Source organism: Anthonomus grandis, chromosome 3 (genome assembly GCF_022605725.1).
Source record: "Anthonomus grandis grandis chromosome 3, icAntGran1.3, whole genome shotgun sequence".
In the NCBI taxonomy this organism is placed as follows: domain Eukaryota; kingdom Metazoa; phylum Arthropoda; class Insecta; order Coleoptera; family Curculionidae; genus Anthonomus; species Anthonomus grandis.
Window position 1 is genome coordinate 32,354,092 of NC_065548.1, and position 66,192 is coordinate 32,420,283.

The following is a 66,192-nucleotide window of genomic DNA, read 5'->3' on the forward strand; positions in this document are numbered from 1 at the left end:
CCAAAAGTGTAAGGAATCATTACGCAAAAGTTGTAGGTAACGAAAACCATTTGCCAAGTCAAATTAAAAGTGTGGCAAAAAATTCTATTTTGGTGTCAGCTTATTTTGTTCCTATTTGTATATAGTAAAATCTCAAAAATAAAATTAAAACATTTAAACCAAAATAATAAACATTTATCTAATAAAGTAATCTAGAGCCGGCACTGTACAGCGGAGCTGGCACGCGTCTGTTCGTAGCCGATCGATAGTTCTAGCCTGGACACTTATCCCCGCTTCCATCGATACCTCACAACAGAAGCCGAAATCGTGCGAGACGACTACCGCATCGCGATGGCAAAAATTCCGCGCGTATTTTGCGTTGATTCGAAATCATATTTTACCGCAGTTATTATTGTAGTTTATAGTAAGATTACGCATTTAAAATTTTTAACTACCAAACTATTTTGATACTCGCTTTGAGTTTTAAAAAGAATAAAAATTCGTTATTTAAATTAGGTGGGTAACTTAACAATTTTATTTTTAACTTACATTTTACAATCTTAATTTTATTTAGAATAATGCCTACCTCTTGCTGCATTCCTGTTTAAGCTCAGAAAAAATTAAAATGGATTTTTAATTTTTTCTTTGGTTTTTTTTGATTATCTTTGGAATCATTCAAATTTTCGATTTAATAAGCAACAAAAATTTGGCGTAGGTACCTACCTAATTTTGTTTTCGGCATTAAAATTTTTACGAAAAAGTAATACAGCAATGCAAAAACTTTCCCATAGCAACCAAGATAACCCACAAAAGTGTCAAGAATAAGTTTTTGAAAATTTGTTTTTTTTTTAATAATCTTTAAAACGACATAAAATATAATATATATTTTTTTATATGGCATATTCTTTTACAAGTAAATAATGTGCAACTTTGGGGTAAATTATCCATTTTCGTATTTTGAGGGTAGACGAATTTGAAACACCGTTTATGTATATTTTTCCAATAAAATAAATAATAAAAAATATTTAAAACATTTATCAAAAAATATATTAAAGTAAAGTAAGTAAAATGTAAAATATTAGGTCCCGCGGTATCTCCACTTAGTCGTTCCACTGTACGGCGTGCGCCACCAAATCTCGGCTTCAATTTTGACGCCACGAAACCAGTGTCACGGCTAGAACTCTCGATCGGCTACGGTCTGTTGCCTGTGACAAGTAACCTGTGTTTGCAGGTGTGACCTCTCACATTTCTTGCATTAGTCCGGTGAAATTACGCGTTTAACTGCAGCGCGGGACTCATTAAATTTTTGTTTTATATAATCGTTTTTTCAGATACTTTAGGGTATTAAGACAGTTATTGAGTTTAGTGACAAATATATTGGCATTTAAATACATGAATTAAAAACTGCTCAAATTTCTAAAACGACCGTAATATGGTGGCGCCAGCGGGCGAGATCAATCAGATTCTTAAAGAGATGGTGACTACTATAGTAAAGCCAGCAGTATCAGCGTTATTAAAATTTGTTGGGGAAAACTGATCAAAACAAATTCTATAGTTCTAAGTCTTAATAAAATTTACATTGCCGACTGAAGGAAATTGAAAAAATCTTTTATTAAAGTCGAGTTCATAGATCTATAATAAATGTTTTAAACATATTTTTTTAAATATATACATTTGGTTCGTAAAATTTGACTTCAGACGCCCACGTACTATTTAGTTAGACGTCTGACCTCAGTTCCAGCCACTCAAGCTTGAAAAGTTGCACAGGTCTGGCTTTAAAATTTATTGGTATTTAAAATTTTATTATTCGGGATTTTTGGGTTTAGTTTCATAAAGCTAAAAATTCAGGATAGTTAATAGCAAGATAATATTTAATTTAAAGATAAGATTTAAGTACGTGAAATCAGTTTAACCAAAAATGTTAATTTAATAAGTTTGGTTTTTAGCGCCATTAGTGGGGTGTTTATAATAAGTGATGAGAGAGTAGGTGGTACAAATTACTTAGGCCCATTTATTCTGTGGATTAAGGCATTAAAGGTTTACTTTTTGACACAAAAGGGTAAAATGTTTTGGTTTGTTTTTAAATTTTATATATTTCCTTTTTTTCGGTATTGAGATTTATTTTTATTTGGTGGTTGGCTGCCACATACAATGTCCTTTATTTTTGTTTTTTTTTTAATTTATACATATTATGATATATTATTATAATAACTTACTCATGAAAACCCTATCACTATGTTTAGTAGCAAAACAATTAAGTTTTTGAGAGGTTATGTTTACAAAAATACAAAATCGAAAGTTAAATTTAGTTAAGAATTTAAAAGGGGACGATATCAGCCTCCATCCTAGACTTTAGTTTTAGACTTACTAAACCAGTTTTAAAAATTTCCGAGAGATGGCGTTAATGTTATTTTTAAATCGTTAGTTTCGTAAAAGACCATCACTAGCTATAGCGCCACTAGCCGGCTGCTGGGAGAGGAAAGGCGGCGGCGGGTGACCAGAGGGAAATAAAATTCTGGGAATTATATTTATTTTGCTATTTGCCTTTAGTTTTGGTTTGTAGAGAACCATACTGTTTTGAAGGGTATACATGTCATAGACTATCAGATGTTTGAAAATTAAAATATATTCTATACTGGGTGGTCTTAAAATCAGGCAGATAACGGTTGTTATTCTTGAAAACAGTATTGAATTACGAATGTTTTATAAAAGATGTTGGGATTTTCATAAAATATTTGTGAAGGTTTTTGTATTGTTTAAAATTTGTTAAACGTTTTGGTGTTGTCGAATCACACTTTATTTATTTTTCCTTGATAACTTTTTTAAAGTCTAAAATTTTTTTTTCGTTGGCAAAAATCTGTACAAAAGCAATAACAATTTTATTTAGTAAAATTAATAATAATATACATATTATACATTTTAATTTTTTAAGACAATGGGGTAATTTTTAATATGGAGTTACATAAACTAAATATTTGTACATAGGTATGACGTAAAAATTAGTTTGAATTTTAAGCATTGGGTTATATCTGTGATTTGATGCTAAAATTTCCTCACATTAAGTGTGTATTTTGAACGTATTTTAAAATTCCTAATCCTAGTAATCCCTTACTATAATTTAGATTGGAATTTTCTCAGTGTATTAGTGTGCTCCTTGGCACATTCTGGAAGTAGGGAAGGTCAACTTTCAGTTTTAAAATATTATTTAAATTACATATTTATATTATTATTCCTTTCTATATGATTTGAATTGTACCTTAATTATAGTACAGCTTAATTAAACACATACGTATATATTTATTTGGGAGGTTGAAAAAGTTTGTATTGTTGTGTACTCTTTAGTTATTGACACCAAGGATGTATTTTATGCGTGCTTCCCTGCACGAATTGTCAAGAATGGAGAAGAGGACGTAGCAAAAGACAATTAACACACTGACCTTTTATTATTATTTCTTTAATAATGGTTTAAGTTACAAAATACACAGATTTGGTCACTTCCATGTCTAAGAATTAACTAACTAATTAAAATGAAACGAAAGAACGCATTGAACAAGTGTGGTTCTTTCCCAAACGTTAGGTTTATCCTAAAATAAACACTCATTACTAAATCTTTCGATTCTTGCATGTTTCATATTTAGTTAAAAATGTGTAAGTTAACACCCTTATCAAAGGGACACTTGTGGGACCTGTAAATAAGAAAGTATTAATACAAACATGAGACGTCGAGAGAAAATCTTTTTTAGATCTCTATTAAAAAAAAGGTATTTGATATTTAAAAAAAAAACTTTGTTACTTTGCAGAAATTGGTTTTATAAAACACCTATGTACTCGTATATACAGGGTGTCCAAGATAAGGATCCTAAGCATGGGGATCTCGGTACCTGTTGGAGATACAGCTTCGGTTAAATTAGGAAAAAGTTGTGCACTTTGAAGCGTATTTACATGCCGTTGAGAAACTTCAAAAATTTCCATGGCCTGCTGAGATATTTGGAAAAAACGGAAATTTGCCAATATCGATTTTATTTTTTCCTGGCTTCATTTTAAAAGATATCAAAAAACTATTGACACTTTTGAAGTAGTACGTGATGGCGATTTAAAATTTTATATCCGACGTTTCGTTTCCGAGAAACCATCATCAACTTTATTTTTTTATATGGCGCGGAAAAAAAGTACACCCTGTATCTGATTCCATTTTTTATTACAAATTCAATGATGTATCACATGTCACATTTTTTTTGTTAGTTGAAAGGAAAAATGCAAATTTTCTATTTTTTTAGCAAATTTTTGAAGTTTCTCAACGCCATGTAAATACGCTTCAAAGTGCACAACTTTTTCCTAATTTAACCGATGCTGTATCTCCAACAGGTACCGAGATCCCCATGCTTAGGATCCTTATCTTGGACACCCTGTATACATGGGTTCCAGATATTTTCGATATTATTTTGTTTTAAATTAGGGTTGTTTAATTGTTTTTTATATTGTTTAATTTTAATTGTTTTAAAACTTGTTTATGTTAGTTTCTAAGTGTAAGTCTGTTTATGTATTGTTTATGTGGCAACGTTGAATGAGGCCACACAACTAAAATATTTTGACAAATTTTGGCTTCAACGTAAAATTCTAGGTATATTTTGTGTATAATGTTCTATACCTAAGTGTAACCGTTTTTGACATATTTTTAATTTCATGTGAAAAATTATGTTTATAAGCCCTAAAATAATTACTGATTATTCCCTTTTAGAAGCCTTTATTTATTCGTTAGTTTTCGTTTTATTTTAAAGGAAGAACCACTTTAAATTCTACATCAATAAACTGTAAATAATTACCATCGGTAAGACAGTCAACGACGTGAAAGCCCCCGACCAAGTAATAGCAATAATATCAAATCACAAAATGTAAATTATAACGCATCGTCAAACAAAATAATGGAGCGGAATCAAATAAGAAACTCTTTGACCAATTTTTAACTCATTCTGATGTGAGGTTTTTTTTAATTGATCTTTTCTAAGATGCTAAAAGTGACCAATCACGAGAGCGGATTAGACGTCGGAAAAGCGGCAAATGAGCACAACTACGTCCCCTTAGATAGTTGCGTTAGATCTGTGATTTTTCTTATACTTCTTTGAGAATTTCGTTAAAATTTAAGTAATCCTCTGATATAAAGTTTCAATTAACTTGGGATAGATGCATGAACTTTAAAATATTTGCTTTATTATTCTGATAATCTTGAATCTTGTAAATCTAAACCTAAATTTGAATCTTATAAATCCTAATACCATGAAAATGATGTTGTAAAATGCAAAACAATTTTTGTTTGTATTTACTTAACAAATTCAGTTAAAAATACTTTTATTTTTAGTCATATCGAGTGATCGTGACAAGTGGTGATTTTAGAATCCCAGTGATGGTTTAAAAACAATGTCAATGAAAAAAATTAATTTAGTTCATGAGAGGCCACACGTCAAACGTCAGCATCATCAACTTCATTATTTAATACATTTTTTGTTGGCAACACTAAAAATATTCAGAGTGACAGACATCAAAAGGACACAACCACTTTAAAAATGGCGGCCACCAGGCAGTGGTTATTTTTGTGTATCGTAGCCATTTGCATTACCAGTCCTACTGGGATTCTAAAATTACGATTCGACACGATTACTCAATATGACTGATTCTAAATAAAATTTTCAATCGTTAGTGTCTTGCGGGTTGCCTAGTTTTTAACATTTGTCGATGACACGCTTGGGTATATCGTATGCATCAGACGATATAGCTTCTTCTTTATTTAATACGTGCATAATGTGTCAGCATCCGTTTTTACACGTATTTGTTTCATTGATTATTTATCAATAGTCATACCCAGTTTTCATTTATATATCAAGAAGCTTTCTTAACCACAACAACTAATAGATCTAATTCGACTCTATTTTCCACAACCTTCTGTTAATAATAGAGGCAGAGGAAGTAGAGTTACCATTGAATGAGCAGTTTTAGTATGTCAAGATTTTAGGCCACATATTGTTACCAACAAAGCCGATTTTCAGCGTTGAATTGGTAAGAACCGCGGTTACTCTTTTGGTTGACAACTTTGACAGGTAAGTGTGACGTATTGTTTCCCCATCACTTAAAAATTCTGATTTAAAGAAACAGTTGCTGAAGTGAATTGGTTATTAGGAATCAAAGAATTTATGTTTTTGTTTTTTCTTTTCTGTTTGATTAAAAAATGAAGTCAAATTTTTTGATGTTCCAGAGCCTTAGCCATTCTTTTCTCTCGAATAAACTATTGTGCTTTTATTCGATCTAAAATGAATTATGTATAATGGTCATGTAAATTTGCATGGGTGAAGCCATAAACACCTTATTGCCGGAATTAATTTTAAATGTTCTCTCCGTTAATTTAACTTTTTTTTACTAAGTAGCGTATTAATACTTTACTATGAAATAATTGAAAAGACTATAAAATATGTATGCGTAACAAATATAACATAATATAAAATTTTTAAAATAGGTTAATAGTACCATCATGCAAATTGCCTGTCGTTTCCAGGCCCTCAACCTTAACTACTACTTGTTCTCCTTGATAATTTAAAACTAATTGATATTTATTTTTCTTAAATTATAAAGGGCGCACACCATATCACCGAATCTTAGCATAGCCTTCTTCTGGACTGTATAACCGAAAGAATAACCAAAGTCCAAAACCGGGTAATAATTGGTAAATACCAAACGTCAAACAGTTGATCCGTGACGTCACGTTTTCCCCTATTTTGGTTAAATCGCAGAAACGCACTGGTAAATAGCAACTAAGAACCGTTCCACGCATTGAACAAGTCTTTAAATTTGGAATTAGCGAAACTACTGCAAGTGATTGGATCCATAAAATTGTTGAAATTATTGACAATCACCTTGCTGACTGATTCATTAATTTTCCAAATATATACAGACAGATAAGAAACAAATTAATAAATTAACATTTATGAAGCGATCCAATTTCCCTGGTGTTATAGGTCCTATTAATTGCACCCATGTTGCCATATTAAAACTAAAAGTGGATGAACACAAGTGCATTTAAAATAAAAATTGTGATTTAAATTTTGTTTATGCCAGGGGTGTATTAAGGTAAACGGGGTTAAAATAATTTTTTTTATTTACGTTGTAAATACGTTATGATATTGAAGACAACGCTGTAAGAAACTACTACAAATATAAGGCGGCACACGGAAGGAAGCTTCTCATCTCCTTTTTCGAAGAATTTTTTGGTTTGTTTATTACAAGTCGCAGGGCCAGACTGAAAAATAGCAGGGATTGATTTGAGACAGGATTGCTTTACGCATGGACAATTCTATGTAGCCTATTCTAGAACAAGTTCACCGAAAAACTTAATAATTCTGGCACAAGAAGGCAAAAAAAATGTTGTTTACGAAGAAGTTCTTCAGTAGAACTTTTCTTTTATTTTCAAATTCCACGCAAGTTACGCCGCGGGCATTTAGCTAGTATTTAAATAAAAAACACGGAGGCGAAAAAAATTAACAAAATAAACAAAAATTCTTAGTGTTTATCAATAGAAAAGGCAATTGACGTTTCCATCTGTCAAATATTAGGGAAAATAACAAATATATACCAAGAAACCTAAATCAAATCGAATTACGAGTTAGTTTTTGAAATTTAGAATCACCTTTCTCGTCACGACTAAAACCGATTCCAAGCGGTCTATCGGTAATTACCGTTCCTAAACGGTATTAACCAAACACGTCCAAGCGGTTATAGTTATAACCGCTTAAGATACGTGACGTCACCAATTAGCCCTTTATACGTCATCAATTTGGAACAGTAATTACCCACGTCCGGAGCTGTTTTCTAAACGTCAAATGTCAAAGATATTGAAATAAGTGCGGGAAAAAATAAAAACAAACAACAAATTATTTCCTTTTTAAAAATGACACAAAATTTATTATAGCTAATAAGTTTTCTTTTTTGATATTTATGTTATTATTATGTATTATTTAAAAACAAATAATATTATGATAATAACAGCTGACAAATTACGAAGTTACTTCAACCAAACACGTCCAAGCGGACACGATTGGTTATATTATCAAGGGACTGTTCAAGGTGAACCAAGGGCTTAACCGCGGTTAAAACCGATAGATCGCTTGGAATCGGTTAAAGTCGCGATTTTAGAATTCCCGCCGTATATTTATTAAGTTCGTGATCAACGTGCTCATCATATACGGGTGCATTTGAGCCATATTTTAGCGAGTAAGCGGCTATAAGGGTCTTAAAACATATCATTCGACCGATAAAGTCATGACGTCATCGTATAAGGCGCTTTAAGCGTTTGTAATAAACTCGATATATCAAAGTCAAAGGGAAGCTATACAAACAATAATAAACAATAAATATTGATATCAATTTTTTGATATTTTTTTAGAGTAGAAGCTTAGATTTCTTAGTATTAGTTTTAAGTTATTTAATATTAATGTATATGACACAGTTAAGACATCCAAACCAAATAAAAATGCACAGAAAATAATAAATTATCAAAAGAGCGAATAGTTTTGCAAAAAATATAGTGAAGAACGTAAAGCTGAGGTTGCACGGATATTTTTTTAAATTGATTTTTGATTAGTTTGTGTTTATTTCTGTGTGAAAAAAAATATGAGTGAGGTTATGTTTACGCCAGTAACTTTTTTGTTTATTGTATTTCCTCGTGGGCAAATGTCTGCCCTTTTTAAACGTTTTCAGGGCGAAATTAATTTGTATGTTGTTACAATCTAGATCTGATCCTTAAAATGTATGAGATCGGATTTAGACTCAAAACGTGTTGAAAACTTGGACAAATGGGTGTTTTCATGGTTCAGGTCAGTCTCCAAAACGAATGCAATACCGATGAAAGCCTGAAAGGTATAGCTAATATTTAGAGTCTGACAGCGGTTAGACATGACGTCATTCGAGCACAACCATATGATGACGGAACGCTTAAGACATTGTAAGGCAACCAAGTAAGACGCTTACTCGCTAAATTATGGCTTTGATTTGAGACCCTTTAGCTACCACCAACTCATCATATTCATTATTTTACTCTTGCAGAAATACTTAAAATTATTTTTCAACAAATCTCGTTGCACGCAGACTCGGCTGCCGGTTTAGGCTTAGATGGGAGGTTAAGACCAATAAGCATTTTACCAGTTATATCAAAAATATTAGAACGTCACATTTATAATGAACTCTCTAAATATTTATATAACTTTAAAATAATTCCTGATTGTCAGTCGGGATTTCGAAAATCATTTAGTACTACAACAAGTCTCATAAGCCTTATTAATGATATTAGAATTAAAGAAGACAAAAAACAGATAACTTGCTTAACCCTACTTGATTTTAGTAAAGCATTCGACACCATTGATCATAAATTACTATTAGCTAAATTACACTATTTTGGGTTGTCTACAAATGCCATTATATTTTTCCAATCTTATCTTGAGGGTCGGTCTCACTGCGTTCGGGTAATCAAAAAGTCAAATTATGAGTTCTCCAACTTCTTGCCTCTTACCATGGGTGTTCCACAAGGATCCATATTAGGACCGTTGCTGTTTTCTCTCTATGGGGCTGATATGGAAAAGTGTCTTCAAAATTCAAAACTCCAACAGTATGCTGACGATTCCCAGGTATATATTGCTTTTGATACTCCAGGTCTGCATGAGGCGCAAAATAAAATAAATACTGATCTACAGAGCTTGGCCGTGTTTACTGAGAATCATAACTTAAAACTTAACGCATCAAAATCGTGTGTAATGTTTGTAACACATAACAAGAGTCAGCTGCAAGAGGTTTTAAACAGATTTAAAGTAGTTGTTAAAGGCGAGTCTGTTCCAGTTGTAACTGAAAAACGTAATTTAGGTGTAGTTATTGATTCAAATCTTAACTTTACTTCCCATATTAAAGTCAAACTTCAAGCCGCCTATACATCAGATTAAAGGGCCTTTATCAGTATAAGAAAATGTTGCCTTCAAAAATAAAATATTGGCTGTGTGATACACTAGTTCTTTCATTACTTGACTATGGGGATATTGTATACGGCGATTCTTTAACTAAATACTTATCGAACAAAATATAAAAACTTCAGAATAGTTGCATGAGATATTCATTTAATATTGCCTCTAGAAACCGCATAACTCCATATTTAAATTCTAATTTAATTCTGAATATGAGCAATAGAAGGAAAGTCCATATGTTTAATTTAATTTATAAAATAATGAAAACCGGACAGCCTGCAAATTTAAGAAATTTATTTTTTAATCAAGATATTCCTTATAATACAAGAAATCCCCTTCCCCAATCCCCAATTCCCCAAGAAATTTGTATAAGGAATTCCCCAAGAAATTTGCTTAGAATTCCTTTACATAGAACAGCAACCTTTAAAAAATCTTTTTTATATATGGGCATTCAGATGTGGAATGAACTACCTATTTATATAAAGAAATGTTCGCCTAAAAAATTTATTATAAACTTAAAAAAATATCTCTTAAACACGCAAATTATGGTAACCTAATGTGACCGTATTTTACAAAATGGTATTTTTGTTTTAATTAATATTCTGCACACCTGATCTTGCTAATTGCAAATATTTACATTAAAATTGAATTCTCACTTGCCTGTTATCTACCCTCCGTGCTCGCCCCTATACCGTTCTCGCTCGTCTTTGGATTCTTTTGTTTTTTTTTGTTTTTCTTTTTGCCCAGCTTCATAGCCACTCGCTAGTTCATTGTAAAATGCACATATTGTCCCTTTTGATTTTGGTATGGACCTCATTGTAAATACATAATATTACGTTTTTTAGAAAATAGTTTATTTAGGAACACGGGTTGTACAGCACATATACAAGTAATCTATGTACTTGCATGTGTATCGGTTTTTTTTATAAAAATCGGGTTGCACTCCGATTACCAAACAAATTGTTGTAATTTTGAATTATTTGTATATTCATGGAATTTTGTTTTGTATATTCTGTAATAATGTTTAATAATTTTGAATGGTAATAAAAGTATTTTTTTTTTTTTTTTTTTTAATCATGTAGGTTACGAGGCGAGCTTATTAGAGTTAACCTTTTTATTTTTAGTAAATCTAATATTTTTTTTTGTTAAAAAAATACAGGGATTCGTGCTCCTGAGCTAGAGAGCTGCTGCTAGAGAGCAGCAGCTGCCAGGCGGAAGGTAGTAAAAGTGTAATGGTTTAAATGTTTATAACTTTTAAAACACTTATCCGATTATGTTCAATTTAGGCTTGTTTAAAAGTAAAATGTGGGTATTTTTAAATACTGTATACAGTAATACGCGAAACCTTTTAGTAAATTTGATAGGAGGCGTCATTTGAATTAAAGGCTTTAGCTTTGATTTTTTCAGAAAATCATTTGCACAGTATAGTTTTCCTAGCAGACTCGAAAGGACGTAAATTTAGATAGCCATGGAAATTCATCAGCAGGTTTCCATGAAAATAAACAAATGAAATTGCAAATAACTTGTTTTTGACAGTTGACATTTTTAATTAGATGCGCATTGTTCTAATTCAAGTTCATTATTTTAAATTGCTTTTGTTGTATTTTTTGGGTGTGTTTTTATTGTTAAAATGACTTACACCAGTGCGGAGGCTGCATATGACTTACTCACTGTATATTTTCACTCTTTTGAAAATGCTCCTATTGCAGCATGTGAATATACTAAACGGAGGCATTATAGCAGAAAAGTATTGCGACTTGCAATACATTTAAGGAAAAGAAGAAGTGTACATCCCCTTCATGTTCCAATTAGAAGGCGTTCGGTAGGAAGCCATGAAGATAATGTTGTAAACGTTTTTGCATACGTTGAAGCTATATCGTATTTTCAGCGAGAGGAATCGCTCAGCAAAGATCTAAGAATCATCAAACATCTAAGAATTATTCATCCTTCAGTGTTTCGAATTTTATCCTTACAACAAGCTGTATCAGAAAATGAATTTGACAAACCACTCGACCATGGTTATTGGCTTAGAGAAATGTGCAGCGAAAAACTCCAGTTCCTTTTTCAAATTTGATGGACTGATAAAGCTAGTTTTTCTAGTTGTGGTAATGTTTATTTACATAACATGCATTATTGGTAACGGAAAAACCGTCACTGGATGCGGATAGTAGATCACCAAAACAGGTGAAGTATATATAAATAAATGTCTGGTACAGAGTGTTGGTAAATAGAATTATTGGACTACTTATACTGAACATTTAAATCGTAAGTCATATCTTAACCTTTTACTAAAAACCTGGCCAATGCTGTAAAAAAATATTTTTTGTTTTATTGATTAAAAATTTTTCTGGTGATTAAAAAAATTTCTGTTTTTGTTCGGTGTTTATAGTCGGCCTTTAAACATGGTTTATTTTTTTTTGGATTATGATATTTAAATTAAATCATATTTTTATTATAATAATATCAACATTCTGGTAACATCCGATGCCTAAATACACTGCGAAGGGAGATGCCAAATAAACAACAAAAAAAGTAATTATTAATGCCACGTGATATATCCATATTAAGACATAAAAATTTTCATTTCGATATTAACTCGAAAACTAAGAAAAAAAAAGATAAGCCACTGCGATTGTAAGATACAGTTTTAAGTTAGAAAGGTTTAAAAAAAACCTTATAAAGATAGAAGCTGGTCAGTTGATTAAAACCAGTCCCATAAAAAAAATAAAATGTAAAATTATAATTATAATTCCTTTTCTGTAGTAAAGAGTTAGTAGTTTACTTTCATGAATACTTTCCTATGCAATAATTGAAAAGAATATAAAAGAGAGAATATAAAATATGTATGTATATTAAATATAACATATAAAATTTATAATAAATACTTATTTTTATAACATCAGATAAATGCTGATTTTTAGCGTAAAAAGATTCTTAGTTGGTAGTTAAAACTTGATTTACGAATGCATTTCTGCCATTCTGATTTTAACAAAAGTAGAGGAAAATGCGACGTCATGAATCAGTGGTTTGGCATTTGGAAAAGGCAAGCAATTTGCTTGATGGTACATACCTATGTTAGAGATTTCAGTCGGTTTTCAGCAATTGGAATCAGCAATTCGTGTTGTTAACAGGCATAGAAAAATGTTTAGAAGCCTTAAAAAAGTTTTAAAATTTTGCTGCATTTACTGAGATTTGACTTTGATATATTTTCTTTACACTAGTTCATATACTTCGTTTTATTCGCCTACAGTTCATGCAGCCAATTTCCCATTCATAAAAAAGGTTCATTTTACCCAATTGTTATATAAGTATCTCTTTTAAAGTTTACTTTTCATCGATATTTTATAAATTTATTTATACAGCATTGAAAAACTAATATTACAGATAGGAGATTGTTGCATCAGAAAAGGGAGTACATTTTAATCTATAACATTAGAACATTGAAAGGCTAGAAGTAGCATGCCCAACTATAAGCAGGATTGTTTGCTTGCAACATCTCTGTTGCAATGATGCTAAATGCTTATATAGAAATGGCAAAAATCACTTTATAATATGATAAAAATTTTCAGTTGTTTCCGAAGACACAAAACAATACTACTGCTTCCCCTTAATAAAATATCGAGCATTTTTTTAAATAAAATATGATAAGTTACTCTATATCGAAGTCAATATACAACGTTAAATAAATGTAAATGAAGTATATTAGAGAAAACGGTAATGGCATCGCAACGCCGCTCGATCGCATTGTTGATGCCACCGATACAAGCACTCCCTAAGTCTCTACCAGTGACGTCGTCAACAAATATTTACATGATAAATATTTATTAATTATTATAGAGTTCGAGTATAAGTAATATTACCATTTATGAGCTATTTATGTGTTTTTTTAACATACTTCATTAGAGGAAGGTACCTACAAACTACCTAACAAAAAGCATTTTTATGGAAATTAAATATTTTATTATTATTATATATTTCTTAATAAATCATGTTTTAAGACACAAATTTTTAACATTTTGCAAAATTTTATTGTATTGAACAAAAATCAGTTTTACATCACTTCTTTTATATCACATAATATATATTTCTATGGTGCTGACTTTTTCAACGGGACAGTACTTTTACAAGTCAAATATAATATGTAATCAAACCGATAAATTAGGGATTAAATATTTAAAAAAAAGTTGCTATATAGTTTGTACATGTACATATAAAAAATATAAAATAGAAATATCCAAAGTTTAAAATTGAAATTGGGTATCATTAGAGGTAAAATTCAATTAAAATACACTTTCAAAATACATTAAAATAACTAAGACAAATTAAAATTTGATTGAAAGTACTACCCAAATGAAAATTTTAGGGAAAGGCAAAATTAACTTTATACATAGATATCAATATCTAAATAAATTTCAAAATTCTTTAAAGGCAATAAAAAATTAGTAATTTCATCTATCTACCTAATGTCCATAGTAACCCATTTACGCCTACCGTCCTTTTAAAAGGATTTCAAAAAGAAACCTGTATTTTTCTGATTCAGCTGACGGTTTGAAGATGTCGCCAGTGTCACATTATATTTAGTTAACATCTTAAACAAGGTCAATCGCGATCGTTAGGATTTTGTTAATTTTTGGATCGATAGTGACGAAAAAAACACGCTGTGTTTATAGTTATTTTGCAATGAGTGACTCAAGGTAAGATATGTTAAAACTCGTTTATTTTTTCGTTCTTGTTTTGATTGTTTTTAACAAATAACATAACATACTGATCTTTTTATATATTTGTGGTTATGTTTCACACTTCTTGATCAATCCAGGAGCATTCAATTAAACGAGTCCTTTTAAAAGGACGGTAGGATTATATACTACTATGTGGTTTTTTACAGGTATTGGAAAAAGCCACTAACCATGGCAGAAATCTTAGAGAAATTGGAGAATGTTAATACAGGCATTACAATTTTTCCACCCGAAAATGCCAACGAAAACTGCGATACCGATGAAGAATCTGGGGCTGAAGACGATGTAGTACCAAATAATTTACCCGGAGTGCAACTAAGGGCCCCGGCGGAAATTGAATTTGACGTAGAAGGTGAAGACGACTGGAACAGTGATGACGATCTACCACTGTCCACTTTTGTTGAAAGGCGACCTAAACACATAAAAACGTTTGACTATACTCTCAATAAAGATTTAGAGTCTACGTTTATGCAATGGCAATCAGTTCAAACTGCATAAAGCAATCGTTCCGCTGGATATATTTTCAAGCTGTTCTTTGATGAGAACTTGGTAGGAGAAATTGTCAATTTTACCAATATTTATGCACAGCAAAAAAACCGTCCCGGTAACGTTACTGCAGACGAGATGTACTGCTTCATAGGGGTGTTACTTGTCAGTGGATATACAACTGTTCCAAGGCGACATATGTATTGGCAAAATTGCAACGATACCCAGAATAAACTTATATTAGCCGCTATTTCCAGAGATAGATTTCAATTCATAATGAGTAATCTTCATTGCAGTGATAATACTTCCCTTGATAAAAAAGACACTCTAAACTCTAACGTACTCTAAATTGCGCCCTCTTTTCAAGAGGCTAAATAAATTTTTTTTTGATTATGCCCCAGTTGAAAAGAATCACAGCCTTGATGAGGCCATGATACCGTATTTTGGGAGACATAGCGGTAAGCAATTTATTCGGGGCAAGCCTATAAGGTGGGGGTATAAATTTTGGGTAGGTACCCTACGCCTTGGTTACATTGTTTATTTTGATCCCTACCAAGGTGCGTCGATAACAATACCGCACACATATAAACACCTGGGTTTGGGAGCGTCAGTTGTTCTCCAATATGCAGATGTTTTACAGAAAATGCCTTACCAGCCCTTTCACATATTTTTTGACAATTTTTTCACATCTTTGTCACTTCTAAAGGAGCTAAAAATGAGGAACATTAAAGCAACTGGTACTATACGTGAAAACCGGATCCCACAATCTCCATTTAGCAATGCGGCAGTTCTGAAGAAAAAGACACGAGGTACATTTGAATGGGGTGTTGCCGATAATGAAATCGCACTATGCAAATGGAATGACAATAGTGTTGTTACTTTAGCCACCAATGCATGTTCAGTTTTGCCAGTAAATAAGGTCAAACGATTTTCACAGGCTGAAAAAAAGCATGTTTATATAGATCAGCCTCAATTGATCAAGGCATACAACGAAAATATGGGAGGTGTAAACCGTAGTGACCAAAACATAAGCCAATATAGAGTTTCAGTACGAGGTAAAAAGTGGTATTTTCCCACTGTGTAGACATGGCCTCACAAAACTCGTGGCAACTCCATAGGAATAATGGTGGTACTCTTGACCAACTTCAGTTTAGAAGGGACCTAGGGACATAGCTGCTCGAAACGTACAGGAAAACAACTAAGAGAGGACCTTCGAAATTGCCAAAAACTGCATTCCAATTCTCACGTTACGATAGACTAGATCATTTAGTTACATATCACGAGAGTCAGCGAAAATATGCTGTGTGCCACAAAAAAGCAAATTTTGTCTGCCAAAAATGTGAAGTTGGTCTTCACCCAGAAAACTGTTTTGTGGACTATCAGACAAATTAGTTTTAAGTATTTTGCTAAGCATTTTGTAAGATATATAAACATATTTTTAAGTCTTTACTTATTTTTCTAATAGTAGCCCTTTATCCTACCGTCCTTTTAAAAGGACCGCCGTTTTTTCCAAAACTGGAAATTGAAAAAAAATCATGATTTTTTCTCGACTTATGGGACCTTCTATTGACCGTTCTTAAGAAAAAAATATACAAACTCGGAAAAATATAGTTTCAGGGTCAAATGGATTAAAAAAACATAGCTATATAGGTATTATCCCTTTTTTCTGCCAAAACAACAAAAAAAACATCAAATCCTGTTAATAAAACCATGGACAACACTCTAGTTTTATATTTTTTATAGCCTATTAATGGATGAATATTATCAAAAAAAATTTAGATTTAAAAATATAAAGATTTTTGTATTTCACGCACACTTTCACATTCAAGTTTTTATTGGGTTCATTTCTATAAGATCCCCTATTCTACGCTTATGATGATGGTAGCCCCATAATGTGATGTTATGAAAGCATCAGTACTTACTTGTGAAAAGATCGGCTTGAATCGCCTTTTTTCCATGACGCGGCACAAACGACACAAGTTTTTGCCATCCTAGCAATTTATAAAAACACTAAAATGTGACCTTTTTTCCTTTTTAAACTAAAAATGAAAGAAAATACACAAATCCTGAATATAAACAAAGCCATTTGACAAATGACACTACGCGTATCGGTCAGGCGCTTATGTTCCGGTGTTGTCGCTCCAAATTTTTTAGAAGCAGTTTAAGGAATAAGAATGATAATAATTTAGTTTTTTTTTTGTGTTTAAGGATATTATATTTATTCTTGAAATAGGTTAATTCTATTTATAGTTTTTATTTTAAATTTTCCTGTAAAATACAACGCGAATAAGTTAAATTAACGTTATAATGGTTGTTAATATATAGTTAAAAATTTTCTCCGTTGGAAATTCGTGTAGACTTGACAACAAAGAATCTTTGTCGAACCTTAGTAGTTAAATATAGACTGTTATGTACTTAGTTTTCCAATACATTAATCTCCGATCTGTAATATTAATTTAAATGTACGGTATTTCTAAAAAAAAACATATTTTTTTAAATAAAAGATATTGTATTTTCTTAAGGAAAATTTTTAATTTGGTGTAAATAAAAAAACCATGTAAAATTCATACTTCTAGGTGTTTTAGCTAACATCATGTCTCATATTGTTTTTTAACATTTGTTGTAAATGCTCAATTTTCTCTTCAAGTTTTTTGTAGTCAATACTTTTTCTACTTTTACTGCGAGACTTTCTCGTGGAGACTCTGGAACTGGCTCTTGAACTATTACCTAAAATAAAGTAAAATCTTATTTTTACCATTAAAGCCATCTCTAAATATTTTTTACCTGAACTGTACGCAGACTTATTTTTTAAGAGACTCGGCATCACGCTAGCAGACAAAACTGGCGTTTCTGGTCTACTTGCAACATCCATCTCAGGATCCATATATTTATTCGTGCTGCTGCCTGAACTGCTTCTACTTAAGACTTTGTTTGAACTTTTTGATGCCCTATTAAAAACGATGTTTGCCATTTTATATATATTTTAAAAATAATTAGGTCCCAGTTAAAAATATACCTTAAATATTTTGGCACTAACAATTCTTTCCTCGGCCTTTCTCTCTCAATATTTTCAAGTGAGGATTCATAATTTTTTCTTACAGGGGTTCTTCTACGCCTGAACATTGTTCTTAAACTTTGATTCGACATTGTATGATTCTCTGCAAAGTTTTTGGCATATTCATCAGTATTAAACCTATAAATTAGTAATAGAATTAATCTGGCAAAATTTCCTTCCTTTTTTTAATATGCGTTTTTTGGTGATGGAAAATGTAGGTTCTAGTCGACATTAGATATCTGCGATTTTTAAAATTTTTGAACATTAAATATTAAGTTAATCTTCTTTGGACTATTTTAAGCAAAAAAAAAATTGGAAGATGAATAATATTTTCTTTAATAAAATAAGAGAAAAAAAATCATGACAACGTACACCTATGTACGATATAGACTCGTTTTGGAAAGTTCGCTTCAAGCGCTTTATGGCTTAATGGTAACGATGATTGAATATTTGAGAAGATGCGCAACCTTATGGACGAAAATGTATCCGACATATGATGGCGACACCGTCGCGTCGGGCTAAGTGAACCCGAGAATTTTGCCAAAGGCGTGTGCCAACAGTCACTGTTTGCCTGCTTTGCATCATCGGCCCTGAAAACTCGGGCGCTTTGAGCTGATATCTATTAATGTTTTCGACAGGTCTACTTCGAAAGATTATTTCATTTTTTTGTGGACATTTTGGGTGATAAACATTCATTTATTTTCTTCAATAGTGTAGTTAAAAGCTGCTTCTCTTACATAATATACACACTTATGCTGGCAACAAATCAAAATAAGTATTATTAATTAAGGACAGAATAAAAAGAAACAAAAACAATAATGTAAGTTTCTTTAAATCTTAGTTTAATCAAATATCTTTTGAGTGGATTCAAACCCGTGGAAATATGGATATTGTTTTGATGGGAAGCACATTGCTAAAAAATAATGGCTATGCATGCATATGACTATGCATGCATAAAATATTTTTTTGAAAAATGATATTTAGGTAAGAACATACACAAAATTACTAAGAAGAAATGTTGTAGGCAACTGGAGTATATTAGAAAGGTCAGGGGACGAAGGGATGGACCTTTATACGGGACGCGTCCCGTATAATTTTGTTATTAGAAGGTCATATTTCATATGCTTTTTTTCTTAGGTAAAAAATTAAAATATCTTGTTTTTGATGTTATAAAATTCCATAAATAATTAAATATCAAGGTCAAAATTACTATAAACGTTGTTCCATATTAATATTGAATCAGAAGCATCTATCTTTAATAACAATTAAAAATAAACTAAAGAGTCAAACATACCTAACCCTACTGAAGGTAATTATTGAAAATTCTACAACCCAGCATATATTTTGAAATTGTATCCGCGCTCCCTTTAAGCTTCTGTTATAGTCCCGCAAAATATTGGTCTCAAATTGCAGCTTAATTTGGGACTTGCGCTCCATTTCTTATATTCAAAATATATTATATTCAAAATAAAGTTTATAGTGTTGAAAATCAAGGTAAAAAAGTAATGATCACGTGACCTTTGAGCATTTCTTGACTCCTAGTTATTCTCCTAGCCATTTTCCATAAAAAACGTCTCTACCAATTTTTCGCAAGGCGTAGAATTTTAGGATAAATAAATATAGGCTAGTAGAGCCAGCGACACTAAACTCTACGTCAGCGGGGATGTTGGTAAGAGTTATATCAACCCAGTGAAAGGAACGTAGAATACCCATGTCGAACGTGCATTTCTTCATGATGTCGTTGATAATCAATTAATTATAAAGAAACAATATTTTTAAAGAAAACTGACAGTCCAGAGTGTTTTAACATTGTTATTAATATTTATTTTTCTGACTTAAACAAAATAAACAAATAAAATAATATATACTTAGTATTTATGAAAATCTGAAATAAGACAAGTTGATTTTCAAGGTAAAATCAATGACAGTTTTTAATGCTATTGAGCTGAGTTACCTAACAAAAAGTAGCATTGTCGCTAAAAATAATTTCCGGAAAAATTTTAGGTACGACCATGCAAAAGAGCATTAAAACTGAAATATCAGGGCATCTAGCTATCCACCGCCCTGAATCATTAAAACAGATGTAAATAGCTCCGCACGGAAAAACGAGCTATTTACATCTGTGCCATTAGTTCCAATCCAACGATTCTAAAATGTTTCAAATAAAAATGGCCTTAGCCTTAAAGGATTGTGACCTGACAAACAATGTAAATAGCCAGTGGCAACATAGTTCTGGCGGTTAAAAAATAGATGTATTAAAAAATAACTATACTAAAAAGTTGTAAACCTACGAGATTTATACATATTATATTATTTTGTAGAGTAGTTCTAAAAACTACTACGACGCAAAATCCTTTTTTTTATTTTTTTTTAATAAATTTCACCTCGTGACATAGATATTTCACAAAACAAAAAGTGGTCTCGAAAACGATAGGGAACAGGAGCGTCATGTCCAAATCGTATGTATGGTACGATTTGGTACGTATTTCGTCTAGAAAATGAAAAGTCAAACTTCATTGCTACGTTATTTTAATAGATCTATTTCGGTTCCTAGGAAACAAAAAATACATAATCTTATTTTAAACGTATTCATTAATACTCTTCAACCTTCATCAATTGTAGAAGGCAAGGATTTTAGAGATTTGATTAATGTACTAGAAGCCTACTTTTACAAAATCACTCTTGCATACAGTTAAAGATAGAGGCATGTAGGGTCAGGATATGTGTTATGTTGCTGTGATTGCTAGTTCGAACCAGCTGAAACTTTAAATCACCCAGATTTGCTATTAATTATTAAATATATTATACAGAGGTGGCTAAGTTAAACCCATAATATAGAGTTATGTTCTACATTTTACCTATTCCATTACTATGCTGATCATATTAAAATTTTTCTACAAGTAAATTCTGTTCTGGATTGTGAAACCCCCAAAAAAGCACAAATAACCTTCTTGTTCTTGTTTTCAGTTATTGGCTTCTGCTTCCAATCTGTGAAACTAGCGAGCTCATTCGGGTGATTCGGAAAAAGCCGTCGGGTATGTGTGGTGCTACCTTTATGTAAACTATTTAGTATCAACAAATATAACCCAACGTCAAATCTAGGTCGCAACACTGATGTAGGTTAATAGATCAAGACCAATTAATATTATTGTTAACGAAATGTATATGTATTTTCTATCTGATCAATATAGTCGATTCTAAACCTGAGACGAGTCTACTTTCTTACATGGCGATCCTGCCAGTCCCGTAAAATGAAAAAAAATTTAATTTTTTTTCTTTACCTAAAAGTAACGCGCTATTTCTGTAGAAAAGTGAGAATCCCTATTTTTTAAACTTCGTAAATATGGGAAAATCCGTTTCGAAGGAAAGTGACGTTACAAGTACGGGAGTGGTTAACTCGAACTTTATCGTTGAGGAAGATAAAATGAGCGTCCCTAATGACATCCGCATCGTACTGTACATCATAGCCGTGTGCGTAATAATACTGACTGTCCTCAATGTGCGAAAAATGTACCGAAGGAGTCTGAAACGAGATATAGGCAGAAGTATATATCTGAGGGCACCATAGGGACAAAGGACGTCTACGGAGGACGCCTAAAGCTTACAGCCAGATGTGTAAGAACGAGAATTTAAAAATATATAAGCAGGCGATATCTGGTATGTACCAATATTTGTTTTGTCAACCTTTTGGATCTCGGTTTCTGGGCACAAACTGTTATGGCAGTTTCCACGCAGTTTCCCATTTACTTCCGAGGAATAATAAACGGTAGTATTTTACCAAGTCGCTGACACAAGGACAATTTAATAGTTTCAAAAAAGGTGTAAACGTTAGATTCTATGAGGACATTCACTTAAATGACATTGCAAAGCATTTTAAAGTATACTATTTAGTTTAGCAGAGGTCAGTTTTTTTTTTCTTAGACAGGCACATATAAGATTAGAGTAATATTTCGTTACAGGCGTCAAACGACCATATTTTATATGCATTTTTTTAATTAACATCAAAGAGATAATATACTATTTATTTTATGGGATAGGATCTTATTACTACCGAGTAGTGTTAGTAATATGGTAAATAATAGGTAGCTATTTATTTTCGTATAGAGTAACTAATTAAATTAACATATTTTAGGCTAATGTTAACGAAACAATATAGTTATTTATTTAATTTAAATTAAACATATGGGTTAATTCGAATGAATAAATTTTTAATATAAGACAGAGCAGAATTATTTAAGATTAAATTTTGTCTATGTCAACCGTAAAATTAAGTTTTGAGGACGTTTATGCCAAGCTATCAAACTTGAAAGATGATATTATAAAGGAATCAAAAAGAGTATTAAAGTCACAGGTGCCCAAATCAGAAAGTGTCAGAAACCAGGTCAGGGATAGTTTATTAACATTATATAACGAATTTGTACAAACAGTAGCAGGAATTTATCCAAATTTAAACGAAAATCAATATAACTCTATTAAACCTATTTTTAACACTTCCCGAGATAGAGTTGTTAGATCGTACCAAGTTCTCGCTGTTGATTACAAGGTCCCTATATCGATAGTAAAGGTAATAGACCCCCAAATAAAGGACGAGCTAGTTGAAATAGATCTAACAGACGAAATTACTGACATTAACAATCAACAAACAGATACAGTGACGAACAAGACACAAAATTTGATCACTAAAATACCTAGGAACACGATGGAGTTTTTTAATCTCGCTAGCAAAATCTTGCCTGGCGAATTTGACGGTTCGGGAGATAAGCTAACCTCATTTCTTGATGCGTTAACACTGCTTAAAGCAAATGTTAAAACGCATGAGGTAAATGCTGTGGCTTATGTCAGAACCAAACTGATTGGTAAGGCAAGAGATTTGGTAGGGGACAGCGACACATTGGATCTAATTCATGCGAAAATAAAAAATTCTATAAAACTGGAAAGTTCGCAGTCCGTGTCATCAAAACTTTTAGGGTTAAAGCAACGCCATAACGATGAGAAATACCTCTCTGAAATAGAGGGACTGGCTCAAAAGCTTAAAAGGGCGTATATAGGCGAAGGAGTTCCGGAGCAAGTCGCAGAGACTTATACAACCAATACAACGGTCAAAGCATTAAGCACCAATGCAGCGTCAGAAAATGTAAAAATTATCATGGAAGCCGGAAACTTCCAAACCATGCAAGAAGCTCTGGCGAAATTTGTGAATTGCAGCGCTGATAACCCGGCATCCCCCGGCGCATCAGTATTTTACACAAACAGACAAAACTTTAGGGGTAGATCAAGGAATAATTTTCCTAGAAGAGGCCACTACGATCAAAGACCCCCACACAGGCCGAATACCATGCGAAACGACCCCAATACATACCAACACAGTCAGTATGAGAGACATTACAACCAACGAAGGGGTAATAGCGGCTACAATAGTCGACCCAGCTACTTTAGACGGCCAAATAGGTATATTAGAGCGATGGATACGGGGAGTGACCATCAGGAAAACTCACAGGAACCCCAACAAGGTCCTTTGGGGCACTCCTAAAAATTTATAGTATGGACCTAGCACTATCAAATTTTGTAGCAGTCCAAACAGCAATGACAGGATATCAAACAGTTACCTTGCTGGTTGATACTGGAGCGGACGTTTCTATTTTCAAAAGAACGAAAATAGACCCTGAACAAATCGTTGATAGGTCTAACATTTGCAAAATAAAAGGCGTGACTGAAGGCTACACAAACTCTATTGGAACTACAAAAACAAATATTTTTATACAAGACTGTACTTTTACCAGCATGTTTCATATTGTAAGCCACGATTTTCCAATTCCAGCCGACGGAATTTTAGGGCGAGATTTTATCACAAAATACCAATGTCTACTGGACTATAGTAATTGGACCATGATGGTAAAAAGCAGAAGAGGCGATATTTTCATACCAATTTTAAATAGTCCGGAGGAAGATGTTTTAATAATACCACCTAGGTGCGAAGTGGTAAGAAAACTAAACTCGCTAAAAAATCTTAAAACCGACGCAGTCATTGTAAATAAAGAGATGGCTTCAGGAGTTTTTGTCGCCGGATCTATAGTGTCCAGTCAGAGCCCATTTATAAGGATTTTAAATACAAATTTTGATAGTGAAACCTTAAAAAACCCCAAAATAAGTCATTCAGATTTAACCAACTACAACATTCTTTGTGTTCAAAACAAAAATATTACAACTCAGCAAAACAGAAACGATCTATTATTAAGAGAATTAAATACACAAGGTATAGCGGAATATTTACAAAATGATGTGATTAATTTATGCCAAGAGTACTGTGATATTTTTGCACTAGAATCAGATTTACTGACAACTAATAATTTTTACGAACAAAAACTAAGACTTACTGATGACTCCCCAGTTTACATAAAAAATTACAGGACACCGTACTCACAGACAGACGAAGTTAATGCGCAGGTAAATAAAATGCTTAAAGACAATATTATTGAGCCATCGTATCCTGAATATAATAGCCCAATATTATTGGTTCCTAAAAAATCCAAAGACGGTGAGAAAAAATGGCGTCTGGTAGTCGATTTTCGCCAGATTAACAGAAAACTTTGTGCTGATAAATTTCCGATTAAGTCAATTTCTGAAATTTTAGATCAATTGGGAAGAGCCAAATATTTTTCTACATTAGATCTTAAATCGGGATTTCATCAAATACCCTTGGAAGAAAATTCCAGAGATATAACAACTTTTAGCACAAATCAAGGTTCTTATAGATTTACTAGGCTGCCATTCGGTTTGAAAGTTAGTCCAAATAGTTTTCAGCGAATGATGAGTATCGCTTTTGCGGGAATAACCCCCGAAAAGGCATTTTTATATATGGATGACCTAATTGTTATTGGATGCTCAGTAGGTCACCACCTTGAAAATCTAAAAAGTGTGTTTAGTACCTGTCGTAAATTTAATCTAAAATTAAACCCAAACAAATGTGCATTTTTCCAAAACAATTGTTGTTACGTTGGTCATCAAATACGCGCAATTCGTAAATATCCAATTCCAACAAACGGCGATGACGTTAGGCGGTTTACTAGTTTCTGTAATTATTATAGAAGGTTTATACGAAATTTCGCAGAAATTGCTAAACCACTAACTAAGCTAACAAAAAAAAATGCACCATTTGTATGGACCAAAGAATGCCAAGATTCGTTTAACAGGCTGAAGCATATGCTTATTGATCCGCAAATATTACAACACCCAGATTTTTCAAAGCCTTTTATCTTGACAACCGACGCGTCAAAAGAGGCTTGCGGTGCAGTTCTATCTCAAAAATCAAATGGTCAAGATCTGCCTATAGCATATGCGTCAAGAAGTTTCACAAAAGGAGAAACTAATAAATCTGTCATAGAAAAGGAATTAGCAGCCATACATTGGGGCATTAATCACTTTAGACCTTATTTATATGGCACACATTTTTTAGTTAAATCAGATCATAGACCCCTAGTTTATCTCTTTGCAATGAAAAATCCTTCTTCAAAGCTAATGCGCATGAGATTAGATTTAGAGGAATATGATTTTGAAATCGAATACATAAAAGATAAGGATAACGTCGTAGCTGACGCGTTATCTAGAATTAATATGCAAGATCTTAAGAATATGACGTCAGAGTCTAAGCAAATTTTGGCAATAACTAGGTCTATGTCTAGAAAACAACAGGGAACATTCGTGTCCCAAAATAATTCAAAAACGCGTTCTCTCGAATCAGGTAAAGACTTAAAAATAATACAAACAAATGATAACTACGATTTAATTAAAATTCCTAGTATAAAATTTATTATTAAGCCAGATTATTTACGAATAATTTTGGAAAATCACGGTAAAAATAAAATCAGCGCTGAAAGCAAAATGAATTTCACTAATGGCAATTTTTCTTTAGGGAAAATATTGTCTCAGCTTCGAATAATGGCTAGTGAAAACAATTTGCAAAAATTAAAATTAAGATTAAATGATGAAATATTTAGTACGTGCACGTTTGAAGATTTTAAATTACTAGGACAAGACTATTTACACAATTTAAAAATATTTTTATACCACGACCCAAAACTTATAATAGACAAGGATGAAAAACAAAAACTTATTCAGAAGTATCATGATGACCCAATTTGCGGCGGTCACTGCGGTCAAAAGAGACTTTTGAAAAAACTAAGAACCAAATTTCGTTGGAAAAAGATGTCACGTGATGTTGCAAACTATGTAAAAACTTGTAAAAAATGCCAGGTAAACAAAAGCAAAATTAATCATCAGGAACCCATGCTCATTACGCCAACACCGCAACGAGCTTTCGATATTGTATGCATAGACACTATTGGCCCGTTTACAAAAAGCGATAACAATAATGTTTATGCCGTAACCATGCAATGCGAATTAACGAAATATCTTATCATCGCGCCTATACAAAATAAAGAAGCATTAACAGTAGCCAAGGCAATAGTAGATAACTTTATTTTGGTATATGGACCGATGAAAGAGATTCGTACTGACCTAGGGACTGAATTTAAGAATGAGGTTTTAGAAAAAGTGACCAATCTACTACAAATAAATCACAAATTTTCGACAGCCTACCACCACCAAAGCATCGGAGGTTGTGAGCGAAATCATAGAATTTTAAATGACTATTTAAGGTCGTACATTAATGATTCTTGGACAGATTGGGACAAGTATATTAAATATTTTTCATTTTGCTTTAATACAACCCCAGGAGTTTTGCATGATTATACGCCTTTTGAGCTAGTTTTTGGAAGAAATCCTGAGTTTACTTCTGACTTGACAAACAATATTGACCCAATTTACAATATTAATGCCTTTTATCAAGAAGTTCGTCATAAACTTCAAATTTCTTTACAGCGAGCGAGAGATTTTGTAATCAGAGCGAAAGATAAGCGCAAGTTAGAGTACGATAGAACTTCTCAAAGCCTTAGTCTGCACCCAGGTGACTTTGTAGTCATTAAAAAAGAAAATCGGACGAAGTTTGATCCTTGGTTTAACGGCCCTTTTGTAGTTATAAGTACAAGTGGGGTAAATTGTACAGTGAAAAGTGAAAAAGGGAAAGTAATTACTGTGCATAAAAACAGAGTACACAAATACTGTGCTAGTGAAAATTGACGTATTATGTATGTATATAAATCTAATGTCGCGACAAATGAAACAGAATTAGTATAGTAATATTATATGTTGACATATACTCACACATTGTAAATAACTTATTCGCAAACATTATTTTATAAAAGTATTTATCGTAGTAGTGTGACGTATAAGTATAAGGATAATTATGGTAATAGTGATAATAATTTGTAAATATTTTAAGAGTAAGTCTTTATAGTAAAAAAAAAAAAAAAAAAAAAGGGGTAGGATAGACTAATAATTACGGTATTTCACAAAGCAACACAGCTTTCTCAAAATACGGGCAAATATTTTATTTAAAACGAATGTCTTTTATCTTTGCCCAAAATAAAAGCCATTCTTTTAAAAGGGGAAAGATGTGGTGCTACCTTTATGTAAACTATTTAGTATCAACAAATATAACCCAACGTCAAATCTAGGTCGCAACACTGATGTAGGTTAATAGATCAAGACCAATTAATATTATTGTTAACGAAATGTATATGTATTTTCTATCTGATCAATATAGTCGATTCTAAACCTGAGACGAGTCTACTTTCTTACATATGTACCCTGTTCCCCGAATCGAAGATTTCACAATAATTAATTCAGGCTTTCACAATGGTAAATATATAACTTTTGCACGTTGTCGCCTTATTTTTTATTATGATTTTCAAATTCTTCGACCTAAACTCAATCAATTGGCTATTTTTAATTTTTGTAAAAATAGAGGAAAATAAAAAAATTGAATACATGTAACTGGTGTGAATATTTGGCAAACACGTTGATTCAGTGGCCTAACCAGTCTTATTAAGATCACGCGATATGCCTTTCGTCGACTATCGGGTTTTTAAGCTACAACTTACCACCTGATACAATAATAAGCCAATATTTTTTGTGTAATATCAACCATTCTCGAAACAATGTAAAAATTTCAAATGGTAGGGGAAAATTTTTGGAACTTTTATGCATTATAGCCTGTAATAACTTTGAGTTTGAAGCAATTATTTGTTAAGTTGACTTAAAAATATATAACACTTGTAAAATTTACATTGAAGATACTTAATATCTTTTATCATAGTTCTTATCACCGATTTGAGTTTTGGTCAGTAATATCGATCAAGGATTTAAATTTAAACTATCGAAATAAACGACAACTAAATTTACATTCAGGAGAGCCACAATTATTTTTTAATGAAGCAATATATTTTTTACTGAAAAACTTGAATTAATCATGGATCATTGTCAACAAATAAACAAAAATGTGGTATATCAAAAAGTGCTTCTTGATGTGTAGTACTTTACCATATAAAATTATACCAAAATTTATATTAAAAATAAAGCTTTTGGATAATACGTTCGTATAAAATCTTTAAAAATAAAACCAAAAGTTACACTCAGAGGGATGCTTTACTGCATGATTAAAATGTTACAAATTATATTTACAACGTTTAACAGTACCTATAGGGTTTGTGCAAATTCTAGCTTACAAAAGAAGTTTTTTTAAGTCATTTAGGCCGATCAAAAATGTGTATATCCTCTAATTTTTACCCTAAATAACCTCGATCGCATTTAGTGAGATCCGACTTATCCAGAACATGATTAGGAATAATTATTGAAAACAATTAGTCAAAAAAGGTATTGATATTAAAAGCTTTAGTGTAACGCTCGAGTCTTTTAATTCTTAAAATGATCTACATTTCAAATTTAAATCTTACGTGTATGAATTAATATATTTAAAAAATATTATAAGTAATCACAAGAATCGGTAATAATGGGTAATAAAAATTAAAAATGTTCTAATCTTACCTGCATTGTTGACTCAATGCTCTATTTAACTTAGACTTTAATGATCTCTCGGAGCATTTAACCCTCTCCAATTCTTTTAACAGTTGTAACTTATCTTCCCTTAATTTTTCTACCAGTTCATGATGCGAGTGTCTCTCCAGCACGACACTCTTCTCCAAATTACTTACAGCTCGTTGCAATTGTAATACGTTTTTCGATTTTTTACCTGATACCGGACGACTTAAATGTAAAATTTCTTCTTTTAGTTTCAAGTTTTCGTCAGTTAGTTCATCTACTCTATAATAAGACGAAAGTTTTTTAAAGAAACTATGGAATATATGTTATATTATTATATAGATATACCGGGTGACACAGACAAAAGGGAACACTTAATAACTTTCGGTTTAACAGGAAATGTCACTAACTTTCTTATTTTAAATGAGACACTTGGTATATTTTTACGTATTTCGATAAAAAATAATATTCTAAAAACAATAATACTGTATTTTCCACTTTTTGTTTCATACTCATAGAAAAAATCACTTTTTTAAATTTTAAAATAGGGTACCATTAATGCGTTGAAAGTTTTAATTTTTAATGAAGTAATCACGGAAAAAAATTTTTTTGGTTACATTTTATGACTTAAATTTTTCACACGCCTATTTAAAATGTCTAAACCAATAATTTTGGCATTTACTTAATTTTTTTAAATAGCACATTATTGGGAACAACCACTTTTAAAATGCGGTTTCTTTTTTCCAATAATTTGATATGATCATTTTTTAAATCGTTTGATAAATAAGCCCATAAGAAGAAAAAAACTAAGTCACATAAATAAACGCATTTAATCAATAAAAATAGCATAGAAGGCTTTGATTTCTTGAATTGGCTGCCTTTTGACGCGATCTTCAATTATTTTTCAAATTGACATAATACATGACATCTTGTCAATCGCAATTATTATTGGTTATTTAAATAAATTTGCTAATATTTGAAATGTTTACCAATGAAGAAAAAGTTGATATGCCGCACGCTATATTCCTGCGCATACGTACTTTCACTAGACAAGAAGGTAGGGTTTCGAACATGTTATGTTAAAATAATTTGTAAACATGATATTTTTTCTGTTTGTTTATCGTTTATGTGTACCTATGTTATATTAGGTAAATGTTAAATAAAATATGTCGTAATAACATACTGAAAGAAATATTGCATTGAAAAATTTGTTCTTTTATTCTTAAATAGTAATATGACGTTTGACAAAATGTGATGTATTATGTCAGTTAAAAAAAAATAGGCGGGCGTATCATTACAATGCTTCCTGTTCATTTTTGTAAATTAGTTTTTTCCTTCTTATGGGCTTATTTATCAACCGATTTAAAAATTAATCATATCAAATTATTGGGAAAAAGAAACCGCATTTGAAAAGTGGTTGTTCCCAATAATATGCTATTTAAAAAATGAAGTAAATGCCAAAATTAATGGTTTGGACATTTCAAATAGGCGTGTAAAAGATTCATTCATTAAAAGTCATAAAATTACTTGATTAAAAATTAAAACTTTCAACGCATTCATGGCACCCTATTTTAAAATTTAAAAAAAAAACGATTTTTTCTATGAGTATAAAACAAGGTAGCAAATATAGTACCATTATTTAAAAAATATTGTTTTCTATCCAAATACGTAATAATATACCAAGTGTCCCATTTAAAATAAGAAAGTTAGTATCACTTCCTGTTAAACCGGAAGTGGTGGAAAACAGTCGAATACGTTAAAAGATCCTGTTGTAGCTATTCTATCGATATACCAAATTTCATTAATTTTTCAAAATTATCAATTATTTTTATATTCATTAATAATTCAAAAGGTATATACCTTTTTTGTAAAAAATACATTTTCTTAGCATCGTTGTTGTTATTCTTCGCTGCCAATTCTTCTTTGGTCTTGGCTAACTCCACCTCCAATCTTCTAATTGTGGTCTGTAAAATATGAGGATCTGGTGGACCACAGTATTCTAATGGTAAAGGATACCTTATCCTTAAAATAATAATTACAAAACCAAATCTTTAATTTCGCAAGAAAAATTACATTTTTAAATAAAAATTAAAATATTGGTGTTGATTATTACTAAAATGTCTAAGACGATTATTAAACGCATACTGTAGCATTAAATTTAAATCATACTTATCAAATTCGACAATGTAGGTCAAGATTAGGTAGCGGCGGTTGTTGTTTGCTACCCCGACAGATTTTGTAATTTTTCTAGACCTTAGTAACTCTAAATCTTCAAATGTTAGTAGATCTAAGCTAACACTTTCACTGGTCTAAAACTATATTAATTAGCCTAATATCATTGATTGGTTCTATTATTTTTTACTCGAAGTAACCCAGATTTGATCATAGCAACAAATACATCAAACTGCTTAAAATTTCCCGTTTTCTGGCTCAAATTTTCAATATCTGAAATAAAGGTTTAGTTATGAGGTAGAAGCTTTACTTAAATTACTTACAAGTGGCATCGTATGCACATTGCCATTCTTCTCCTGTGTTTTTATCGGTTATTAAAATTTCTAAGTTGCTATTCAAGACATTCATTTTAAATAAATATTCTTGCCCGTGAAAACTATAGGTGGTTACCAAATTCGGGTCTGCCATTTTTTGGAAAAAAAACTGTTAATTTTTTTCTAATTAATTTTTATTTTGGCAGACTTCAACCTTGCGTCTTTGTGTCAGCTTTAATGACAAAGTATATAAAATGATACAAGGTTTAAATACTAGTGATGCAAGTGACTTCGGAGAAACTAGTTACTTCTTGTCTCTATTTAGTTACAGTGCATATTATCTGTAAAGTGGTTGTGCTTATTTCATCCAAGAGATGCCACCAAAAACTAGCGGGAAAGCTACCAAGAAAGCTAGAAAGGCTTAGAAAAAGATCCTTAATAGTAATAAAAAAACAAAGTGCAGAAAAAAAGGAAAGCTACGTAATCTACATTTACAAAGGGGTTAAGTCAATAACTTTAAGGATCTTCGATTTTGCAATAGGCCTACTTGACAATTTGAGTGCAAATAGTACTTTGAAGAGAAAATATTAAGAAAAAAAAATCGGATTATTCACAGAGGACGCTACAAAATAATATTTACATTTTGTAAAATATGCTTAAATATGCGTCTACCCTACTCTATTTGATAGTCAAAATTCATTGTTATTGATATTGTCAAAAAAACATGACGTTAACACGTAAACTTTTAACATATGGATTTGCAGCCGCCGAATTATGTAAAATAAGAAAGTTAGTATCACTTCCTGTTAAACCGGAAGTGGTGGAAAACAGTCGAATACGTTAAAAATAAAAAAGCTTCGGTTACTGCCGGCGCAGATGTATATAGCTCCGCATTAATCCGCACTAATCACGGAGCTATATCCATCTGTGCTGCCGGTGCAACCCGTATGTGTATCGATTTCTACACGACCAGTAGTATTAATCTATGATCTACATAGTATTATTAATTTTAATTTTGGAACTAGCCAAACTATTGCAAATCATTGGATATAGTAAATTACTGAAATTATTGACAATCACCTTGCCGACCGATTCATTAATTTTCCAAATACAAGAGATGAGAGACAACTTAATAAATTAACATTTATGTATTAGTATTGATTATTATATTATGTATAGATGCTATTGATTCACCCATGTTGCCATATTAAAACCAAAAATGGATGAGCACAAGCTTTTATGATTTTCAATTAATTCAATTATTATTTCGCTATGGGTAGTGGTGGTTTTAAACGACTTTTTTTTAAAGAAATAATATGGGCATATATTTAAAAAAAAAACACAAAGGCGAGAAAATTAACAAAACAAATGCAAATTCATAGAGTGTTTATCAAGAGTATTTGTCTTTTCTATTGTTAAACACTCTAATAATTTTCATTCCTTTTGTTAATTTTGTCGCCTCCGTGTTTTTTTTATTTAAATATATACCCACATTATTTCTTTAAAATAAAAAAATATCCTTTAAAACCACCACTACCCATAGGGAAATAATAATTGAATTCATGGAAAATCACAAAAACTTGTTGTGTTCACACACTTTTGGTTTTATTATGGCAACGTGGGTGCACCATATAAATCACTAGCACCTATATAATACCAGAAAAATTGGATCTCTCCATAAATCTTAATTTATTAAGTTGTCTCTGATCTCTTGTATTTGAAAAATTAATGAATCGGTCAGCAAGGTGATTGTCGATAATTTTAGTAGTTTTATGGATCCAACGACTTGCAGTAGTTTCGTTAATTCCAAAATTAAAATCTTGTGCAATGCTTCTTCGATAACAACCTGTGGCATAGAATCTTAACATACTAGCTGCTAATTCAATGGTAACTTTACGTCTCGTCTATTAGTTTTAGGGTTTAAGAAAGCTTCTTGATAAACAAAATATGAAAACGATAAACAATCGATGAAACAAATATGTTTAAAAAAGGATACTGACACATTATGCACGTGTTAAATAAGGAAATAGATATATCGTCTAATGCATACGATATACCCAAGCGGGTCTTCGACAAATCGTTAAAATTTAAGGATTGTAAGACACTCACGATTTAAAATTTTATTTAGAATCAGTCATATCGAGTAATCGTGTCGAATCGTGATTTTCGAATCCCAGCCCTGGGATTGGCGGATTGCCTAGTTTTTAACGATTTGTCGACAACACGCTTGGGTATATCGTATACACCAGACGATATAGCTTCTTTTCTTCTTCCTTTTTCAATATGTGCGTAATGTGACAGCATCCTTTTTTAGACGTATTTGTTTCATTTATTGTTTACCAATAGTCATACCAGGCCTATATTTGTGTTCTGTGATACCAGGTTTTCATCATAGAAAAACAACCAAGGGGTTTCTGTGATTTTCATTAGTATATCAAGAAGCTTTCTTAAACACAACAACTAATAGATTTAATTCGACCCTATTTTCCACAACCTTCTGTTAATAATAGAGTCAGAGAAACTAGAGTTACCATTGAATGGGCAGTCGATGTTAAGATTTTATGCCATAGATTGTTACCAAAGAAGCATTCGAGAAGATTTTAAATTTGGAATTAGCGAAACTACTACAAGTCGTTGAATCCATAAAATTACTGAAATTATTGACAATCACCTTGTTGACCAATTCATTAATTTTTCAAATATAAGAGATGGGAGACAAATTAATAAATTAACATTTATAGAGAGATCCAATTTCTCTTGTGTTATAGGTCCTATTGGTTGAGTTTGCTATTTGTTTTAAAGATGTTATTTTAAATTCATGATTTTCTTTCTAAAAAGTTCTCTTTCAATATTGGGAGTAATATTTTAATTAATTTGCAGCATGCAATTCTAGGTTTCTGGTAAGAAAATCTGATTTTATTGATTACTATTATGTTGTTGTCAATCTTTAGTCTTTAATAAAATCAAATTCAAATGAATTCAATGAAGAAGTTTCACTTAAATTAAAATTTTCCTGAAAATTTCATTGATGTGAGAGTATGTATATTTCAAAATGTATTTTTTATTTATATCGAAAACCACTATTTAAAAAAAAAAAACGCCGAAATAAGTCAAAAGGTTTGTCAAGGGGGACAACTTTCTAACCTAAAATTACTTCACCTCCTTTCACCCATTGTCCCCCAGGGTCATCCCCTTAAAAATTTTAAATGGCAAGGGGTATCGAATAATAGCTTGTTTAAAAGGTCTTTCGAAGTCTTTTATTTTGATTTTTTTAAATCGGTCGATTCATTTTCGAGAAATTTAGAAAAATCTTTGTTTATCTTAATTTGTTCAGATGTTCAAATTTCTGACGGACATTTTCAAAAATATGTTGTGTATCATGACAGCTGTCGATGATGCGTTGACGAAGTTCCTCCAAACTTTCAGGTTGGGGAGTAAACATAATAGATTTCAAATGACCCCATAGAAAAAAGTCTAACGGCGTTATATCAGGACATCTAGCAGGCCATTCTATAGGCCCCCTTCGCCCTATTCATTTATCTGGAAACTCGTCGTCTAGCCATTGCTGAACGGGAAGAACATAGTGAGGAGGAGCGCCGTCTTGCTGGAAATATATTTCAGCCTCATTAAGTATAGGGTTTCCATCATCATCGATTTGGTTTTCAATGGATTCAGTGATAAGCGGATTGATGGGATTTTCCAACATATCCAAATAAATTTCTCAATTTAAATTTCCGTTAATAAATAATGGCCCAATCACTTTATTTCCTAAAATGCCTGCCCATACATTAATTTTTTGAGGGTACTGGGTATGCCCTTTTACAAATGCATGAGGATTTTCATTGCTCCAATATCTACAGTTATGCCTATTAGCAAATCCATTTAGATAAAATGTGCATTCATCGCTGAAGCAGATATTCTTTACATGAATAGTATTATCATTAATCGCTTCAGTCATTTTTTCACAAAACTCAACTCGCCTATCGAAATCGTCTTCGGTTAACTCTTGCAATATTTTCATTTTGAATGGATAAAATTTATGAAGTTTGATAACTGTGTGAACAGAGCCTAATGAAATACCAGCGGCAGCAACAATTTTGCGTAATGAAGTATTAGGATTTATTCCAAAATGACTCAAAACCTCAACTTGAGCGGCTTCATCCAAAATTCGCCGATGGTCACGTTTTTTATTTGTAACAGATCCAGTTTCAGTAAACTTAGTAACAAGGTCCAAAACATACCTATGCGAAGTTATCTTCTCCGGATGTCTGGCGTTAAGCGTGACGGCAGTTTGCCGAGCACATTGATTTTGGGCACCATAAATTCCATAATAATTTCCACTCTTTCGGGTAATGTGTAAACCATTTTGGAAGTAAAATCTTGAATTCAGCAAATAAGTTTTCACTATTCCAAGACTGTCACAAATGTAACTGACGGCAAAATAAATTATTTATTTTCATGTATAACACCCTGTATGTTTATACTAAAAAGTTGTTTATATTTTCAAAGAGTTATTTTGTTTTGTAGATGGATATATTGTTTCTTTTGACAATACTCTGCTATAGAATTTTTAATTAATTTTTAAAATCTGTTTAATTTTTCTTTAGGAAACAGATACAAGTACGTATTAAATAAGAATAATTCATCCTCTATTGAATTTATCTTTTAATAAAATGAGGATATTATTAACCTAATGGGAATGCCTTTAGATGTATTATGAGAAAATAGCACAAAAATGTTGATGTTTTCTAATCTGTTTAAAATTAGGGTAGTTCAATGCTAACATAATCAATGCTAAAATACTTTTAAACATTTGTAGATTAATTCTAATTTATATAATGTCTGTTATAATAAATTATTGTATATTATGTATATCATTTAAGTAATTTTTTTTCAGGAAAATTAAATAATAATATGTATTAAAGAAAAACAGTTTTATTTTTATTTGTCCAATTGGTGATAAGTCGTACACTATTGTTTATTGATTATTGCAGTAAATTAACTCATTTAGCGATATAAAATAATGCTGAAAATTTGTATTTTTGTTCAGATCTATATCCGATGCTAACACCTAATCAAAAAGGCCCTTTTTTCTACGAGTAACCTTTTTGAGTAGGCGTTTACTTTAGATATTACGATTAAATGATAAGATTGTCAGATTAAATGAAATTTGATTTTCCGCCTTAATTTGGCCACGCCTGTCTACCATTTTGATTGGTCCAATTAGACACGTCAAACTGTCAAGTTAGTTACAACTCTTTCCGTTGCCAAGCGAGAGGACGATAGCTGATTTGTCAGAGGAATTTCTGGAATTTATTTGTCAGAGGTTGCATCAGTTTGTATATTTACCACCACTTTTCTATATATTTGTGTTCTGTGGTACTATTCTAAATTACATTGTCAACTGTGAGTATAGCGGATTGTCAGTTGTCTAGTTTTTGGCGATTTGAAACAACACGCATGTATGTGCATACATGAACTATTTAGATGTTTTGTAATAACATCAGACATTTCAGAATATCGATGATACTATCGATGAATATTGCACATCCCTACACTTGTATGTTCTGTGATTTGAGACAGAGCATTTCGAGGTTATGTGTGATGTGATTCTTTTGTTTATTTGTCTATTATAGTTTTCAGTATTATTATTTTTATATATATAACAATATATTTATCAATTCATTGGATTTTGGTATTAAACGAATTGAATTTTTTCAGAGGCTGAGTTTTAACTGCCTTCTGCTAAAAATATTTGTGTTTGTATAGTGTAATAACTAAGTAAGTTGAGCTTGAATTCCGTTTTTGCTTGAAACTTTGCTATTCACCGTGTTTTTAGCCTTTAGTTCTTTGCTTTACAGTAGGGGAATTCAATCACATGAATAGTACTAACTTAGTGATTTGTATCAAAAGATATTACTTCTACTGAAATTAAATCATAGATATTATAGGGTAGGCCTACTACGGCGTATTGTAAATATATATACAAGTTTATGCAATTACAAAAGGGTTTTGCGTTTCGTATGAGTCGACAAGTGAGATTCATATCAGTGGTATGAATATAAACCCTCTGTACTTTGCGTTTTACACTGGCATGAGTGATACAGGGGAAGACAGCCTCCTCCTCATCCTGCTCATCAAATGATAGTATACTAATTGTGGCGGAAAGACATAAAACATTCAAAATTATAACAAATCACATAAACTTAACAACCATTGATGGCTTACATTGAAATAACAGGAAGTTCATTGAATCTTATTGATTTTAAGAAAATTAAAAATTAAGATCTTAACAGAATATCTGTTAAATTTATTAGCACTTCTGCTGCTAATAATTTTACAAATAATAAAGCACTTCTGGATAATGGTTATAAAATTTTTATTCTCTTTAGTTTTGTTACTTGTAAGGGAATATTTAGACATATAGAAATTGAGGATAAAGTACATGATGGGATGTAAATTCTGTTATTAAAAATAATTATACCTCTTATATACCAACAGGCAACAACCAACATTTCTTTTTTATGCAAGTGAAATGGTAAATAAGTAAGTAAAATATTATTAACAATACACATATTTTATAACATTACACAGTTTGTGTTCAGACAAGTCAAAATATAAATCTAATGGCTAGAAATATGTATAAAAAAGTTGAAATTTCAATTGTTACATGTTAAAGCATAAACACAATTCAAAGAAAATATAGAATGCTAAGAGAAGCCTAGAGAAAACAAACCTTAATACAAAATTAGCAAATAAATACAGGTAATTTAATATTAAAAAATGTATATTTTAATACAGTTTCATTCGAAAACATCATCAAAAAAAAATTAAAACTATTTCCCAAGTATTTATGGAAAGAATAAAAAGCACCATTTACCAAATATAATTTAATTTTTTCAAAAAATGTTGTTCGATGTTCCTACTATGCCTGGTGTTGTAATAGGTATATCGGAGTAAATTCTAAATTGGAAGTTCTTATTACTAATGTAAATTCAACATTGGTAGATGTATGCCCAAGGAAATGCGGAAATGCTCTGAAGTAATGCCTATCCATTAAAACTTCAAGATATCCTGAGCATGGCTAGAATGGCACCTATTTGCAGAAAAATAAGGTGGGCAAGTATGGTATGTAGACAAAACAGAAATAAGTCTAGAGAGTCTTGGAAAATTGTTAATGACTTACGTGGCGAACATGGGAACCCTTCTGTTTCTAATAGCACAGTGTCGGCCGAAACACTCAATCATTTTTTCCAGGGTGTTGCTTTGGGTCTATCAATATTATTGCCTCAGTCTGTTGGAGATCCGCGCTCATACTTACACAACATTAAGGTGCCTGAAACATTTTTCTTTAGACCAACAGATTCTAGTGAAATAATGGAAGCTCTATCCTCAATGAAAAATAAGAACTCCTCTGAATGGGATGGGCTGTCACTAAAGGTCCTAACAGCGCTACCGCTACCAACCCTTGATTCTTTGGCTGAGGTGTTAAATGTTTCACTTTTAAGTGGGTCCTTTCCACATTTACTCAAGGATGCCTTGATTATACCATTATTTAAGGGTGGAAACTATGATGACCCATCAAATCTCAGACCCATAGCCCTGCTTCCCACGCTTGGCAAGCTTGTAAAAAGATTGGTAAAAACTAGGATGATGGAATTTCTGAAACGGCATAATGTTCTTAACCATCAGCAATTTGGATTCCGGACGAAACTGGGTACATCTGATGCTATTTTCAATTTTTTGGAGAGTCTGTACATGGGGTTGAACGCTGGGGAGAGTGCGGCGGCGGTGTTCTGTGACTTATCTAAGGCGTTTGACTGTGTAAGTCACAGAATACTGCTACAGAAGCTAGAAACCTATGGATTCAGAGGAGTTGCTCTCGACTGGTTTCATTCTTACCTATCTGGAAGAACACAAAGGGTATTCTTTGACAATGATATGTCATCCCGTCTGAATATGGACGCTGGTGTACCCCAGGGTTCTGTTCTTGGACCAATATTGTTCCTGCTATATGTCAATGATATCTCTCAAATTCCAATTAGGGGCAAATTTACTATCTTTGCGGATGATACAACATTACTTTGGCATGACACTGACACCAACAGATTAAGGAATATTGTTGATGAAGATTTAATTCTTGTAAAGTCATGGTGTGAATCTAATAGATTAACTTTTAATATTTCTAAAACTAATATTTTAACTTTTAAATGTAACCTTGGAACTGTCACTTTGCAAAATGAAACAATAAGTCCTTCTGAAACATGCAAATTTTTGGACCTGACGATTGATAAGCAATTAAAATTTGAAAATCATATCTCCTCTTTATTAGGGAAGTTATCATCCAACTGTTATGCTATTAGAGTAATAACACATTCTCTGGGACTTGATGTGGCCAAAATTGCCTACCATGCTCTTATAGAGTCTTATCTGAGATACGGTATTGTGTTTTGGGGTGTGTGCTCTCAGTATTTGTTCAGCTCTCTATTTATTTTGCAAAAAAGAGCCATACGCTATATGTGTGCAGCTCCCTATATCCGCCATTATTTTTAAAACACTCTGTCCTGACATTGCCATGCCTTTTTATTTTAGAGACTGTTTGTCTTATCCACAAAAAATATCGCCATCAACTTGGCCCCCCCTCCTCGGGTTACAATCTCCGAACAACCTTCTCTTTACCTCTGTCTATCCCAAAAAGTGAGCAGATTAAGTCCTCTTTTGTGTACGGGGGCAGAAGGCTTTTTAACCACCTACCCCTTTATATAAGGCTAATAAATTGTGAAAAACATTTTAGGAAAAATATAAAGAAACTCTTGCTTGCTAAAGCATTTTATTCTGTAGACGAGTTTTTAAATACAATTTTTTGACAGTGAAGAGTTCTGCGCAGCGTAATGTGAATTGTTACTACCCTTTCTTTGGGTGTGTTCTATATTCTATGTATGTAAGAATTGTTAAAATTTTTATATTTTTGTAAAAGATTATGTTGTCAACTATCTTTAAGATTTTATATAATGCTTTGTTAACAACAGATGATGTTACGTAACAATAAAGCTATTTTTGACTTTGACTTTGTGTTATATAAAAAATAACCTATTTATCTTCAGAACAAAATATGTAGACAAATAGGCTATTACAATAAGGATGTAATAGGTTCTAAAGATTTTATCAACCATGAAAAGTATTCTATCCATAATAGTTTGACCCTTCATTGTGAATAAAAGGCCTGACTGATGAGGAAAGACTTGCATAAATTTTAAAGTGTTTTTTGTTTGTAGCTTATTATGAATCAAATATATGAATTGCAAGTGAATCTGGGCCACTCCAGATGCCAGAGGGCCGTCATCAGGTTATGTCTGTTTCACGTGCACATCCTTGTGTCTGAGATAGTCATCAAGGTGTCCTTTAATACAATTTGGATTTTTCAGTATAAAGAGACAGGGTATTGTGCGTATTTTAAGGTTAATGAAAGCCTTTCTATAGTCAGCTTGGTAAAGTAGCCATGCAATCATTTAAACTATCTTTTTTATGTAAGCTGTAAACAAATGCATTGCCAATAATCGAATTGATCAGACTAAAGTGTGCTTGCATGATGACCCCTGGTGATGCAGTCAGTAAGCCGTGACAGCAAAAAAACATTACATTCAAGCTTCCTACAACTTATTTAAAAATTGAGTATGTGTGGGTTTCCCATCTAAGTCCGAGGTCTAAAAATACACCCAACAATTTTGTTGAGGCAATGTCTTCAATGTTAGTCATACCATGAATTGTGAAGATCATTGACTGAGTCTTACCTGCATTCAGAAAGCTTATTCGCTGTAAACTATGTCTCGGCTCAAACGGCGCTTCGCTTGATCTCTCTAGCTGCTGCGAGGCCCCCCTCACACATGTGATGACTGTGTCATCTGGAAACAGATTATAACGCACAGTGTTCAAATTCTGGAAGGTCATTAATGTAAATTAGAAATAGAAGTGGCCCCAATATGCTTTTGCATTTGACCATCGTTTAAAGTCGCACCTTCTTTTAATTAATAATCCAATGGTTAAATAAATATGGGTGTTGGTGAAGTGTGGTGATTTTACTTACTTTGTTGTCTGTATATCAAGTCTGTATCATCTGCGTGTGAAGGTTTTGGTAGTGAGATAGTGATAAGTTATTATAATTTATCAGATATCTAACAAGTTTCACAATGTCATGGTCAAATGCGGAGGATTAGGATTAATTAGTTATTCATTGCTAATATATTTTCCACATTGTTTAGAATGCTTTTATGTTTCTTGCTTTCATATATTGTGCCAACACATTTACCTCTGTAAATTAATAAATAATACTTATAGCATAATTTAAATTCTGTCTTAAGCTGCCCAGATCAAGAAAGAATTCAGAGGTCTCTATATGGTCTAGAGGCAGGTAGTCGCGGATCTCAGACGAAGCGTACTGGAAAATTCCTAGCAGCAAACCCATAAACCCAGCAAGCCAAGTCTAGTATTATGGATCCTTCGGAAAAGACTAAAAAAAAATTACAGAATGCTCTTAAGCTAAGCGGCTTCAATATTAGAAGGTATAATCTGTTTTTTTATTTTAATAATTGTCTTTTATTGAACATAAATGTTTTTGAGTGTATTAGATCTTAAAACATATTATAGTTGCTGGCCTTTGTGACTTTTCTGCTAACTGCTTAATTTGACTTGTTCAGTTTTCCATGTACAGGGTTTTCAAAAAAAATGTTTAATATTATAAAATTAATTATTTTGTGATAATACGATTTGTGTCTAACTAATTTTGGAGTTATATGATACCATTGAACAACGGTTGCAGTTAAAGAGGAGGAAACAATAACAAAAGATTGTGGGGATTTCATGAAATTATAAACATATCTTGAAAATTTTATAGAGAACAGTAATTTTATTCTAAGCGAAATTCGAAAAACAAGTTATAATTAAGCCCGAACAACGAAAATTTCTGTCACGTTGTCCTAAAACTCAATATGTATAAAATGTATTTTGTTTAAGTATATATTTTTATTACCTTAAAGATATACCAAATATAAACCAAATCAAAAAAAAGGTTTTGTGGACCTTGTAAAATTTGAATCAACTTAATTTAATTTGAAACAAAAATATATAAAAACCCATTTTATATTTAGTTGTAGATGCATGTTAGAACAGATTTTACATCAATTATACAGTGCTTTCATTTTAAAATGGACCACCCTTAATCACTTCTTTAAAAAAAACACGTCAATTTAGATATACAGGGAGGCGTTTAATTTTATATTTGAATGATGACCTACTCATCTTGAGCTAACCTCACTTTGATATGTAAAATGGAACCCCCATCGTATGATACATTAATGTAGCAGCATTAAAATGTCTATTCAAGAGTGCCAGAAAAGAAACAAAAACGGTTAACGTATAAGTGAATAGTAACCAAAAATGTGTGGTAATAAAAGACATTTTATCTGTGACAATTCACAATGGATAACTAATATTTCAAAATGTTCTGTATACAAATTTAAAAAAAAAAAGTTTTTCCTCTATAAAATTCAAGTCCTTCAACAACTAGGAGAAGACGATTTTCATAGGAGAATTCAATTTTGCGAACTGATGTACGTGCCAGCGAATTGACGGGGACTCCCATTTAGTAAAGAACATATGTTAAAAACGTATCATCCATTTTTCTCTAAGAGACCAAACGAAAACAAAAACAAAGGTAAGGACACAAAGTCAACGTCTCATCCAATCTATATAATTTCTTAAAAAAGCTTAAAAGCTACACGTGTTTCGCTCCTGTCGGAGCATCATCAGGCCTAGACCTACACAGATCACATTACAACAACAATAGTTGTAATGTGATCTGTGTAGGTCCAGGCCTGATGATGCCGGAGCATTGACCTATGTCGGAACAGGAGCGAAACACGTGTAGCTTTTAAGCTTTTTTAAGAAATTATATAGATTGGATGAGACCTTGACTTTGTGTCCTTACCTTTGTTTTTGTTAAGAACATATGTTTATGTGATAAGATAATCCACTAGATGAAAATGGTGTTGGGATACTAAACGAAAATAAATGTATTTCCAACAAAATGGAGCTCCTCCGCTTTGACAGTTCGAGAGTGACTTAATGAACAGTTTCCAGGGATGTGGATTGGCAGGTGTGATGCAATTGAATGGTCCGGCCCACACGGTCGCCAGATTTAACAACACTTGCCAATATTCGTGACGAGTTTCAAAACAAATTTATTTATTGTCTTGCAAATAAGGGAGCACATTTTGGTACTTTGACATATCAAAGTGAGGTTAGCTGGAGGTGATTAACAAAAGAACTTTGTCAAATATAAAATGCAACAATAGATTTTTATTTTTTTTAAGAAGTTTTCACCCTGTATATGATGAGACATTGTTGATATTACTACCTGGCTAGTGTAAAAGTGGCTTTTTACGTTGTCTAGTGAATTTAAATACTCATTGAATTTGAATTACATTAAATATTTTGCTCAAAGTGTTCTACGAAAAAAACTTTTCATAACATTTTTAAACGTTGTAAATTATTAATTTGGAATCAATCAACTCTTAAAAGATACGAATACAGTGGATTTTTATTTAGGTAAATTAAAATATTTGATAATTGAAATATATTGACAGTATCGATGATTAATTTCATATATCCGCTTTTCCTCTAGCCTCTTGAATAATATTTTGTAATTTCTCTTTCAGGGAATTTTGTTCATATTTAGTGGAAAAATTTGGTGATTCAGGACTTAACTTGAATTGCAACGAAATATTTGATGAAACCATAAAAAACATCAGCTCTGTGCTAGAAAACCAATGTTCTTCTGGACAGAGTATTGAAAGAGAGCACATAGAAAGAGTTCTGGAGGTGTGTTTACACTCAGGCTATGATCATAATGAAACAGTCTTTAATGTAATAAACGCATTTGATTTCCCAAGACTCAGTTATCACCTAGACAGAAAAATTTACCAGCAAGACCACCAGAAAAGCAAATTATTAGCTGAACCGGAAGTTAATTCAAAAATGTTCCTTGATCGTTACTCAAAAGTTTTACAACGGACCAGGCGGATATTTGCTCATTCTTTACTACGTGGTGAAAAAAATCAGTTGACATTACAAACTGTTGATTTTTTGTTGACTTCTTCTGAGGTTACTTTGGATAGGACATTGATATTGGGTGCCCTGCTGCAAGGACCAGATGGAGGATTAGTATTAGAGGATCCTACTGGCTTTGTGAAGTTGGATCTAACCCATGCAAAGTAAGCTTAATATTATTTTTTATGTACCCCAAACTTGTTAGATTGACTTTGCATTTGAGGTACAAATTAAGTTTTTGTCCCGTTTCTAGGTTTCCATCATCTCCGTTAACGTTTAACGCATGAGTTACATACCCCTTTCACCCTATATTATCATTATTATTGTTAAGTTCATTTTTAGCTTTATAAGCAATTTCATTTACTTTTTATGCTTTCGCTTTTAGTTTACCAGTTTACCAAGTCAATCAGGGCTAAGTCATTGTTTTAAACATACCATTTTATACAGGGTGTTTCAGAACTATGGGATCAAACTTCTGGGGGTTGTTCAGTGCAACAGAAGAATCCATTTGAGTATAGGAACCCATGTCCGGAAATGCGTCACTACGCCACTACGGCCCTAAGACGCGTTAAAATTTATAAAAAACATTAATTACCTAAATAGGATCTGCTGCATTTATTTTTACATTTTATACAGGATACCATAACAATTGTTTAAAATCAACGCTTATCAATGTCAATTCACAATGTCATGTTTAAAAATTTTATAGCTTACAATTTTTAAACATTTATTGCCAATGGAAAACTTTACCAATCAAGAATTGGCGGATATGCATTTGGCATACGGAGCAACAAACTGCAATGCAGGAGCAGCATCGCGGTTGTATCATGAACGTTATCCCGAACGACCGCATCCTGGATACAAAAAGTTTATTGCGGTTCATCGGCGGCTCGCTGAGACAGGCATGTTTAAGACCAAGATGCATGATACTGGTGTTGCTTGAACCGTAAGAACGGTCAAATTTGAAGAAGAGGTGCTTCAGCGAGTTGCCGATGAACGATCAAATAGCACACGTGACGTCGCTAAGAATATGAATACGAGTAACGCTTCTGTCTGGCGGGTACTACACGAGCAAGTGGTAAGGATGGAGTTCCTTACCACTTCCAGAAAGTGCAAGGTATGACTGCAGCCGATTATCATCATAAAGTTCAATTTTGTCGATGGCTTCTGGATCACATCATTGCACAACCAATTTGCTCTCCAGTTTGCTCTCGCTCCGCTTCTACTCACTTTAGTGAAGTGTTAAATGATAATAAATTAGTAAAAAATCAAAATAATCTAGAACTTAACTTAGATATTTCCACAGAAATAAAAGAGAAAGAAAAAATAAAACAAGATATAAAAAATAACTCAAAGTTTAATTTTTAGAGGTTTAGATATAAAAGAAAATCAATTTTTAGAAAACAAAATGGCACAATTTAAAACAGAATATTTAAACTGTGTGCCACAGTTCGATGGTAATCCATCTGGGCTTAATCGATATCTTACTATCTGTAAATCGATTATTGATAATTTTTATAATGCTACCAACGTTGCAAATTTTCAAATCATTTACATATTAAACAGCTTGATAGGTAAATTATCAGATAATGCAAAACTACCCAATTGTTACGCGCATTGTGCATTGTTACGTTGTCTTAACCGTAGAGACAACCCCGTTTTACACCAATTTGAAAGACAGAAAAATTAATTACTTTTTTAACAATAAACTAATAGATAACTCCAATAGGCAGCTACTCCAAAAATACAACCTTTTTAATCCATCTTTTGTCCTTATTAATATATTTTTTGTATGTAGTATAATATAGTGAATTATACGGGTCAAATACCCGTTTTGAAAGATTTACAAGCACTTAACTACAAAAACTACACAATTTATAAACGGAACATAGTTTACTGTGAAAAGATGTTATTTTAGCCCTAAATAACACGCGCGCCATAAATTTATAGCGGATGTCGAGAAAAAAAAATAAGTAATTTATTTTAAAGCGGTTTTCTTATGTAAACCCGCTGTCGTTGTCCCTGGTTGGCCTGAAGCAAGAGGAAGGAGAAAGAACGGATAGACCTAATCTAAAATTTTATTTAAATTATTGTTTGCAGTCTGTTGCGCGTATGCAGAACTTTTACAAAAAAAATTCATAAGCTCTTCGAAAAATATAAACTCTCATTGCTGCTGCTGCTGCTATATAAATTCTAAAAAATTAAACTTTCTAAAATTTACCATTGTTTTCAAGCTGGTTAGTCTCTTGTGTAAAGAAAGGCTATAAAGTAGGATATAGGAACCATGAAGTAAACTCAAAGTATTTTAAACTTTAAATATGTAAAATTTAATACAAACCTTTTCACTGCTATCTTCCGCCAATTCCATTGATTCTACATAATCCATATCAACTTCAGATAAGCTAGTTGTAGGCATTTTTGCTTCCATTGCAAGTTTTTTGCGTTTGTAGTAAGTTGCAGCATATTTAAAATCTTTATTGATCCCCAGATTGCATTTAACATGTATCCTGATTGTATAAAAGATGACCCTTTTATAGTAAGCACAGTATTCCAAAAATCTGCTCCTAGATTTAGTGCATTTCTACCAGCTTCTAGAATATTTAAGTTACCCCAAAAAGAAAGTCTTAAATTGTATTTATTTAAGTTTCATAATACTTTTAATGGACTTTTAGGATTAGATAATTTAAAAGATTTACAGGCAAACTTAGATTTTAAACACGGTTATTTAGTTACCCCCTATGCAAAAGTAAAACTACATTACCATCAAACTAAACCAGAACTCAATTGTATCACTGTCAAACCTAGATCGGAACAAGTAATTAAAATAAAAACAACAATAATAAATGGCGAAATAATTATTCCTCACCAAAAATTTCACAACTGCGAAATACCTGAATGTATAACAACACCAAAAACGGGTTAGCAATAACAACTATTTAAAAAAAAACACTTGCAATCCCATAACTTTAGACTTTTCCAAACCAATAGAAGTAGAACAGTTCGATAGAAAATTCCTCGAAACAATTAATTTCAATAATTTTGACGATTCCCCAAAAGAATTAAATTTAGACCTTTCAAAACTTTGACCATTTTAATTCAGAAGAAAGAAAAAGTATCCTAAATCTTTGTAAAGAATTTTCAAATATCTTCTATACCTGGTCCGCCCCCATTTGGTTGTACCAAAAATTGGATGCTTCCAATAAACAGAAATGGCGTGTAGGAGTCGACTTTAGGAAATTAACCAAAAAAACAATCGATGATAAATACCCGTTACCTAATATCACTGATTTCTTAGACAAGTTAGGTAAATGCCAATATTTTAGTACCCTATATTTTTGGCATCTGGTTTTCAGCAAGTCGAAATGAATAAATCCGATATCGAAAAAACAGCGTTTAATACGGAAAACGGGCATTTTGAATTTTTGCGTATGTCCTCTGGCTTAAAGAACGCCCCCGCTACTTTTCAATGGGTCATGGATTGTATTTTGCGCGGAATTCAAAACGAAAAATACATAAAAAGACATTTTGTATTTACTTAGATGACATAATAATATTTTCAACATCCCTTCAAAAACATACGGAAATAGAAACGTATTTTTCTCTAAGAGACCAAACGAAAACAAAACATATGGAAAGCTTAAGAAACGTTTTTAAAAGGTTTAAGGAAATACTCGCTGGGGGAGCATGCCACTGTCTTCCAGGCCGAAGTATTTGCTGTATTAAAATGCGGACAGAAAATCCTAAGCTGCGGACACCGCAATACAGTCGTATCAATATGCTCGGACAGCAGAGCTGTCATTAAGGCTATCACGGCCGCAAAGGTAAGCTCCAAGCTAGTAGTAGAGTGCATAAAAGTCCTGAAAAACTGGTCCAGGTTGCCTGCAGGGTCTAGTTCGTCTGGATACCTGGCCATGCAGATAATGAAGAGGCGGACTCTCTTGCCAGACTGGGATCCGCGAATGTGCCGATGGGTCGGAACCCATAGTTAGTATCGCCAAATGCGTTGCGGTCGCGTCAATAAAGGGTCTGCTGGACAAGTGGACTTACCGAAGATGGACTGAGTCCCCTGGTATGAGACAGGCCAAAGCGCACATAGGTGGGCCCTCTGCCTGTTTTACCAAAAATCTACTACGCCTAAAAAGACGCGAAATTCGGTTAGTGACAGGTCTTTTAACCGGTCAGTGGCAAATAAGAAGCCATCTCCATACTATCGGTGTTGCGGACAACCCGGAATGCCAATGGTGCTGTAAGGAGGATGAAACCGTTGACCATGTAGTCGGGGAGTGCCCAGCACTCACGCGCGACAGGTTCAAATACTTGGGTAACACTTTCAGTGTAACGAGTGACTTTAAGTCCTTCAGACCAGAGAGCCTTATCGGTTTCTCTAAGGCCATTGGGCTCTGGTAACCCCCTGTGGGACATGACGGGACCGTCAGGAGACCTATATGCACAACTGCCTTGGCAGCCCACTGTTTCGACAATTCATTCAATCGATTCTATTTTACAGGATATCGAAAATGCTTTAACATTTTCCAACTTAAGAATTCTACACTCTAGTATAATTAAAACTGAAGATTTATTTAGTAAATTGAAACGAGTTCGAAAGTTACTTGGTGTAAAGCATATGCCTTTAGAAGTTTCATTAGAAAACACCTTATTATATGAACAAATAATAAAACTAGATAGCTTTATCCTAAATAATAAAATTACATTTCTTCTTCGCATTCCAATAACTAATCAAAAACATTTTAATTAGTTTCACCTTTACTCTCTACCAGTTTATGAACAGAGCATGTTAAAGGTTATAATCCAAAAAATAAATTTTTGCGAAAAAATGAGTTGCATATCTGGCAATCGAATGTCAAGAGATTAAAGAGAAATTCTTTTTCTGCGATAAAAGAAATCCTCCGTAATCTTTGAAGTACCAATCAAGTATCCTTATAAGCAATTTCATTAACTTTTATATTTATATATAAAATATATTTTATATATTTTGATTTAAGTAAAATATATTATTATTATATAAAATATATTTATATATATACACTGGTGGACAAAAGTAGATTGACAAATTCCATTGTTATGGATACATTTTATCTGAAGCAAAGGAAAAACCTGAATTATTGAAAATCACACGAGCCGCCACTGCTTAGGATCCTTATCTCAGGTACCTTGTATAATATACTGTACTTAAACGCATATATATATAACATATATATTTTGTGAAAATACAAGAAGTAGTGTCATGTAGACATTTATTGAAATTCTTACTTTTTTATTTTTTAGATTTGGTTTCATTTCCTTTTTTTTCTAGATACCATCCAGGCTTTTATGTTGAAACCTGCATAATACTTGTAAATGGTTTCTATGAAGACAAAATCTTACATGTTTCCACCATGATAATGCCTACAGGAGAAGATTATGTAAATTCTAGGTAAATCCCATTTAAATAATAAAGTGAAAAATTAATTGATTAATTCGTGGTTTAGGCCCACTTTTGGTAACATAAATTACTTCGGAGGACCATCTAATGTAACACTAAAAGACTCTAAACGGCTCAACAAACATCTAATGGATAACCCAGATGGTATGTTTGTATTTCTTAGTGATGTTTGGCTGGATCATCCTCAAACGTTTCAAAAACTGGAAAAACTGTTTGATCAAATGGAGCAGTTTGCTCCACCAGTTGCTTTTGTTTTTATGGGAAATTTCATGTCTGAATCTCACGGTACTGAAATGCTTGATGTGCTTAAAAAGGAATTTAAAAGATTAGGCGAATTAATTGCCAGATACCATTTGCTTGTTGCCTCCAGCAAATTTGTGTTTGTGCCTGGATTGAATGATCCAAGTACACCTTATATTGTACCCAGGTCAGTCAAGTGTACATAAGCATTGTTTATACTTTAGGTTAAAAAACCAATCCTTTTGGAAAATTGATATAAATCAGGTAATTTTCTAGGCTAGAGCTACCTACTTATATAACTGAGGGCGTAAAAAAAACTTTACCAAATGCCATATTTGCAACAAATCCATGTCGAATCCAATATTGCACCAAAGAAATCGTTGTCTTTAGAGGCGATATATTAAACAAATTACTGCAAGAATCTTTATTTAAGCCCTCAAAACAAGATACGCCGAATTGTGTGAGTAAAAATTACCTATGATTAAAAAAAATATCTTGCAGTCTTACACTTTTAGATAGCGAAGACCATTGTGGGTCAAGGACACCTGTGTCCTTTGAGCTTAAATGCCTTTAATGTTCACTGGGATTTTGACTATTGCATGTCTCTGTATCCTCTACCTGATTTGGCAGTTATTGGGGATAAAGCTGACGGCTACAAAAAACAATATAAAAACTGTATTGTCATGAACCCTGTAAGTTATATTAAATTCTAGATTTTTTTTTTAATTTGGATTAATTTCAGGGCCCTTTTTGCACTGGCGACTTTAGCTTTAAAATGTATTATCCTAACTATGATTTAAATGAGGCTGTTATTGATTGTGCCGTTGATGTAGCTGATAATGATGAAAATGCTATGGAAAATTAGATTATACTTTTTTTGTATATTAAATTTAATTGAAATATGAGTCTGATATATTCATTTTAATTTGTAATTGTCCCATGGTAACACCTCATTTTCTCGACATACAGATTATACATTTTAGACTATTTACAGAGAACCAATAATACGCTTGGTAACCGTGCCATCGAGCAACCGCTACTGTTGTTCTTCGATCTCGTGTTTTAATTTTGTTAGGTAGACCTCTGTCCTTCGCAAAAGACCGTAGATGGTTTCCTTATAACCCCGTAAAACAAGTCATAGAAAAATGAGAAGATCTAGGCGGCCATCTAATATCATCTAGAGGGGCCCTAACATGACAGTTTTTAAAAATTCTTTTACTCCGACCGGATTGTCAGCAGGGGAGCTATCTTGCTGAAAGTGTGGTAATTCCAGATTTTAAACTATTCTTATCCCTGTGTTGTAACGAATGATGGAGTGGTTATTTATATTAAAAACGAGCACAATTTTACTTTTGAGGTTGACCACTCTTAATAAAAAAATTATAAATTTTTCGATTTTAAAAATTGAAAAAAAAAATCCGAATTGCGCTGTATAGATCTCTGTCAACAAATGAAAATAATTTTAATATTTCTTTATACTATATACAAAAAATACACAAAGAAAGGCTTGATCCACCATTGACACGTACTTTAAATCTTTAGTTTTCCAAACATCAATTTCTAACCACTAGCCAAATAATTCAAATTGAGTGCTTTTTTATATAAGAATAATAATGTTTAAAATCAATATTATAAAAATAAAAACTATTTATATCATAATAAATTCAAAACGGAATTACAGAAATTGATTAAAGAAAAAAACAAAAATATAGGCGCAAGTTATTTTCTTGAGATAAAAAGATCAAACTGGATAACAGAGTCCCTTATTAAATCAGTAAATCATAAGAACAATATTTAAGAAAGGATAAAAAATACTTCGCAAGATCATAATATAAAAGAAGACTTTTCTAGATATAACAAAATGCTGACTCAACTCTTAAGAAATGCAAAAATAGAATATTTCCAAACGCAACTAGAAAAAAATAAAATGACCATAATCATCTATGGAAAACTTAAAAATGTTAACAACGTAGACAAGAAAATGAATTTCAGATGTAAAGATAGACGGAAAAAAAGATTAACAAAAGTTAACAAAACAATTGCTAACGGCTTAAATCATTATTCTGGTAGAGTTGCTATTGCTAAACATTCACTTTTGAAGAAACTAAAGTTGAAAATAAAATTATTTTTAAAGGAGCTACAGAAGAAGTTCTTAAAACAAAAAAACCGCCTAGAAATAATCTTACATCAGAGATATTAATAAGACAATATGTTGTAAGACCCTGATACTTTAATGAAAGCAGTAGTAAAAACCATTATTTAAGACATGTGATAGCTATAACGTAGCTAACTATAGGCCAATATCATTGATTGGCAACATGTTAAAAGTTTTTTAAAAAATAATAAAAGAACGTATTATTAATTGCTTGGAAAGCAAAAACATCTTGTCGGATAGCTAATATGGATTTCGAAAAGGGAGATAGACAGAAGATGATGGCGGATTTTTCTTCATTTTTGAAAAAAACTGTCACAAACTGACAATAAGTCATCAGCAGAATACTAGAGACAAAATGCAGTTTTAAAGCTTCGGGTTAAAAAGCAATTGGACAAGGATGATTTGATTATTGAAGCGATAATCTTTATCAAAGTTGCTCATTTTGTTTTTGAAAGTGGCAGACAATGGTAATGTAGAAACAGGTAGTCGGACTGACATTGTCTTTGTTTTCGTACAACACGGCGTTTCGGTCGGTAAGTATCTCCGACCTCTATCAAGTGTAAACTGACTCAAAAATACGAACCCGGAGTAATCTCCAGATTTGTAATTGTTTTGAAAAGTGATTGTGTTGAAAAAGTAAGTATTTAGGTATTGTCGAATCTTCTCATTGCCTAAAGATTCGCGTCATTATTTTTTTTTAGCTAGATTTATATATAATTTTTTTTAGCTATTCTTGTCCCTGTGTTGTGGGTAAATAAAGTGCTTAAAGTTAAATACTAGTTGCATGAATTTAAATGATTTTAGAGTGTCAATATTTTTTAGGTTTTTTATTGTGACATATCTGACTAAAGCTCAAGTTCTGATAAATCGGGATTGTTGATAAAAAAATGTACCAGAGGTGAACAAAAAAATGGTAATGGAGAATAGACCAGCCATAAGTAGCCTAATAAAGAAAATTGATATAGTTGAAACCCAACACAGGGACAAGAATAGTTTAAAATCTAAATAAAAAATTCTTAGAGGCTCTTCAGGAAAGAGCGAAATTAATTCAAAGAAGTTATTTTGTATAATAGTTAAACTTTTAAAAAGTTACATAACAATGAAATACAAATTGCGTCGTATAAAAATCAGCCCTATTTTTGCTCTTTGGTTCCAGTAAAATAAAAATATTTATTTTAGGTGCCAAAGAAGAAACCATCAGCAGAAACAGTCTGACAGAAGATAAGTTTACATTATATTTAAGATTTATATTATCTTGTGAAGTTCAACCTATTAAAAAACACCACGACCGGTCTTCTTGTAGGGGATTTCAGTCTTTACAGTGGTAAGAATTATTTAGACCATCCAAAAAACGGTTGCAAATTCGAGGAATCAGCCGACGCAGTGGTGATAATCCAAAAGAGACCATGTTACTCAAGAAGAAAAAAAAGAGTAAACTGGAATCCAGGATAAATTAAAGAAAACAAAATAAAAACCTTAGAACATTGAAAGGCTAGAATTAGCAAACAACAACTTTGTTTAAGTTCAACGTGTGAATTATATTTAATTAATCGCAACTCTTGTTTTTTAAAAAATAATTTATTAAACACAAGAATACAATTTAGCTTACAATGTTGCAAAACTTACTTACTACTGCGCTAAGATGACTAACTACTCCTCTTTCACGTCCTCTATATATATACTTATGAATGCTGAATAAGCTGTGACAATTATTATCTTAAACTAAACTTATATTAAGCATAAGTGGCCATATAATTCCTCCCTTCCTTAAGTCTGAGAAAATTGGGGATTTTCGAGGGGTTTCAACTCTATGTCCACTTTTACATTTTCTGTTTTGTATTTTTTTATAGAAATACATACTTATGACTAATACAAGGATAATAACAATGATAATTCGCAGAGTAATCGATAATCCGGAATTTATACTATCGAAGTGCTGTAAAGGATGAACTACCAATTTTTGAGCGGTGTCCAAATCTTCTTTAATGTTTTCAAGATTTATTTCTTTTAAGTCTAGAGGTTCGATATTTTGAACTAATCGCTCATCGATATCAATCGAAGGACGTTTTAATCTTAGTTTGATTGTCTCTGGTCTCTGTGAGTCAAAAATTATATCTTTACATTTTTTACTTTACAATCTCCGGGTATAAGTAGGGTTGATTTACTTATAGTTTCGATACTGTATCGATTGGGACATTCAAAATAGATGTTCTTGTCAGAACTCGGAGTTACTATTATTGAATTATCATTTAACTATGTAGCAGACGTCTCTTTATATTTTATAGGTATCATAGGACAATGATTGGTTAGATTAATAGTTTGAGCAATGCAAGGTTCGTTTTGATTAAGCAAATTATTAGGACATAAAAACATGTCTTCTATTTTAAAGCAGGTTTTTCTTAAATTCTAGAAATTATTATTAGATTTTAACAAATAGGGGTTATTAATGGTGATTAATTGATTATTTACAAGAATTGGATATATATGATAAAGCATGGAAGGTTTTTCCGATATTAGTAGAATGCCTACGTAGAATATAATTAAATTGTCTTTAATTGATACGTCTGCATGTGCAATTTCATAGTATTTGATTATATTGTCAAAAGGTATCCGGTTTTTAGGGTCAATGTTCAAGATAATCGTTTTAAGGTCTTGATATTTAAAAATGCTGTGATGCATTATATTTATCTCAGCGAAATTAATTGCGGGTTGCACGTTCGTATAGATTTCATGTAGCACACGAAGGTTATTCTCTAAATTATCAAGTAGCAAAATAAAATAAGAAGTTATGGTTATAGACTGGGTCATTTGTTTTAAGTCAGTGACCTGGGTCAATAATACTTCTTGGTTATTTTTAATATTGCTTAGTTGGGTGTCTATGTCTCTCGTCAAGTTTTTAACGATTGTTTGGGTTAGGGAAAGGTCGTGATGCAAGGTATTTTGGTTATCTTGCAATGTCTTTATATACGTATCATAACGTTCTTGTGCCAAGTGCCAAATAAAAATTTTGAGTTTTACCTATGAAATTAAATAATCCTCTTTTGACTCTATTTTGAGGGATAGAATAATGTTCAATAAAAAATTCTAATGACTTTTACTATTTACTGGTTCAAATAGATTATGAATTCTTGTTATCAATAGCTTATATAAGGGAAGTAAGGGGTAACGTTAGTTTTTCCGACGATGATATTTGTTTGTAAAAGGGTTGTTTTTGTAATGTTTTTGTTTTTGTAAACAATCTTTATGTTGGTTAAATTAACATGATATAACTAATTCCTTTGTACACTGGTAGCAAAGGATTCGTTAATTCTTCAATCTTATACTGGGCATTGACTATTAGCGGAAGTAGAAGTATGATTAGATGCATGGTTTTGTTCTTGAAAATTACGATCGTCTTTTAATATTCTTGGGATGTCGCTGATTTCTTATATTTAGGTTCTAGTTTTGAGGCTAGTTTTCGCGGTGTACTTATAAGTTTTGAAGTAGCTTCAGGTATTTGGGGGTCATTTTCTCGTTTTTTATTTAGCTTTGCTAAAATATTTGCCTTTTTTGCATTTAAGTTTGTTGTGTTTTGTTTGTATGTTATATTTTCATTCAGGTTTTATTTCAATATTTGTGCTAGTTCATAAACATAGTCAGTTTGCATTTGATTTAGATTTTTTTCAAAATTTAATTGGTAATTTAAATTGCCCTTTAAAATTTGAAATGAGGTATATTCATGTGAGGAATGAATACTGTTATTATAGTTTAAAATAGGTATGTTTATTATTTGGTATGTTTTAAAAGATTTAGCATTGTCGGTGGTAATCTTGGAAGGTATACCGTGATGAGAAAAGAATTTAATCAAATTCTGACAGATTTCTATTGAGGTTTCATGTACAGGGTAGGCAGTAGCAAATTTTGAGAAATTGTCTATCAAGGTTAAATACTTTTGACCTGAAATTGAATGTATGTCCATATATATATGTTCAAGGGGTCTTCAACCAGTTGGGGTTGGTTTATATACAACTTTGTATGGGTGTCGAAAAAATATTTAGGTACATAATCTATAACGTCTCTTTCCAGGCTTGGCCAGTAATAACGTTGTTTAATATTTTTTATGTTTTCCGTCATTCCTCTGTGCGATGTTTTCGTGGTATGATATCTTTCTATAATTTCTTTTCTTTCATCTACGTTTAAAACGTCTTCAAGGAGTGTGTTTGTATGCGTTATTTTTAAACGTTTACTGGAAAATTCTTAAAATTAGGGGTTCTAATTCCTTATTTTGGAAATACAAGCAATATGTATCTGGGGGTAGATAATCTTTAAAGAGTGATTGTATATCAAAAGTTAAGGGGTCTTTATTTATAAAATAGATTAGTCTTTTTTTTGTTTCGAATAGGGTAGTTTTGGTCACATAGGATTTTTCTTTTATTGTCCATTTAAATATAACATGATTTTTGAATATATTTAAGGATTTATTGACATACGGAGCACCTAATATAAGGTCTTTATTCGATATGTGTACTGTTTCTGTTTCAGAGTAATCTTTTTTATTATTTACAATCTCTTGAGGTTCTGGGAGTAAATTTTCTATAGATAGACTAGCTGTGTCTGTTTCCGATCTGTCTTTTTCTGGAATTTCTAGTAAAATGATGTCGTTTTCATGGCTTGTCGAAGGTTTTGGTGATTCTGATTTATTTTGTTCAGGTTCAATTTTCTTCAAATTTGATTATTTTGAGAAATAATATTAATTTTTCTCTTTTCTTTGTTTTTCTCTGGTTTTTCAAAAAGATTCGGTTGGTCTTGAAAGTTATCAAAGAAATGTTTGATTCTTTCGTGCCATATATATTGGTCATCTGCCTCATTGTCATCGCATGTTGCTGACATGTGAGTAGAAGGAGGTTTCTTGATGTCCATGGGGTGTATTTCTCTTGGTGGTCGTGAAAGTGCATCGGCGTTGCTATTATGAATACCTTTTTTATATTGAATTCTATATTCATACTCTTGAAGTTTAAGTCACCATCTTACTAATTTTGAGTTAGGCTCTTTAATCGAAAATAACCATTGAAGTGGTTTATGATCCGTTATAATTGTAAATTTTCGGCCAAAAAGGTAGGGACGAAAATAGTTTGTAGCCCATAGAGGCTAGCCATAGCCATAACCCCAAAAGTTCCTTTTCAATTGTAGAGTAGTTACATTCAGTGGAATTTAATGTACGACTAGCATATGAAATGGGTAGATCAGATCCGATGGGTCCTTGAGATAATATTGCTTCAATTGCGTATTCTGACGCGTCTGTTGTCAGTACAAAGGGTTTTTGAAAATCAGGGTATTATAGAATCGGGTCGTTAGCTTAAATGTTTTAACAGATTAAATGCTGTACAGAAGGCTTTATCATGAATAATTTTAACATTTTTCTTTCTCTTACATTAGTAAGAGGATCTTTGCGAAATCTTGAATCTCGAAATCTCGTATGAATGAATTTTCTGTAATATCCGACGAGGCCTAAAAAGAATTTGATTTCTTTATTTGGAATTTTAAAAGTTTTTATTGCTTTAATTTTCCGTGGGTTTGGTTTAACTCCTTCAGCTGTTATGATATGTCCTAGGAATTCTATAAGGACATAAGTCGTTCGAAGACTAGTTTAAGGTTATTAAGATGTTCTTGCAGGCTGGTTGAAAATATAATGATGTCGTCCATATTTTGCCTAGCAAACCTCGTAACACATTATTCATTTATCTCCGGGTTTGTGAGATTTTTTCAAATTTTCTTAATAGCTTGAAAAGTTCTCTGCGTTCCTCTTTTTTAAATGTTCGTATTTAATCAGGGATTCTAAGTTTAAATCTTTACAAGAAATATTTTGTACTTAAATGTTTTGTTTTAAAGTTGTCGCAAGAAGGAATTTTATCTAATATTTCATAATTATTAAGTTCAATCGGTTCCAAGGGTAATCCACTGATATATGACCTTCTAACGCAATTGATCTTTTAGAATGATTAAGAATATCTATTACATAAGAATTATTCTTGATCGTTACTAATATAGGATGAATTGTTGATTATTCATCATGAAAATAGGGGACTAACCAAGTTGTGTCGTTGGGTAGATCGGTTTTTATTATACATTTTTGAACAGTTTCTGGGGGTATTGAATTGTATTGTTGAAACAGTGGGCTGCCAAGGCAGTTATGCATATAGGTCTCCTAATGGACCCGTCAGGCCTCACCGGAGGTCACCAGAGCCCAACGGCCTTAGAGAAACCGATAAGGCTCTCTGGTCTGAAGGACTTAAAGTCACTCGGTACGCTGAAAGTGTTACCCAAGTATTTGAACCTGGCGCGCGTGAGTTCTGGGCACTCCCCGACTACATGGTCAACGGTTTCATCCTCCTCACAGCACCATCGGCATTCCGGGTTGTCCACAATACCGATAGTTTGGAGTTGGCTTCTTAAGTGCCAGTGACCGGTTAAAAGACCTGTCACTAGCCGAATTTCGCGTCTTTTTAAGCGTAGTAGATTTTTGGTTAGACAGGCAGAGGGCTCACCTATGTGCGCTTTGGCCTGTCTCATACCAGGGGACTCAGTCCATCTTCGGTGGGTCCACTTGTCCAGCAGACCCTTCATTGACGCGACCGCAACGCATTTGGCGATACCAACTATGGGATCCGGCCCCATCGGCACATTCGCGGATCCCAGTCTGGCAAGAGAGTCCACTTCCTCATTACCTGCATGGCCTGCGTGGCCAGGTATCCAGACGAGCTGGACCCTGCAGCCAACCTGCACAAGTTTTTTCAGGACTTTTATGCACTCTAGTACAAGCTTGGAGCTTACCTTTGCGGCCGTGATAACCTTAATGGCAGTTCTGCTGTCCGAGCATATTGATACGACTGTATTGCGGTGTCCGCAGCTTAGGATTTTCTGTCCGCATTTTAATACAGCGAATACTTCGGCCTGGAAGACAGTGGCGTGCTCCCCCAGCGAGTATGCTCTACTGGTATGTGGGATCCCACCACAAAGCCCTGATCCAGCTCTGTTATTCATTCTGGAGCCATCTGTGTACCAGATAGTCCCCCTATTTAGCAATGCAGGTCTGTTGGAATGCTGCCACTCCTCTCTACCTGCAATGTGCGTCACGAATCCCTCGCAGTCCACAGTCACCGGAGCCATGCAGTCACTGCCCATCAGAAGGAGAGGACATGTATGGCCCGTGACCAAATTTTTGCGTGACCGGTCTCGCCAGCACCTAGTTCGCCGAGGACGTATAGCCTGTACGCAGTCCTGATTGCCTCGAATTGCACAACGAGGTCCAGAGGCGGAAAAGTAGAATAGTAGTAGAATAGCTCCGTGCGGAGCTATTTATATCTGTGCTTTTGATGTTGGTCTCTCTGAACATTTTCAGTGTTGCCAACAAAAAATATATTAAATAATGGTAATGAAGTTGACGACGCAGACGTGTGACCTATCACGAACTAAATTAATTTTTTTTATTGACATTGTCTTTAAACCATCAATGGGATTCTAAAATCCTGACTCGACACGATCACTCGATATGACTGATTCTAAATTACATTCTCAACTGTGAGTATAGCGGATTGCCTAGTTTTTAGCGATTTGTAAACGACACGCTTGGGTCTATCGTCAACAGGCGATATAGCCATCCTTCTTATTTAACACTAGTAGTACGTGGATAATGTATCACCATCCTTATTTTAACGTATTTGGTTCACCGTTTCTCAAAACTGAATGATTCTGGATTGTCGGTCTGTGTTGTTTATCATAGAATAATAAATAAAGTTGTTTATTTTTACTATATAAACCCTTGCTAATTACAAACTCTCATAAAATCATCTATATTTTGATTTTTATAGATGGTTGTACCGATTAATGTGGAAACACTGGACGTAGAAGGAAAGTAAAAGTCCTAAGGTAAAAATATAAAGAAAATAAAATTGTTTTTAACTGGATTTGTTAAATAACACCAGCAAAAATTTAAATGAAGATCATCATTTTCGTGGTATTAGGATTTATAAAATTCAAATTTAGATTTATAAGGTTCAAGATTATAAAATAATATTAATAAAACATATTTTAAACTGCATGCATGTATCCCAGGTTGCAACGAAAAATGGCGGCCACCTAATAGTAGTAGTAGTCATTTATTTTTCATTGAATTGGCAGTCCAAAAAAGTATATTTACTAAGTTCGTAGTGGAATCAAACAATGCGATTGAGCGGCGTTGCGATCTTGTTGCCTTTTTCTCTAATATACATGATCTACATTCATTTAACTTTGAATGTTGACTTCTTTATAGAGTATCTTATCATATTTTATGAAAAAAAAAAATCATTTCAGGTTCATGTTTTATTAAAGAGGAATAGTATTGTTTTGCCCCTGTCAAAATCAGTGAACAATTTTTATGATATTATAAAGTGTGTTTTTTTCTGCCATTTCTACATAAGTATTTGGCATGAATGCATCAAAGATGTTGCACGCAAACAGAATGCCCATAATTCCACGGCAATTCTAAGATAAAAACTCTAAACAAGACGAAAACTAAAGATCAAAAAGAAATAACTCTCTCTTATAATAGGATCAAATAGAAATCATAAAACTTACCTCGCAAACCGATGAGGATTACCAAATAAACTTGTCACTAAGAAAATATAAAACAGTGGGTTTGATCTTAAGACTTTGCGTTTATAAAATGTCGTTCCGGACGAATGTTTTCGAATGTAATTGAACCACTTTTAACCCCTAATCCCCAAAAACTCTAAAGACACGTGCGATTATTAAGCAACTTCCAGTCAACTAAGAATGATCTATAATCGCTTTTCTTAAAAAAAAAAAAATAATTGCAACGAAAAACCCATAATTACAGCAATACAAAAAAATCCGTGAAATTATAGAAGAATAGAATTATAGGAATACTGAAGAAGTACAAAATAAAGGACAAGGCACACAAAAGATGTACAAGAAAATCACCGGAGTAAGATGCAGCATTTTTGGTCTACTTTATTCTTTTATGGTTCTATTAAACAATGCTGTTGAACAATTTCGAATAAAATTAGGTATAATTAAGGATTAATTTGTTAATAATTAATTTATTATAAGAATGTGATGAGTAATTCAATTTAATTGCAATAGTCTCTTCAAAAACAATTCAGTGTCAGCATTTAATTATTAAGAGGTTAATAAATATATTATACTACACAAAGTTAATATGTATTCTTAATATGATCATGATTTTATTATATTTTAAATAAAACCAGATCATATATATTTTTTTTATTTATTAGAAGAGTTGGAAGCCTGCTTCTTTTTTATTTTCCTCAAAATATTATTGAGGTATTGTTTCAAAATTTGAGTAAATAACGCCCTGTTTTTAATAAAGCTATTGTAATAAAAACTTTGGTACAAAACAAAGCTATTTAATTAAAAATGTTCAAAATGATTTCCATGCATTTCCCGACAATACGCAAGGTTGAAATAAAATTTGTCAATAACGTTTCGAATCAATTCTTGTGTAATTAGGCCAGCTTCATTTGTTATGCGTTGTTTTTTTTTGAGTCCTTAATATTTTCAGATTTAGTAACAAATACTTATTTTTCAAATGGCCAAAAAAAAGTCTAAAGGAGAGAGATCTGGGGACCTAGCTGGCAATTCTTTGATACCCCTTTGTCTATCCATCTACCTGAAAAAGTAAAATTTACATAACCACGTACCTCTCGATTATAGTGCGGAGGACCTCCATTTTGTTGAAATAATATTTTTCTGTAATTTGGACCGGCCCAACGTATTTTATTATTTCAGGAACAATGCGGTTTTGAACCATGTCTAAATAATAACGGTCATGTTTCCCTCAATAAAGTATGGGCCCTGTTATGTGGATTATGGATATTCTCAAATCCGAGACGAAGCGTCACCAGAGAAATTGAGGCTGTATTTTTGGAAACCTTTTATTTATTAAAAAAAGTATACCTTGGCTCTGGAACGTTCACTGCAACAATGTGATTCAATAAGTTCTGATCTTGGTTTAGTTTTGCCATGATTGTGTCACAAAACTCGACCCCCCTGTCAAAATCATCTTGCAAAAGTTCTCGACCAAATGAATTTTATAAGGATGGAATTTATTTTGTTTTAAAAATACTTCAACCGATGACACGTCAATTTCTTGAGCGGTTTTTCACAACGAACTGTGGGTATTTTCAACGAAACATTGTAAAACTTTCAAAATTCTTTTATTATTTGTTGAGCATTTTGGTCGACTAGATCTAGTCCTTTGTTTAATGCTGCCAGTTTCGTCGAACCTCTACTATTTTCTGAGCAGTTGATAAAGTAATTCGATTTCAATATAAATCATTAAATAAAGTAGCGACCTCTTCGTGTAGTCTAATACGATATTCATATCCACCATCGTTGATACTTAGCAAAATACTGATCTATAAAAGAACAAGACGAAGCTCCTATTAACTTATAACATATAATAGTTTAATTACTATAACCCCATAAGATGCCTTACAAAGTCGGGAAGATCTTAAGTCAATCCTCTCTTAAGAAATTTAGAAAATCTTGGGATAATGAGATAAATGACAAATTTGTTGGTATCAAATTGAAGATAAAAAAATGCTCTATCAAAACGCGTAACGAGATACAAGGTCTTAAAAAAATAGTGCAAAATTGAATTGGAAATATTATTTAAGTAATAATTTTGATCAACCCATATAAAAAAAAATAAATTTGAAAATTTCGAAAGATAAAATGAACTTAGCCAAGGACTGGATACTCTTCGATTCGGCGCGGTATACAAAATAGCAATACTTTTTAACCTCAGTCTTTTAACAACAACGTACCAGATAGGTGCTACAACGTCATCGTAATCTTGGTTCACAAGAAAGGAGATACCGCCGAACTTAGAAACTATCGACAAATAAGCTTATAATTTAAGCTATTATAAGCTTATATTATTGAAGTATCTTTTTCGAGTAAAAATGATTAGGAATTCATTTCTTTGGCCAAAAATGTAAAACAACAAGATTGTAGACAGAGAGAATATAGTTATTGTCTATAGGAAAAGTACATACCAGATTACGTGATCAAATATATTTAAATACAACAATTTACTTGAGGTATATAATAGATTTTTTTATATACCCAGGATCTATAGATATCTATAATTATAATATTCTATAATCTAATTTAAATCTATTTTAGGTGCTCAGAGATTATTAGATTAAACCTCAGCTCCTGTGTATATAAAAAAATCTATTATACCTCAAGTAAATTATTGTATTTAAAACTTATTGAAGTTAAATTAAAAATCTTATGATGTGACATTTGTTTTAAATACGTGAATTTGTCTTCTTCTTTTCAATTTGTGAACGTGTGAGATAGTATTTTCTAAATAAGTCTATTTTTACTAAAAGTGACGTAATACTCAATAAAATAGGTAACTCATTATTAATTGGTCACAACAATATAGATTTTACTAACATGATCATAAATATGTATTTTGTATTAAAAAAGACCGATGTAAAGCTGAAGGTCCAAGATACAACAAGGGTGAAATAACATGGCTCTACGAAGTTTGTTTTTAAAAACTTTGTTTCTCTTAACCCAAGCGTAACTGGCTTCTGTCTATGAAGTCTGCCATTCTCCAGAAACTTTGATGCCGGTGCTTCTTATATCTCAAGTCGAAGGCAACGACCTTCGCGAAGAGAACCCCAAGTTGTCGGGCACCCTGTTCAAGACTCATCAGACCTTTAAAAAATGAGGCACAAAAGCCAAGGCCAAGCGAGACGGGCATGACAGCTAAGCTGCCTTCTATCACAGGTGGGAACAAGACCATGAAAACACATAGATAGACGTTTACACTTCATATATGTACATTCACCTAAATTAAACAATATTGTACACAAATTAACAAAAATAGTCTTTATACAAATTAATCATTGTAAAAGAGATAGATAATAAGTATAGTAATGTATATAAGTAAGTAATGGTTTTTGGATTTAGCCTTCAGGGAAAAATTAAAAAATTGGCTGTTGTTAGTTGAGGTTATGTTTTACGTTACCTTCCCTTAAAATTTACTTTTGCTTATATACAATTATTTATCAACTTCCCTAAATAATAATGTTTTCTACTTACGGGATAGGAACTAGAGCCGCACGACCTCTCTTAGATCGTGCGGAACTGGGTGCACTTAGCGCAACAAGTGCCACCTTGGTGCTCCAATGGATAACACAAACCTGCACTAATTACACCAATGGTTTGTAAATTTTGCCCTGCCCGCACTCGTTTTTTTCCCATTTCCCATTTCCGCTACATTTTTTCCCCAATAGATTTTGCTATAAAACAAATACCTACCTGGACTTACCTGACACCGACCCGCTTCGCTAAGGAACCGCCGAACATTCATCCGATTACACTTACCTGCTCAACGGATATCGACCTCAGCTACGAAAAGGAACTTACTTAAAACAGAGACAACCAATTGTTTGGTTGTCTCTGCTTAAAATTGACCACTTTTTGCTTCAAAAAAGGGAAAAAAAATCATGATGGAACAAACCAAAACTAAATCAGTTACTGCACATAGCGATTCAAACGCCTCAGCGCCGCACAGTGTTGCGGTCCATGGACAAAAATCTCAAAATACAAGTTCCGATCAGAATAAGCCAAATACGTTATTATATTAGTAAAAGGATCGTACTTCATAAAAACAAAGCAAAAATGTACCAAAAATGCGGAACATTCAAACAATCTTAACATTTGGCAAAACAAATTTTTGCGTTATCAGTAAGTATTTCTTTATATCTTCAGTTTATATGTTTATTTCGTAGCATTTATTTCGTTGAAAGTAGTAGTGAGAAGTTAATTTTACTATGGATATTACAACTAGAGGTAAGTGCGACAAAAAGAGAAAAAGATGTTTTTTCTAAAACTACTACCCTAAAAAAAATTGAACAACAAATATAGTAAAGTAAAAAAAATCATTTAATATGAGTATCCAATTTTTAAGTAAGGTTTTCAAAAAAAAGTAAAAAAACATCGAAGATATTTTATATATATGTACCCTCATATGTGTATATTATAAAATAATTATCCAGTTCTGCTACTAATATGCACTTTTTGAGTAATTAATTTTTTTCTCAGATAATGCCATCTTAATACCAAACGCAGTTTTGTTTGAAGTATGGATAACAAGCGAAAAAAGTGAACGCAAAGATAATTTAAAATTAATGCAATTTTTGCAAACAGAATATCCACCGGAATATATAGAGAAAGTTCTGGAGGAGAAAAGCATATTTTTTTGCCTAAATCTCGCAAGATTATGGAGAGGTTGCTCGAGAAATATTAAATTATTTAAATCAAAGCATGGCAATTGGCTTAAAGGTAATTTATCTATATCAGCGGAAAATAATAATTCTATATCAGAGCCAGGACCTTACCTTGATCAACCGGGAACCAGCAATATCCAAAGGGGTCGTCCAAAAGTAAATTTTGACGCAGCTGGACGAAAAACAAAAATTCGAAGAGTAGAAAACTTAGTTTCGGAGCATAGTTCAGAAGAACTGTGCTTTGCTGCTAAAAGATCCTTGAAACTTA

At 32.3% G+C, this 66,192-nt stretch overlaps 2 protein-coding genes and 1 long non-coding RNA gene across 4 annotated transcripts; 2 read left to right on the forward strand and 1 right to left on the reverse strand.

The window, feature by feature from the left end:
- Positions 1-11,502: 11,502 nt before the first annotated feature.
- On the forward strand, positions 11,503-12,073 carry LOC126734417 (uncharacterized). The gene is made up of 2 exons (XR_007660045.1): positions 11,503-11,793; positions 11,860-12,073. It is a non-coding gene; the product is annotated as an uncharacterized LOC126734417 (long non-coding RNA).
- A 5,678-nt stretch (positions 12,074-17,751) lies between these two features.
- On the reverse strand, positions 17,752-31,895 carry LOC126734399 (centrosomal protein CCDC61-like). Its single transcript, XM_050438017.1, has 8 exons — positions 31,679-31,895; positions 31,546-31,628; positions 31,353-31,492; positions 31,044-31,205; positions 29,190-29,465; positions 18,210-18,386; positions 17,978-18,141; positions 17,752-17,920 (listed from the first exon to the last, which is right to left on the reverse strand). The coding sequence occupies exons 1-8, from the start codon at positions 31,821-31,823 to the stop codon at positions 17,775-17,777; spliced, it is 1,293 nt and encodes a 430-aa protein (XP_050293974.1). The 5' UTR covers positions 31,824-31,895; the 3' UTR covers positions 17,752-17,774.
- A 5,360-nt stretch (positions 31,896-37,255) lies between these two features.
- Positions 37,256-51,361, forward strand: LOC126734397 (DNA polymerase epsilon subunit 2). 2 transcript variants are annotated; one of them, XM_050438014.1, is made up of 8 exons: positions 37,257-37,450; positions 42,028-42,228; positions 44,383-44,937; positions 50,088-50,207; positions 50,263-50,643; positions 50,733-50,916; positions 50,972-51,148; positions 51,199-51,361. In XM_050438014.1, the coding sequence occupies exons 2-8, from the start codon at positions 42,158-42,160 to the stop codon at positions 51,319-51,321; spliced, it is 1,611 nt and encodes a 536-aa protein (XP_050293971.1). In that variant the 5' UTR covers positions 37,257-37,450; positions 42,028-42,157; the 3' UTR covers positions 51,322-51,361. The 2 variants fall into 2 exon arrangements, with proteins under 2 accessions (XP_050293972.1, XP_050293971.1); XM_050438015.1 differs by lacking the exon at positions 51,199-51,361 and having other exon boundaries at positions 37,256-37,450; positions 50,958-51,078.
- The last annotated feature ends 14,831 nt before the right edge of the window (positions 51,362-66,192 follow it).

Excerpts from the sequence above, each read along its gene's own strand:
- LOC126734399 (XM_050438017.1), bottom strand. The coding sequence starts at position 31,823 with ATGGCAGACCCGAATTTGGTAACCACCTATAGTTTTCACGGGCAAGAA. Across the intron at positions 31,629-31,678 it reads ATGTGCATACGATGCCACTT|ATATTGAAAATTTGAGCCAG; the intron begins GTAAGTAATTTA and ends CCTTTATTTCAG. Across the intron at positions 17,921-17,977 it reads TAAGTCTGCGTACAGTTCAG|GTAATAGTTCAAGAGCCAGT; the intron begins GTAAAAAATATT and ends ACTTTATTTTAG.
- LOC126734397 (XM_050438014.1), top strand. The coding sequence starts at position 42,158 with ATGGATCCTTCGGAAAAGACTAAAAAAAAATTACAGAATGCTCTTAAG. Across the intron at positions 42,229-44,382 it reads AGCGGCTTCAATATTAGAAG|GGAATTTTGTTCATATTTAG; the intron begins GTATAATCTGTT and ends TTTCTCTTTCAG. Across the intron at positions 50,208-50,262 it reads GAAGATTATGTAAATTCTAG|GCCCACTTTTGGTAACATAA; the intron begins GTAAATCCCATT and ends TTCGTGGTTTAG.